General features: G+C 42.4%; 1 protein-coding gene across 1 annotated transcript; it reads right to left on the reverse strand.

The window, feature by feature from the left end:
- Window positions 1-15,223: 15,223 nt before the first annotated feature.
- LOC148011893 (tropinone reductase homolog At5g06060-like) lies at window positions 15,224-42,509 on the reverse strand. The gene is made up of 5 exons (XM_087670860.1): window positions 42,264-42,509; window positions 41,965-42,172; window positions 16,930-17,146; window positions 15,812-15,918; window positions 15,224-15,692 (listed from the first exon to the last, which is right to left on the reverse strand). The coding sequence occupies exons 1-5, from the start codon at window positions 42,350-42,352 to the stop codon at window positions 15,504-15,506; spliced, it is 810 nt and encodes a 269-aa protein (XP_087526986.1). The 5' UTR covers window positions 42,353-42,509; the 3' UTR covers window positions 15,224-15,503.
- Between the last annotated feature and the right edge of the window lie 29,580 nt (window positions 42,510-72,089).

Raw genomic sequence — 72,089 nt, forward strand, 5'->3', positions numbered from 1 at the left:
AAGTTTCACCAACAAAGATTGATGGTGTTGACAAGTTGTAGAATACCTGATCCAATGTATCAAAGGTCAAGAGGTTTTTATGTGCATGCATTTTTTATCTCGTATGGATTCCTCACTTTGAACATGTGGCTAATGATCTCTATCAACTATTCAAGAAAGACACAAAGCTTCATTGGGAAAGGAAGCACATTAAAGCTATGAAGAAGTTGAAGAGGTTGTTAAAGTCACCAACTTTGAGGAAGATAAGACTATTCAAAAGGAAGATCTATTATCCTTATAATTGACATAAGCCAGATTGGTACTGATGGGCACGATCGGACATGATGATGATGAGGGTAATAGGTATGCTATCAAATTTGGTTCAAAGGTGTTGAATAAAAGGCAAAGAAGGTACCTGCAAGTGAAGAGAGAGTTATGGGGGGTTGTACTAACCCTCAAGTGTGATCAAGAGCACTTTATTGCTACACCTGTGGTTATAGAAATAGATTTCTAATCGTAGCTAGAGATGGTTGCTAATTGTATAACTTTAGATATTGCCATGCCATGCTAAATTGCTTACATTAAGTCACATAATCCTGAATTGCAATACATTGCAACGAGTAACAATCCAATTGCCAACATGTTATCAAGAGCACACTTTGAGGATGAAGAGGGGATGATGGAAGATGGAGAGAATGGTGATTTTGTTGCTAAAAATGCATATTGGAATTAGAGTGGTAAGTGATGTAACTATACATACAATTATTATAAATTCAAGTATAGTAATCATAAATGTGGGGATAGTATTAAATATAGCAAATACAATAGGTAGACTAACTGTTGAAAGATATGACAAATGATGTATGCTCCAAGAAGAGATGCCTTGAATACCAATTGCACAATGAGGCAGAATGCTACTATCCAACTACTAGAAAACATTGTACTTGACTATCACTTTCAAGAGTTGAATGCAATATATCATGATGCTTTCTTCTTTCAGTTAGTGTCATTGTCTGTGTCTTGCACAAGATTGTGTTTAATGAGTCCAAGCTTCCATCTTGGAACCTAATTCACTTGTGTAACAGTTAGTCCATTGTCTATGTCATCATGAGTCTTGTATTCATCTTCCAACCTCCATAGCTCCTGCCATGCTCTAGATCCATCTTTTGACATGGTATTAGAGCTTACTTGAGCATGTCTTAGCTCTAGTCTTCTTCTCCAGTCTCTCTTTACCTTTGGTCAATTCATTGTTAACTCATGATGTCATTTCTCACCTCCATTTCCACTACTTTACCTTCTTGTCTGCCATAGCTAGACTGGACCAATAGCACTTGGAGCAGTTGGATCTCCTCAACCAGGAAACATCTCATCGTGATTCCTTTTGGAGATATCTCCCTCTGCTCAGGACACTTCTTTGTGTTAAATAAAACCCTGACATTGGTGCCTCCCCAGATCAACATTGCATTTTTCCCAAGTCGATGTTGGTTCTATGCATGTTCCTATCGTACTACTCCTAGAATCTCCACGCAACACAATCCTCATCATAACCATAGGGCAATGGAAGGGCATTACTTAACATACTCCTAGCTCAAATCTCAAGCCAAATGGTTCACTAGGGTGGCTACACAAAAAAACCAATCGGGTCTATCAGAAACCCTAAAAACTCCATAGCCATTGTGCTTCAAGCTCTTTTCCACTCCATTTTCTAGCTCCTCCCAGCACACTAAAAGCCCTACCACTCTAATTTGACTGAGCACTGAAGTTTCCAACAAGTCAAGTCTAAGAAATAAGATTTGGAGCTATCCACCTAAATTCAAGCAATCCACCTAAAGATCAAGACAACCACATGAAATCAAGCAACATCAAGGTTGAAATCAAGCTAGTATCTTTTGATACTATTTAGCTCGTGTCTCTTGACACATTGAAGTATAAGTCTTTTTGCTGGATATTCTCAATTATTTGAAACTCAATTCCATCATGGGAATGACCAAAATCAAGTCTTTTATGAGGATGCTTCCCATGAAGAGTGATATAATCATTGTTGCTCACTTCAACTACATGAAAGACTTGTTTGACCTACTTGCAGGAAGAAATCTAGTTGGCCGTACTAAAGTGCAATCAATGATCTTATTTGAAGACTCTAAAGACATTTCTGCTGCCTCAAAGATGATGGTACCTTTGCTTGAGGGGGACATGAAGACTAATGCAAGCAAAGTCAATAAAAAAGAAAACCATGAAGAAGACCAAAAAAACCACAGAGAAGAAGACGAAGAAAAATAAACCATCTCAAAGGACAATCTCTTATACACCAAGGGAACTTATGGAGCAAAAGGCAAAGGTCAAGGATTTAACACCGACAACAAAGATCGGATGACATGTCATTATTGTGGTAAGACTAGCCACATAGCCAATGAATGTTTCCATTGTAAAAGAGCACAACAAGTGCAGAATGATAACCATCAAAATCAATTCATGAATGAAGAAGATGAAGAAGATACTTCCACTATTGATAACAACTTTGACAGATTGTTTTGAAGAAATTATCTTTCCCATAGTAGATCTTAAGTTTTCCCGTAGTGGACCTTATGTTTTCCCATAGTGGATCTTGGCTTTCCCATAGTGGATTTTATTTCCCTGTGGATTTTCTTTGGTAAAAAAAACCCTTGCCAAAGATGTAAAGTTTCAAGCTTTAAATTGACTGGGCTACCTATGAGCTAGTCCCCCAGTGTCATGATGTTATGAGGACACAGTGTGAAAAAGTATGAAATGCATCATCATCCAACTTCTTTCTTGATCTAGAGAGTCAATGTGATCTGAGCCATTAGTACTAGTGTGAGTTGCATGGATTATTTGAAAATACTAGATTTTTGGATCGTTTTAGCCTATTTTTTATATTATTTATTGTAAAAATCCAAAAAAGTTAGAAAAAGCTTCTAGATTAGGATGGCATGCAAAAAGCTAGTTGCTTTTTCAACAAATTATGGGATTTTCACAAGGGGGACAAATTGACGAAATCACACGCATCGCGATCGCTGTAAACAAGCTGAAAACTGCAAATTGAACTGAAAGAAGAAGAAGGAGTGACCTGGGAGATCCGTGAGCAGGTGTCCTACAATTTTACCTCCCTTTCGAAGCCAACGAAGCCATGAGATTTAGGTTCCGAGCAGCATAGAAGGAGCTGTAAATTTTATGCATGTTTTGTTCTACGAAGAAGCTCTAGGAGATCTAATGCCTGGAGATTGCTTTTGAGAAGTGCAAAGATTCCAAGTTCTTTTAATACATATTGATTCAATTCAGTGTGCTTTGTCTTTGTAGTGTTTACCACTTGGGTATTCTCTATCTTCTCTTTCATCTCCTATCTCTACTTCCTTCTACTTCTGATCCCCGGTGGATTCGACCTTTCGACAAAAACCCCTCCGACACACCAAGCCATGTCATCATGTAGGGGGAGAAAAACCCAGTAAGTATAGGAACTCATCATTTTAGGGGGGTGTTGAAAGATATAACAAATGATGTATGCTTCAAGAAGAGATGCCCTGAATCCCAATTGCACAGTGAGGCAGAATGCTACTATCCAACTACTAAAAAGCATTGTACTTGACTATCACTTTCAAGAGTTGAATGCAATATATCATGATGCTTTCTTCTTTCAGTTAGTGCCATTGTCCGTATCTTGCACAAGATTGTGTTTAATGAGTCCAAGCTTCCATCTTGGAACATAATTCACTTGTGTAACAATTAGTCCATTGTCTATATCATCATGAGTCTTGTATTCATCTTCCAACCTCCATAGCTCCTGCCATGCTCTAAATCCGTCTTTTTGACACTAAATTTAATGATAAAAGTCTTTTTTAAAGTACTTAGTTCTTGGGCTTTCACAATTAAAATATTTTTTAATGATACAAGTGGTAACTTGTATTGAAAAGTATGAAACACATTGTTGCTGGTGTAGAAGGCTACGGTGCATATGGGGGAATCTAAGATGCATATGGGAGAATCCAAGATTGGGGAATCTAGGATGCATATGGGGGAATCCAAGATGGGAATGCTAAGGAGGCACACATATGCTATACTAGTATTGGTGTCTTGGGCACTAGCTTGTTGGATTTGGGGTTGGCCTAAAGCTTGGCCTAAAGCTGAAGCAAGAGCATTATGCATGTCATTCCATGTGAAGTTAGTAATTTTCATGATATTTGACGAGTTTTTCTTGTTGAAGCTTATACAACACTTGGATTCCCTCCCTTCTGCTTGCTAGTTGTCCTTTAATCTTTCTATACTCCTCTTTGACCGCTCATCTTTTTTGGATAGTATATTGAGATACTATCTTATTTAGCCAATCTCTTGTATAGAAGTCCTACAGAAACACCTCTTTGACTAAAACATAACACCTATAATGTTTTCTCCTTGCTATCCAAGATTTATCATTTGCTAAATGCACTTTATTTGGTATTGAATTCGCTATTACAGTAACATAGTTTTCACCTATTAATGAAAAAGCACTCAGTACTCAATCCCTACATCTTGAATCCATTAATACAAAAGCACTTAGTACTTGATCCCCAAAGAGCACAAGCAACACCCCAACCCTAGCCCGGGAAAGAGCCTAAGCAGCACCTTGTCTCCCATAAGAGGGACACATGCTTATAAAGAGCACAAGCAGCATTCCAACCGATCCCGAGATAGAGGCAAAGTAGCACCCCAACTCGAGCTCGGGATAGAGCCCAAATCCCATCAACCTGAGACAAAGCCCCACCAGCTGTCAAAGCATGCATCCTAGACAAGGCCGCACCAGACTAAGTCCGACGAGCCCTAAGTGCTCCCAACCGAGCCCCACTAGACTAAGCCCCAGACCGAGTCCAAGTCACTCCAACCCTAGACTCAGACCCACCAGACCAAGTGTGGACAGGTTCGAGATCAAGTCCCACCAACCACAGACCAAGGCCCACCAGCCCCATAAGCTAAGCCCCACTAGCCACACACCAAGTCCTAGCCACAAAATGAGCCCCAATATGAGCCAATCCCCACCTCTTCCAAGCCCTACTAGCCACCACAAACCAAGCCCTACTAGCCCACAAACTGAGCCCAACGTGAGCCAGTCCCCACCTCTTCCTCACTTTCTTTCTCCTTCACCTCTATTTTAGCTTGTCCAAGATATCACCACCACTTTTAATGAAGGAGGAGTGTCCTCTTCATAGAGAGCTTGATAACATCCATAGCAAGTGTGTGGCTAATCTAGAGCATTTATAGTGTCCCTCCACCTTGGCCATTGTAGTGTTCAAAGGGCAATGGAGCAGGTGGTTGAGCTCAACAATTTTGATATTCAAGTGCTTTCTTAGCCTAATGAAGAGCCATTGATTGACACCATTATTGTTTCCCTCCAATAGCAAGTACTATTTATTGTCTGACCATCACGTGAATGTAAAGCAAAATAAATAATACACCTCTTCATCATCAACATAGAAGTTAATGAAGTAGAAAGTTGGATGTCTTCATTATGTGAGTATGTCCTCAATTGTCATAATGTGCACATTGACTCTAGCTTCATAAAATGATCAAAAGTTCACTGTTCATTCAAACATCAATATCTTGTATTAAATTTATAAAAAACTCTCTCTAGTCTTAGTCTAGTGACACCAACTTCTCGCAAACATGGTGTCATCTTCTGCACAAAAATGTCATAATGATGTTTTGGATGGCAATCATATACTTGTAAGCAACAGAATCTAGTTGAACCTTATAATTGATTCTATTTTGTATCTTTGTATCCCACCCTGCATCCACAAACTCTAGAATACTATCTACATATGGCTACTTCACTAGGAACATGGTTCTTGAGGTTTAGACTTCAATGCTAGAGAAGTACACAAAAATAGCTATAGGGATACAAGTAGATATTTTGCTTTGCCTACTTGAATATTGGACTTTAGGCATGTTTGCACTTCGAAAAAAATTTACACCTGTAAATCTCACTTATCCTTGAATCTAGCAATGGCCACTCTCTGCTCTTGAAATCTGAAAGGGAAAGGATGAACAAGGTTCCCCATTACTCAATAGAGGAAGCTGGTGTGTAAAAATGGTCATAAAAGAATATGCCCATCTCCCCCAGTATCAATTTGGTCCTCCCCTTGTGAAGCTCTTCACTAATGGAGGGGTAGATGACATCTAAAACATTTATCACACATTCCACTAGCTACCACTCCTCAAGGCTTGATGGATACAGATTTGTTAACATCAAATGGTCTTACCAATTACAAGATGAATAAAAAAAACGAACCTTCATTTATACAAAAAATAGATGCAATTAGAATACACTAATAGTTGAGTCTATGGAGAGGGAGATTAGAGGCATTGGACTTAAGGTGAAGCTCCCTATGCATGAAAACATGTTGCACATGCACTTCTTTGATTGTCTTCTTGGAGCCACCAAGCCTATCGGTTACCCTGTCCTTTCACAATGATAAGAAAGGGTCAGTTGTCAAGAAACTCTTTCGCTTTTTTTGTTGCATGATTATGCAATTTCCCTTTGTTATGGTCAAGGGAACCCCCTATTTTGCTCAATGAGCGTATTAGAAGTGACTATGGATTCAATGGAAGCACTAGGTTTTTAGCACCGAGAAGAGGCCTCCATGAATTAGAAAGATGGACAATAGAAACATACGACAGAGTGGAGAGAGAACAAAGAAACTCCAAGGGGTGTGGAGTGAAGGAAAAATAGGAGGAAATGAACACAAGATATTTCAAACAAGAGGGTTCCACCACCTTCTTTTCCTCTCAATAAGAGAAATGGCTAAAATGCAACAATAAAACATTAACATTGAAAAGTGACAATCACTCCAATCCATCTTAGCAAAACTAATAATTAATCCCCTTTACTAAAAAGTGACAATTACTCAAGCCATTTCAATAAACCTACATTTCAAAAATACCAAAATTATTTTTTTAAAATACCAAAATGATGTTCGAAAAAAAAAATCATAACGAAAGCCTTCTCCTCACTGGTGGAGCACACACTCTCTCTCTACATGCTAAAAGACCAAAAAGCGGCCTCAAACTCCCACTAATGATTGAATAGTCTACCATGAATCTATTGGAGTTGGAAGTTGCTTCAATGAAGCAACTAGAACAAAAGTTCTTCTATATGGTTAGTCAATATCTAGATTATTAATCAAAATATTTCTCCACAAATCGTCTTAAACAACCACAACCATACATAGAAAATGAAGCCCTTATATACCAAAGGGGATCTTTATCAAAGCTCCATTGTATTTCACACCATTAGAATATACTAGCATTAACTCACCAAAAAAAATCATTTGCTTCTTACTTATAAAAAAATGTCCAATGTAATGTAGCTTGTACTACCATAATTAAACATGGAGGCAACTTTCAAACACATGTGGGATTCACAACAAAAAACATAAAGTGGAAGCAATAAGAGTATTCAAAATGTTGCAAGAGACATGTTCCAAATGAACTCGCACCAACAAACTCAAAACAACGGCATGTGAAATCCCCAAGATGGTGGCCAAGAAAGATGGTAAATGGGCAATTTATCAAGGCTACTTTAGGGTCATGAAGCATGTAATAACTCTTGGTAGCCTTACCAATTGGTTTCACTTTGTGCCAACTACACCCCAAAGTGAAACATTGATGCATTTTACTCCATTTTAAGCACCTTTGAGGCACCTTGAAGTTCTTTGTTTGTGTCTCTTTCATCTTGTATAGCAATAATGATTAGACACATTGGAAACGCTAGGATAATGAGGCCCTTAAAATATGATCAATGCTCAATTGCAAATTACACCTTTAGAATTCACACTACCATGTCAAGGCTAGAAAAGGTGCTCTAGTCCAAAGCTCTATTGCATGTTCCACTATTAGAATTCGAACAACCGCATCAAGGCTACATAAGATGCTTTGCTTCTACGTAGTTTGTCATCAAAACTCCACTACAAATTGTGCCAAGTCTCATAGGCGTGTACATTCTTTCAAGAGCATCATTGTAAGACATTACATACAACTTTTCAAAGTACACATGAAAATTGCACTACAAGTCTCAATAGTATGCATCGCATAAATATTTTAATTTGATTTCTAGGCTAAGGCTTATATGTAAAGTAGCTCTACAAGAGACATCTATGATCAACATACTCTGTGATTTGCAATGTGCAAATACAAAATCAAGTTTGGGCCTGAATATAGAGCAAGGAGCACTTTGATAAGTTTTTTTTTTTTGCAAATAAAGTGTGGCTAATTATATTGCTTCAAAAAAAAACCTGAATACAAAGAAGTACTCATGCTCAACAAACCAAGCTGGAGCTGGTAAAAGTCACAAATACATCATATAGACAAGCCTCTCAAGGCGATCTGGGGGGATACGGGCAAGAAGCCGTGGAGGGGGGTGTATCACCATCTGGGGCTGCTTGCTTGCATCACAAAGAATAGGTTGTGGCCACCCCAAGTGCGCATGAAATGACCTCGGAGCTCCTGATGAGCCCTGGACTCGCCCTGCACCTGATCCCATCGGCCTCGAACGGAGTGGATGATGGAGGTCCAGAGCTCTGCTAGGGTTGTCTGTACTGAAAGTCTCTCTCCGCCGAAAGCCGCCTGACAGCGCACCTTCCAGATATGCCAACCAATAAGACTCCCTATGATTTCCCATACCTCAGAGAGGTCTATTGTGGGCTCCCAGTACTTCGCGGATGGGTAGAGCCTCTAAACCCACCATTGCACACGACCCTGCCTCAATCATGAATATCGTGTCATGCATCCCGGCCTCATACAGAAGGTGATGGCCCTAGTTGATTGCCTACTAACAGAAAGCACCCCAAGAGATGCATCCAAGGCTGGGTGCTATGCGGCGCAAGATGCGGCATACTCCTCTCCACACGAGATGTGCCGCCTCACACAACCAAAGGCAATGCTTTGGGATTTCCATCGACTACTGTGTGCAGCACTTACAAACTCCCTCCTTCTACATCTAGGCAAGCCAGCTTCCCACCGCCAAGCCTCCATGTGCCACCAGCCATAAAAAGTACGATACCCTCCTTGGCCTCCAGCTGTCCCATAGGCGGTGCCAGAAGGTCTGTCTGAACGGCTCCGTAATGCTGTGCTCCACCCAGTGCTTGCTACATGACAGCGTCTAATCCATATCTTGCATCAGTACGTGTCTGCCAATCCTGGCGGTGTACGCTAGGAACCTCGGTGGCTTCTTGGCGACCGTAGTGGCCGGCCAAAGCCACTCTCTCAGATCCCACTCCAGCTCCTCAAGTGGCCTTCCTTTCCATATCCAAAGGCGAAACTCCCTGAGCTCCTGCCAAAAGACCAAAAGGGTCCAGCCGCCATGTCTTTCCCTGAAGGCCAACCATGCGAATCCTCTTCCATGAAAGGACAGCTATTCCCTCATCATGTTGTATCTGTCAAGAGCCAGACGCCCCCCCTCATACACTGTGAAAAAGGTCCCAGGTGGAGCGCCACCCACTCTTACTGCCACCTGTAGGGGGATGCCTGTTGGTGAAAACCTAACGACCCATACCTCCCCAGGCTCTATCGACTCTCGGATCAAGGAAGCAAGCCACTCCTGAGGTATTGTTGCATCTATCTCCCTTCTCCTCAGCTCCACTCCTCGCTGGCAGCCTGATGCTTGCTTCAGCACCTCCTCGTCTGCCATCCTGTACACCTCCCGCCATGTCCTAATGGTACGAGCCGGCCAGCCTCCCAACCAACCCATTGGATGTGGGGGCGCTCACCAATCTATGCCCCTTCCCAGTCCCTGACCTAGGGTTTCCAAATCACTAGCTGACGGTCTATCTCCCCCTAGCAGCCTGGGGGGCTCTAGATAAGGGCCTTACGGAGGCCCTACCACACACGGGTGCAAGCTACGTAGGAAGGGTGATCTGGGCTGACGTGAATATCCATGTCAGGGCCTCCACTCACCGCCAAGCCTCGGTCTACAGTCCTAAAGACCCTCCTACAATAGGACCTTCCATGTTTGCCCTCTCGGTGTGAGGCCACGGACAACTAGCTTACCCAAGAGGTCCATACTCCGATACTCTGGGTCTATGATTCCAAGCCCTCCCTCTGACCGATGTTGTATAATGGTCGCCCACGCCACCTTGGCCTTGGAATCCCTGGAGCCATTTGACCCCCGGACCAAAGGAAATTCTGCACTAGGCGCCGAAGCTGCATTATGCAGGAGGAGGAGAAGCACCAACACGAGGCGATGTACCTGGCCGTCGCTAGGAGGACCTGGTTAACTACCAGGGTTAGGCTGACTAGTGAGAGGAGCAATGCTCCAGTAGGTCAGCTTCCTCCAAATAGAATCGAGGACTAGAAGAAACTGCTAGGCGGGAGTGATGTTGAGTTCCACCTGCAACCCTAGGTATCGGACAGTCTATCCTCTGCTCACCCATCTAAATCCCAGGTGGACGCCCCACTCCGTGCTAGAGTCCGATTTTCTGAGGAAACCAACCGACTTTCGCCAGTTGATTTTCGCTCCCGCTAAAGAACAAAACACCTCAAGAGCCAACCTCACTCTCTCCAGCATCAACTCGTCGTCCTCTATGTAAAGCGTTGTATCATCTGCATACTCTGAGTCTAACAACTCGGTCTCCTCTCTTACTGGAACTTGGAGGCCACGTAAACCGCTCACACGTCACTTGAGGAAGTGAGACATCGCCTTTACAAAGAGAAGGAACAGGTACGGGGCTAGGGGGCAGCCCTATCAGACCAATCTCTCCAACCGAAGCTCCTCCCCTCGCCTCCCTCCTATGAGAACCCTGCTGGTGGCCGATCTGTAAAGTGCAGAGACCCCGAAAATCCAAGCCTGGGGGAAACCCAACCTCACCATGGTTCCCTCTAGGAAATCCCAGTCCACCCTGTCATAGGCTTTCTCAAAATCCAAGAGTAGTACGGCCAGTCTCTAGCCACTGTACTGGGCCCACTCTATCACCTCAAAGAAGGTGAATACATTGTCCAGGATACTCCTATCCTGGACAAAGCTTGTCTGTGTGTCATGGATGATGTCTGGAAGCAAGGGGCGTAGTCGCCTACCAATCATCTTTGCCAGTGCCTTATAGACCACTGACAGTAAGGTGATTGGTCTCCACTGGGAAAGCTCCAACCGATCTCTCCCTTTGGGGAGAAGATTGATAAGGCCTGTCGATAGACTCCCTGGCATCTGTCCTGAAGTGAAAATCTCCTGAAAGGCCAACAGCAGGGGGTCCTTCACCACTTCCCAGAAGGTAGTGAAGAAAGCCTTAGAGAGGCCATCCTCTCCCGAGCATTTCTGTCCGTTCTGTGTATGGAAAGCCTCCTTTAGTTCCTTCTGTGTGAAGGGGGCTAGGAGGGAGCATCCCATCTCCTCTGTGACGAGGGACGTGATGTTATCCCAGACCTGTTGTCTACATAGTTGTCCTTTGGCTGAGGCTGTGTCCTGTTGGAAGAGGCGACTATAGTAATCGGTGGCAATCTCCATCATCTCCTCTAGGCTAGAACGGGTCCTCTCATACTGATCTTGGAGGCTATGTATCTGCTCTCCTAAGGTGCGAGGCTGGTGCACCTGAAAAAACTCCCTGCACATCATGTCCCCCTTCTGCGCCCAGAAAGCTGTTGAGATACGAAAACAGAACTCGGAGCATCTGTCCTCTAGGCCAACAATGGCTGCTCGCGCACGCACCTCGTGTGCGTGGAGAGTGGGATCCACTGGTGCTACCTAAATAATCTCTGTGTGGCTGCAAGGTCCCGCCGGAGTGCTCTCTTCTCCTCCCAGCTCTGCTGCCTTGCTTGTATGGCTGCCTCTTGGCAAATTCTGCTCGACTCATCTAGGGCCTCTGCAACCTCCTCTGCGATCTGGCCCCTCCTGCCCCTCTCTCTAGTCCAAATCTACTCTATTTGTCTCGTCATCTCCTCCCTCCTATAGATCGAGTCAGGGATCCGACAAGATCTTGTATCTAGGACAGATGCTGGGGGATCTAATGTCAGGAGAACCGTGCAATGATCGGACATGGGGGATCTAGTGTCAGGAGAACTGGGCAATGATCGGACATGGTGCCCACCAACTGCCCCATCTGGCCTCCCTGAGAGCCTCCCCACTCTCCCACATAAAACCTGTCCAACCGCTCCAGCAGGACTCCACCTAGCTGCATGTATCCCCAAGAGAAGTCCAGCAACCTCTCCCTCATGTGGAAGGTAGGGTCTCTTCAGGCATCGCGTACTCCTAATGCTAGTAGAAACACCTCCCATGTCTCTTGCTCCTCCCCGGCCATGCCCTGGTAGTTTCTCCCTCTACCCTGCTGGTCCTCCAAAGCCTCCAGGTTGCTGAAGTCTCCTCCAACAATCCAGGAGTCCACCTCTGGGAGTCCTTCCACGATCTCCATCCACAACCTGTTGTGTGCCGCCCTAACCTCCGTAGGGGCATAGATATTAAGGACTCCAAGGCACGAGTCCCCAATATCCAGTCTAATCCATAGCACCCTCCCTGCCACTATCGTTCAGTGGTCTCGAACACAAGCGGTGAGACTTGGACCAATAGAGGTGCACACGCCTCCACTCCTATCGTGGGCACCTATGGCGTGCTCCTAGTAAGTGTGCGAGCTGCCTGGGAGTACCTTTCCTACCCGCTGGGCCTAGGTGAGGGTGAGCTTGTGCTCCTATAGAAGTAAGATGTCGATTCGTCTGGCAAAGGTAGACTGCAGCTCCTATTGAACAATCAATTTCTTGGAACCACGTGCCCCACTATAGTGGAGACTATTCACATTCCAGGATGCAAGGTGTAAGCTCATAGGGAGACCTGTGACTGCCCGAACAGGCATCTGTTCTATGTCGTCATCCACTCCCCTAAGTGAGGACTGAAGAAAAAAAGCGTAGTTTAGTCCATCCTGTGGTGCTAGAAGATGGACCTTGCCCCTCCTTGACTTATGAACCACGAAGATCCCCACATCTAGAGGTAGTGGGAACTCTCCGCGCTCCGCAACCCTCAAGTAGAACCAAGGGCCACTGCGGAAGAACTCCTATGGCAACAGGTGTGTCTGTCTCAAGAACGTGTGACGAGTGGCAGGGGTGGATGAGCTAGTGGCTGTATGGGAGGGGGAGGACTGCTAGTGCGAAGAGGATGTAGGTGTGTGTGGCTCATCACCTCCTGTGGGGGGGGGGGGGAGGGGGTGGATCTGGGGGGGATCGCCTGAACCAAGTGCAGATCAGGGGGGATACTCAGTATGGGAGGTGGTAGGGGGGAGGATGATCGAGGGATGGTGGGATGGACGGAAGTACATGGCAGGTGTTGGAGGGGGCTAGTGGTCTTGGAAGTGGGAGGCTGTGGGCCAAGGTCAGTTTGGGAGGGGGGGGGGGGGGGGAAAGGGGGGGGCTGTGGGGCAAGGTCAGTGGGGGAAGGGGGGGCTATGGAGCAAGGTCAGTGGGGGAAGCATGGGATGTGAAGGGCGATGGGTGTGGGGGCTATGGGGACTCAGGAGAGGTAGTCTGTGGCGCGAGTAGTAGATGTAGGGGGCTGCGGTCCTGCCGAGTGGGGCGAGCAAGGGACGATTGTGGAGTGCTCTGCCGAGGGGCGTCACACACCCTCCTACTCCCTACTGTCGAGGCTAGGTCTGAGACCCTGGCTGCGCCTCCCCTACCATCTCCCTCTCTGTCGCTCTGGACCCATGTAAAGCCATCAATGTCCACCTGCGGGCCTGTCAACGGAGCCACCTTGGCTCCAAAATGCGTGCAACCTGCTGCTTGATACCCAAAGTCGCGGCAGCGTAGGCACTGCCCTGGCTGCCCCGTCACAATGACCTGCTGCCTAAAGAAGTGACCGCCCGCCTCAATCTCTAGGAACTTGTGGGATATTCTTGACCTCTTTCACTGCCACCCATACCTTTGGGACTCCTGCCATTGTCATTGCATCCGCGAAGGATGCGGGAAAGATAGTGCCGAAGAGCCGACCAAAGTCCTCCACCAACTGGCGATACTCTATCGCCAGGCCGAGGAAAAGAAGGGTGACCTAGTGCTGAAGAAACCTGTTGCAAAGTGCAAACGCCTCCACAGTAAAGCCATTGTACCAAAGGACCATGTATATGACCCCCTTCGTAGACGCATATGGCAAACTGACGAGTAGCTCACGAGTTGCGTCCACCGAACTGAGCCGGACCATGAAGATCCCTTGGTCCATTAGGACCACCTCCACGATCTACGCTGTGCCGATGCGCAGCATGGAGTGAAGCCAATCCCGAAGTTGGGCCTTGGCTAGGGAATGTCCTAATACCTAACCATAAATCATTGTTTCCTTTAGCTCCAGCTCCTTAGCTCGAACGGCTAAGAGTTGCTCCTCAAAGAGGACGACACGCAAGGTGTTTGACTGGGGGGCACTCGCTGAATGGGCCGACGTCTGACCAGAGGTTTGCATTGCACGTCCCTTCTGCGAGAACTACCAATCACATCGCAGTGCTACCTGAGGGGGGGAAGTTGCCGTAGAACAAGGGAGTAACTTGGAGGGTGGGGGATCAATGGCGAGGGGGGAGACCGCTTCTGTTTTGACACACCGCGAACAGATTCGAGGTTGCGGACGGAGGTAGCGTGCCGAGGGGGAGGGGGAGGGGGAGGGCAATGGGCTATCAAGGGGGGGGGGGGGGGGGGGGGGGGGGGGGGGGGCGCGCCAGGCGGGCGGGACGTTCACAACTAGTGGAAACAGGAGGAAGCGGTCAGACGGGCGGACAAACGGGGGGGGGGGGGGGGGGGGGGGGGGGGGGGGGGGGCGCGCCAGGCGGAGGGGAAGAATCCAGGCGGGCGGGACGTTCACAACTAGTGGAAACAGGAGGAAGCGGTCAGATGGGCGGACAAACGGGGGGACGGGCAGCGAGACTGGAGGCGCGATCAGACGGGGCGGAGGGAGATCAGCCGGAGCGATGGGGTGCGAACGAACTAGGGGGATGGGCGCGATCTGACGGAACAGGGGGGAGCATTCGACGTGACGGGTGCTGAGTGGATGATGCTATCCTTTAGAGGATCATATCTAGCACTTTGATAAGTTATTAATACATATATGACAATGGAAATGCATACTTGATCTATTAAAAGAGTCTCATATAAAAAGCAATTCATTAGAGATGTGCATGTAGCATTTCAAAATAGTCAACCCCTTTAATAATTTAAGGTCACTTAGAGCTCACAAATCTTGTGCTTTGTTGAATGTCCCACCACATCCTCATGAAGATAATTCTAGCACTTTTTTAAAAAATTAAATGAGAGAGAGTTCCACACAAGCTCTTTTTATTTCAGATATGCTGCATTACAGCCTGAGCAATGCATGGCTTGAAGCCACATTCCAATTGCAAGACTAACTTTAAGAGCAAGCCAGTTTACTGTACAAAATCAGCAGTTAGGAACTGAATAATAAGTGCCTAGTGCTCCTGTGGGTCAACATACGCTTACCCTGTCAGAATGTGAAGCATAAAACTCAAAAGCACAATGGCAATTTCACACTTGGTATAGTATTATGTCTATCAGAATCCAAATAAATGATAATCTGCTTCTCAATCCTGTGTTGGGTAAAAGCCATTTCCTGTCATGCCTCCATCAACAGATATAACTTGGCCAGTGACAAATCCAGCAGTAGGAAGGCACAAGAAGGCCGCCACTGAAGCAACTTCAGATGGCTCTCCAACCCGCCGTAATGGTGTACGACTGATAATTTGATTTACAAAATCTTCATCATTCATCAGCTAACACAAGAAACCGAACAAGCCATGTCAGATATCAGGGATGGCTAGACCAAAAAAACTTGTGAATCTTTGAAAGAAAAAAGAGGTATTGTTTTGATGGGTGGGAGAGAGAGAGAGACATGAGTAACGAGATCTGTTTTGATGTACCAAGGAGCGACTGTGTTTACTCGGATTCCATCTTTAGCCCACTCACAAGCCAGATTTTTCGTGATCTGGTTCATGGCACCTGTACTTGACATAAATACCAGAGTCTAAAATCCAACTCTAAGAAAGCCATTTGATCTTTCTGCTCTTCTTTTTTGGTTACCTTCTCCTTTGTTAGTTCTCACCTAAGAAGTTTGTAAGAAAGACTAAAGTGGTTTGAAAATATCTTTAGTTAACATGCTTGGTCTTATATGCTCTCCTTTCTACAAAAGTTTCCCTTTCCTTTAGAAGCTTTTGCTTAGATTGTTTCTTCTAAGCAAAGAAGTTTGTGAAACACTTTATTTAAGTCAAAATTATTTTTAGCAAATTTGTGCTTCTAGATATCAAAAGTTAATCCCAAAGTGATGTCTCAAATAGACAGCCTTTAATAATTGTTTGTCATAGTCATTCCTTTGATGAAGATACACAGATTCTTGATAATTATCTGGCTTTCAAGGCTCTACCTCAACTAATGCGTGTCTCAATTTTAGTATGCATACAATGGAAGTAATATTTGAGGTAAGCACACCTTTGTATTGAAGGAAAAGATAGTTTAACTACTATCAAAGGAACCCAATGGTAATTTGAGGGACAGGAAATTGGCATTGCTCTACAAGGTAATCATTAATCCAACAGCACAGCAGATTCTTAATAAGCAAAGACAAGTTGCAGATACTATTCATTCACCTTTAAGCTATTAAGTTCTTAACCTTCCCCTGGCTTGAGCTCCTCGTCCCTGTGGTTCCAAAATCTATCTTTTTTGTTTCACTTTCCCACCTATAAAAAACAGTTTTTCTAATAACTGTTCGGTTTTATATGCTTCTTTAGGTCCTTAACCTTCCAAGATATTTCCCCGACCCCTGGCTTGAGCTCCACATCCAGTGCTTCTAAAATCCATCCTTCCTGTTTCACTTTTGTACCAGAAAACATCAGCTGTGCTCCTCTACACAAGTTTCAACTTCAGACAAGGCAGCAGTCGAGAATAAGACACAAATTCTAATTAAGCCTTTATCAAAGCTCACACATCAAAGTATCCATGATTTGAGGAACCAACCTTTGCTTGCAGCATACAATGTGCCAGAACGAATTGCAACAACACCTGCTACAGAAGACACAAAAATGATGTTTCCTTTGCCAGATGCTTTGAGAAGAGGATAAGCAAGTTGAGCACTATGATAAGCTGATTCAAAATTTGTTGACATAATGTGTGCAAAATCTTCAGGTGTGTACTCGACTGTCGGTTTCCGGATATTGGTGCCAACATTGTTGACCTACAGAAAAGCACCAAATCAAATTGCAATTCACACTATTTTACAAGACTATCAGAGAGAGATATTTCAGAAATGGTCACATCTTAAGCACACAGAAAACAATGTACAAATTCCAAAGTCAAAACTTTTCAATCATCAAAATGGCATATGTACATTAAAAGAATTGGATCTTGGATCCTACACTTCCCACATTTTAGTTTGGACCTACCAACTTCCAGGTCTTCAAACTTCATTTTCAAGGAAAACCCATCCCTAACATCAAGAAACCTCACGTGTACCACATGAGCTGCTGTTTGTCTCTTGGTGTAGCACCCTCCCATCTCCTCTTGCTTCACCACCCCTCTTTTCCCACATCCATGTTTCCTGCCTGTGACCTCACCTCAGCCTTGCCCCTTTTGTCTTGTGTTACTGTGACTGTCCAAAGTCACCTATGCTACCAGTTGAGGCACCATGTCAGCATCCTGTAGGCTGCCCTTCCATTGCTGCAGCATCACCATATTTCTCCAAACTCTGACACTATTGCTGTTCATACATGTCTATCATGTACAATCATCTCTTGCCTGTGAGTAGGACATTGGGAACTCTAACATTAATGATTACTTGCCATTTTGTGTGTTTTAGACACTTTAGATGGAGGGTATATCAGTGCATTTCGTATCTGGCACTGTGACCATTTTGGTCAGTTGCGTAGGCTGACCTAGGTGCCCACATTTTGGACCTCGCCAATTGTATACCAATTGTGGCCTCAATTTGCCTCTTTACAAGCAACCTGCCCACCGTCACTCCATTTACTCATTCAGCCAGCCCTCTTCATTATTTTCTCATCCCCATGCTTCCATCTAGCACCCACACTGATGTTTAGTACATGTTGGGGCTGACCATTGCAGCCAAGTGGCTTTCAGCCATCAGTCAATCTCTTCCTTCTCTCTCCTGCATTCCATTCAGTCTCCTCTGTTCACTCCGTGTTCACTTTCCTTTCCTTTGCACACTATCACATGGTATCATAGCCTTGGTGTGATCTGCAGACGATGAAGAGGAGCTGTTGTCCATGTTGCAAGTAACTATGCAACATCTCCAAGCATGCCTTTTCACCTGCTATGACCAGGGCAGCCTGTTTTCAGCACTTTCTCCCTGCATTTTGCATGGCTAGCTGAAACCAGCCTTCCTCCTTGAATAGGGTGGTAATAACCTGATTGAACAATAATTACAATGAGTAATTAATTCACACTAACTGAAAATGTACACTTTACCTCTTAATTCTTGGACAATGAACGGCCTGTTGCCCCAAAGTTGGTGCCCCTTTCGATATTTCTTTATCTTTTATTGCAAATGGATGGAGTACAACTAAGATTCACCGATCTCCTCCGCTGATCTAAGCGCTACTTGCTGTCATTAATAACCAGCAAGCCTTCAAATCAATTTGCCCCTTAATTTGCTAGGGGATTGGCCTTCACCCGTGCTCCTTGAGAAATAAATTAGCCCCAAATTCAATGTTGGCTGGCTGGCCTTTTAAATCCTCCTAAAATACATTGATTGCTGCTTTGAAAATTCAAGTCCAAAGACCTGGGCATGCTTCCTGAGGTAGTTGTCAAACCCTAAATTACATAAATTAGGGTTTACAGCAAAGATTCACCAAAATGTCCACCTCCACTTGCTGGATTGCTGTAAAACTTGAAGAAAAGCTAAGAGATGGCTAGAGAAAGAGAGAGAATGCTATAGAGAGAGAAAATTCAAAGATCCGTCTCGCGAGAATTGGATAAGATTGAGCTGTTGACCCAGTTTTTCGGTCCTAAATAAATTCAACAACAGCAAAGGAAGTATTAGAGACTGTAATATTCAAGAGAAAGTGCATTAACCACAATCGCTAGCCTCCCCTAGTCAAGAATATGGAGTCATATTCACCAAGATGGTCTCCAATGACTGAGCAATGGCCCCAAAAGCAAGCAATAGTAACCTAGCCCCTCTTCCCAAATCGGTCCAATTTCCTAGTGTCACCACTAAAAATAATGGCTAATTAAATACTCTAGGTCAAGTTCTAACACTCGGTACCACCTAGTACCTATTAGGCATAACTTATTATAACTTTTGTCTTTGGCACCAACTGATATCTCGGGGTCCTAGGTCCCACACTGTGAAATAATTGACATGCATCTCACATGTGCAAGTCACATTTGCACTTTCGATTAGCTTTTAATCAAATGATAAGCAAAGCAATAAAAGTTCACATCCTTGTGACAAACCACCCCATTAAAATCCTTGCAATTGTCCTCGATTGCATTGCAATGGACCAAAGCAAATCAAACTACACTGGAATTTTCCAAAAGGTATCATAGTAGAAACAATATTGGCCATTGCTATTTAATCATGCTAATACCAAACACTTGCTAAAAATTTCCAACCAGCATACATAAAACATAAGACTCATAAAGAATCCAACATTGTTGCCAAGAAACCATAGGATGCATTTCTCATTAACATATCTCACAACTATTCTAGCAAAATAACCATAGCATAGCATAAACTGAGCATAAACCTGCTAGACAATCATTTCCTCAACAGACGGTGGACAGCAGATCACATTTCCTGGACAGATGGTGGACAGCAAATCAACGCAGGGTACCACGTCAGCAGGCGCCACGTCAGCCTGCAATCGGACAGTGCAGTTGGCCAGTTATTTGGACATTATTTTATTACAATCAGCTGCATTTATTGCAGCCAACCTGGTCATTTTTATGCCTTTTCTTTTTGGCTATTTATAGCCGGGTTGTGGCACACTCCAGCAGTCATTCATTTCAGATTCTGATCTTGAGATCTGTTGGCTGAGAAAAACTCTGCTCGGGCTGATGGAGACCGAGGTCATCAAGTCAGAGACATGTGCAGATATTTCCTCTGCCCCCTTGTGCATTTCTGCACTCTTATACAACATACTACACTGCAGATTTTCTGCGTTTACACTATCTCCTTCTCTCGCTCTCTCTCTCTCTCAATCTTTGTCCTACGCTTCCGCATTGCTGCACTCTGACATGGTATCATAGCAGTAGAGATGGACTGACTGAGGGCTGAACCTATCTGAAGAGGAGATTTCAGCGCGACACAAGGCTGCGTTTCTAGGATTCAAGGGCGAGCAGGAGGGTTGCACATCGGATCAAGGCTGAAGTGAGCGTGGGCGTGTGGGAAAGGAGTCTAATCGGTGAATTTGCTGCAGGTTATTGCTATTCGAAGGAAAGGAAGGCTGCGTTTGAGGCCCTCCATTGCAGATTTTACCTTTTCATCGCCTCCGACGAGTGAAGAAGGTTTGGGCAGCGGAGGAACCAGTCCTAGAAGGCTGCATTTTCACAGTCAAAGGGATCTGCTTTTGCATTTGTGCAGGTATTTCAGGTTAACATGTCTACAGAGACTGATTTGGAGTTCCAGGCGATCATGGACAGGAAGGTGCCTGTCCTACCGGCTCTTCCATCGGATCAAAAGCTTGATGGTGACAATTACCACATTTGGCGGGTGATGATATTGGCCATTTTGGAGTCTTATGATTTGGCAGAATTGGTGATGGGGGAGATTAACAGGCCCTCGGTGAGGGATGAGTCCAAACTCTCTTTCAATGCTCGTGCGGAGTTGACCAAGGCTCAGTCTCATTGGGACAAACTGAATGCCAAGATTCGATCGTTTCTGTTTCTGTCTTGCACTACAGCCGTGATAGCTCACATCAAGCACTTGACAATGGCTCGAGATATATAGCTAGAGCTAGATCAAATGTACAACCGGATGACCCTAATGAAGAGGGTTTCTTTGGAGGTGCAGATGCGGACTTTGTCCGTGAATAAGTCTTCTTCGCTTCGGTAACACATCAACAAGCTTCAGCAACTTCAGATACAGGTTCAAAATGCGGGGAAGCCTATTTCCTTTGAAGACATGTCAATCACCTTACTATCCCAGTTGCCGCCACGATTCGATACTTTTTATCCCGGCAGGTGCAGCTACCTCCGACTGCTTGCCTGGCCCTATCCAAGGGGGTTGTTAGCTGCGACGGGTGCATGGACCAAACCCACCGCGAGAGGTCTCTCCGTGGGTGTTGCTTGGAGCGGGAGGATGCTTGGGTGCCAGGGGAGGCTCTAGCCGTAAATTCCTTGCCTCCGAATCCTACACAAGAGACCGATGTGACTCAAGATGGGATCTCGAGGCCCGTGTACTAGTCTATGGGCAAAACTTGGAGTAGCAATCCTGATGATTGCTGGGGTAGCCTTCGAAGGGACAGAATGCTTCCAAATCAGAGGTTTTGGTTGGTCAAGCCTCTCAGAAGAAGGGGAAGGACCAAAAGAAGAAGAAGAAGGACAATAAACCCAAGAAGGACAAGGAGAAGAATCGACTTGCCATATTTGTGGAAAGACTGGTCATTGAAAGAAGGATTGCTCTGACAAAGTCAAGAAGGACATCAAGAAGAAGGACACGAAGGATTCTGGAGCGGTGGTTGCACCCTCATCAGCTACTTTTCTACACTTAGCAGTCATTGAGGACTCTACACCAAAGACTTCTGATGCTGCGATGGCAACTCCCCAGGCTCATGAGTGGATCGTGGATAGTGGTGCCTCCTGGCACATGACTCCTTCTCCCAATGGTGTTGCCCATTTGCGACCTTCGCATGGGCAGATTCTCATTGGAGACATCTCTTCTATGTCTATTGCTGCGCGGGGTGAGATGCAGCTTATTCCAAATGGACGTGGTGGTACCCACACTTCTGAGATGTTGCATGTGCCAAGTTTGGGGTATCATTTCCTTTCGGTCCATAAGATTTGTGCTCTTGGCCTCTTGGTGGAGTTTGACAATGATACTCTTCGAGTCCTTGGTCGTGATTCGAGGAAGGTTCTCTCTACAGAGTATGAGGAGAATGGCGTCTACAAATTGAAGTCTTCTTCGGCTCTTGCTTCTCTTCTTCTTACTTCTCAGACACAATCCGAGTTATGGCATGCTCGGTTTGGCCACTTGAAGTACGAGTACCTTCCAAGGCGTCGCGAGGGTCGTTTGTCCGAGGCTTGCCGAACATAGTGGTGAGCTATGAGCCATGTGTCTCCTACATTCGTGGAAAACTGCATTCGGATACGATTCCCAACAAAGCTTCTAGGCGGTCTACTACACCCATGGAGCTTGTATCTACGAATCTTTGTGGCCCGATGAGGACCGAGTCCCTAAAGGAGAGCTTGTACTTCATGTTGATCGTAAATGACTACATCAGGATGACTTGGGCCTATTTCTTGACTTTGAAGTCGGAGGCTTTCTCTCACTTCAAGGATTGGCTTCTCTTTGAAGAGAACCATTTTGGCCAGCGACTGAAGACCTTGCGTTCAGACAAGGAAGGTGAATTTATGTCTAATGAGTTTACTCGTTTTTGTGCAGATAGAGGCATTCACCAGGAGTTTGCTAACACCAACACTCCCCAAGAGAATGGCATTTTGGAGCGGAAGAACCGAAGTGTGATCAAGATGGCGCGCACCATGATGGAGCACCGACAGACACCTCAGTTTTTGTGGGCCGAGGCAGTGGCTACCGCAATTCACTTCCTCAATCGATCTCCCACTTCAGTCGTTGACAGGATGACACCTTTTGAGGCTTACTTTGGGACTAAGCCTGATATCTCTTATTTCAGGATCTTTGGGTGTGACGCTTATATGCACATTCCGAAGACGCAGCGTTACAAGTTGGAGGCGGCTTCCCGACGACAAGTTTTTGTTGGCTATAGCTCCTAGTCCCAAGGTTATCGTTTATTTGATCCCGTCAAGCGGGATGTCTCCACGAGCCGAGATGTGCGGTTCGTGGAAGTTTCGGCCACATAGGGGAGTGAGGAGCATCCCATCCTTGGAGATCCAGGGGAGAGTTGGGCTCCCGAGACAATTCCTTTGGAGCCAAAGCCTCTTGATGGAGATTCTTCTTCTGATTCAGAGTCTTCCCTTCCATCGGCCACCCCCGAGGAGCTTTCGCTGGTGGATGTTCCTAAGTCTTCAGCAGATGGAGAGCGACGGGGAGAGGTTCGTCCTCCTCCTCATTGGGCCCGTGACACACTGCAAGATTCAGGGATCGAAGGGGTCCCTGAGGAGTGGGAACTGCAGGATGGACCGCGGAGGTCACAGAGGAACCAGGCACATTCTTCGGAGCTTGTTTGCTCCAACTATTGTTTGCAGACCCATGTTATGCAGGATCGAGAGCCCACTTCAGTGAAGGAGACTTTGCAGTCTGATCATTGGCGGAAGGCCATGGAAGCCGAGTTGGAGGCTATTGAGAGAAATGGCACTTGGTCACTTGTGCCTTGTCCCTCTCACAAGAAGATGATTGGTGTCAAGTGGGTCTTTAAGACCAAGTACCTTAGCGATGGTTCTTTGGACAAGCACAAGGCTCGCCTTGTTGCTAAAGATTTTGCTCAGCGCCTAGGCATTGATTTCCATGATACTTTTACCCCCACTGCTCGTATGGCGACTATTCAAGCTATTCTTACCTTGGCTGGCCATAGGAAATGGCTTGTCTATCAATTGGATGTGAAGTCGGCCTTTCTGAATGGTGACTTGCAGGAGGAGATCTATGTTGAGCAGCCTCCTGGCTTTGGGTCCTCGGATGGGAAAGTTTACAAGTTGAAGAAGACCTTGTATGGCCTTAAGCAAGCTCCGTGTGCACGGAACGAGAAGATTGACTCGTTTCTTCAGTCGAAGTTGGGATATTGGCGCTCTAAGGCCGATCCGTAGCTTTATGTGCACACTTCCGAGGTTGGTCGTGTGTTGCTTGTATTATATGTTGATGATTTGATTCTGACAGGGGATCATGCACAGAAGGTTCGAGAGACCAAGACAACTTTACATCAGGCATTCGAGATGACGAACAGTGCCCGGTCAGTTATTTGGGCATTATTTTATTACAATAGGCTACATTTATTGCAGCCGACCTGGTCATTTTTATGCCTTTTCTTTTTGGCTATTTATAGCCGGGTTGTGGCACACTCCAGCAATCATTCATTTCAGATTCTGATCTTGAGATCTGTTGGCTGAGACAAACTGTGCTCGGGCTGACGGAGATCGAGGTCATCAAGTCGGAGACATACGCAGATATTTCCTCTGCCCCCTTGTGTATTTCTGTACTCATATACAGCATACTACAACGCAGATTTTCTGCGTTTACACACACACACACACACACACACACTCTCTCTCTCTCTCTCTCTCTCTCTCTTTTTTCGTAAAAGGTAATTGTATTAATTACGAAAAAAATACAAGATTACTTGATTACAAGATACATGACGACAATCCAAGCCGTCATGTGAAGAGGTTCTAAGTACTACAAGTTACAATGTCATGGCAAGGATGCGGAGGAAATTGCCATATGCCAGGGACGAAAATCCTCCGTAGAGAGCAAATCAGAACGATGGAGAAGAGCTAACTGCCAATACAAGAGGCCCTTAAGCCTTACAATATGCCGCAGAACATTATAGGCAGAGTCAAACAGAAAAGCATTCCGAATGGTCCAATTATGCCAACAGTCCCAGTATCGAAGAAAGTGAAACATGAGCTTCATATGTGGCTGTGCGGGAGTGGGGTATTTGGGCTATCCAAAAACCCAATCAAAGGGGCACAGGGCGATACCAACCACCCCTCGCCAAACAGCCGACAAAAGTAACCAGACTTTCTTTGCGACAGGGCAAGAAATAAATCGGTGGCGGGCGGATTCCATAGTAGTGGTGCAAAAGAAGCAGGTGCCATTGGAGATCCGTCGCTTAGAAAGAGCCGAAGCAAGCGGAAGACCCCCAATCATCTCTCTCCAAAGAAAGACTTTATATTTAAAGGGTGTCTTGTTCAACCAGCCCTGCATCACAGTTGCCTTCCACCAAGACCGGGATTTACGCAATCCCCATAAAGCATTTGCTTTAGGAACTAGCCATTGATGATCTTTAATCAGGAGATGATACACTTGGTTTGCAGAAGCTTTGCTCAAAATCAACCGGCCTTGTAGGTCCCAATCCTGCCAGGGATGTTCGGAAGCAAGAGCAGGAAAGGGTTGTCTGCTCTGGAGTACCGTCAAAAGCTGTTCCCATAAAGGCCTATATCCACGAGGGATTCTGAAAAGCCTCCTAGCTGTACGAAACGATATAAGCACATTGCGACTGGCAAGGGTGGCATCCGCAACCGAAACCAAACGTGCCATCCGGTTGAATTGTGGTCTAAGCTCATGTTTACCTTCCCACGAAAGTAAACGCGAGACTGCCAGTAATTCCAATTGAAAAGAGTTAGTTGCCAAGCGATCCTCCGTTGGATGCCACTGAGCCTTTTGAAGGACATGTTGCCAGGAACACACCAAATGAGTAAGCAACGATGAAGAAGAACTGGAGAACCGCGAATCAGCATTAAGAACATGCCACCAAGAACTCCGGATTTGGGTATTGCCATGCAGAAGTCCATGGCCCTCAAGGAAATAACGGGCTATAGCGACCCACGGATGATGATCCGAGCACATGGCGCGGAAAAGAGACCAACGAAGTGCATGAATGTGAGTATGGGCATCTAAAATAGCTCCGCCACCCATGCGTTTGGGGGTGCACGCATGCGACCACGAGATCCAGGAAATACCTGCATGCAATGAGTCCTTCTTCCATAGCATGAAGCGAATAGACTGGGTAAGAGCATTCAGAGTCGTAGTAGTCCAGGGCAACAGCGGCAAGAAATATGTGAGCATTGGCAACATAATTATCTGGGCTACTTTGAGGCGAACATGGAAGGGCCAGGCCTGAGACTTCCAATACATAAACTTAGCCACCATTTTCTGAGAAATCCACTGCAGAAGCTGCTTTGGGGGAACATCAACACCCAACCATATCCAAGATGCCTGACAATGGAGCCACGAGGAACAACCAGACCCTACCAGTCCAAGGACTGCAAATCCGACTCCGTGCAGCTTAGAATGGCTGATTTGAGCGCATTGATACGAAAGCCTGATGCCTGACCAAAAAGACCCCAAACATCCAATGCTTTTCGAAGGTTATCCTTGTCCCCACGCAAAATCATAAAGGTATCATCCGCCAGGGATTGGCTAATGAAGTGCTGTCCTGTAGGAAGCGACAGTCCGGCCAACTAAGAAGAGGCGGCCATATGTGATAACATGGAAAGAACTGGATGTGTCGCAAGGGCAAAGAATAAAGGGCTCAAAGGGCACCCCTGTCTGACAGAACGGGCAAGGACAAATGGCTCAGTAACGCCTCCGTTCAGCATGACTCGCAAAGACGCCGCCTCACTAATGGTGTAGATTAGACGAGACATCCGAGCACCAAAGCCCATAGCAGACATAAGTTTAGCAACGAAAGACCAGTCCAGATAGTCAAACGCCTTTTCCAGGTCCAGTTGAATCAGTACTACCTCCTGATTAGAATGCCTGGCATAATCAATGGCCAGTTGGGCATTCAAAACATTGTGTAGAATATTGCGGCCCTTAATGAAACCATACTGGAGAGGGTGCACAAGGGCAGGGAGATGCTTATGGAGCCGATTCGCCATTACTTTGGAAAAGATTTTGTACATTGAACCCATCAAAGAAATGGGGCGCCACTGTGTCAACTTAGATGGCGAAGGAACTTTTGGAAGCAGTTTAATAAGTCCTTGTTTCCATGAGGGAGGCATGATCCCCGTGTCCCACACCTGCTGAAACAAAACCTGCAATGGTTTCGCCAGTTGGGAAGCGAAGGCTTCAAAGAACTCATTGGTGAGACCATCCCAACCCGGACTTTTATCTTTGGGCAAGTGTAACAATACGTCCATAACCTCTGCCTCACCAATATCTGACTCCATAGTAGCTTGCATGTCCTGCGGAAGCTGATTACGGACCAGGTCATAAAAAACCGAACGGGCCTGAGTAATTTGGGCTGAAGGTGGAGAAGCGGAACCGAGAAGGTCACGGAAATAATTCCTGCACATATGCACAATAGTCTGTGGATCCAGGATAAGGTGGCCTTCTGCATCCTCGAGTCTGGTCATATTCTCTCTCTCTCTCTCTCTCTCTCTCTCTCTCTCTCTCTCTCTCTCTCTCTCTCTCTCTCTCTCTCTCTCTCTCTCTCTCTCTCTCTCTCTCTCTCTCTCTCTCTCTCTCTCTCTCTCTCTCTCTCTCTCTCTCTCTCTCTCTCTCTCTCTCTCTCTCTCTCTCTCTCTTAATATATATATATATATATATATATATATATATATATATATATATATATATATATATATATATATATATATATATATATATATGTTCACTCTCTCTCAGTATTTGTCCTACGCTTCCGCATCGCTGCACTCTGACAAAACCATGGCGGAATTTTCAATGGCATTCATAAAACATTGTGTTGTCCACAAAACCAGTATCTTTAAATTGCAAGGGGGGGATCTTTATATAGTGTAGAACATTCATGCAAGAGTAATGTTAAAGTAAAGATCAATCTCAAAAGTTATTTAATAAGATGCATAAGGATTTCAATATAAAAACATGAGGGTTGCTCTCATTGGTCTCAGTCAAGGTACAAAGTATATGCTAAGAAATCCCATTCAAAACTCAAGGCTATGAAGAAAGGGTTTGCACTGAAGAAACACGGCAAGTACGACCAAGACTGAAACACAAAGACTCAGATAGAGACAAGCAAAACTCAAACCATAAACACAAAATACAAAACACAAAAACTCAAAACTCAAACACAGAGACAAACACAAAGAGAAGAAAGTCTGAAGTGAATGAATGTTGTAAATGAATGTAAGCATACACAGAATGCCCAAGGGCAAAGCAATGCAATCTCGGAGAGTGATGTCCACCGGAGATGGATCCCAAGTGCAGTGACCACTAGTCAAAGATGAGAGAGTGCTAAATAATGAAGGGCAGCAAGCTAGTCACCAAAACACAGCAGTCGGAGGCTGAAATCTAGTAAATGCAGCAATGTACCACCAAAGGAAGGCTGAAAATTCATCACCTGAGGTAGAGGACTGTCAGACGACAATAGAAAAGGTGTTTGCTCATGTAGACAACCTACTGGACAGCAAAAACACACGTACTACAGCAGTCAATCCATGGGAGAGATGGCAGCAACTTGTTGCTTGGCACCAGATACTGAAAACACAGGTTGAATAGGTGCTATGATGACGAAGTAGATGGAGGTCTCCAAATAGCAAGGCAATGGCTGGTACAACAATGGTGGTAGGGTGCATAGGGGTTGATAGGGTGGGGGAGCTCTTAAAAAACCCTTCACCCACAGTTTGCGTTTTTGCGTTTCTACGTTTTGCGTTTAGGGTTTGCAGCCCCAAAAAGGGGCACCATCCTAGACTGACGGTGCCTATTTATAGGCCACTCTCTCATTCATTCCTTACAGTTGATTCATTCAGTCCGTCACCTCTTCTCTCCAGCCTCTCAACTACCCTTACACCCCTTTAGGAGGACATTGCGGTTCGTGGCCGTCTTCATCATCTTCCTTGTGCTACGGCACCCTTGTTCCCTTGTATCACATTCACTCCACGATTCGGAACTTCATCATTCCATTCATCAGAGTTTCTTCTCTCTTCTCTTCTCTTCTCCATGTTTTCCGAGTTCACTCCGTGTTTCTCCCCGCAAACCCTAGTGTCTTACTGGTACATCATCTTTTGGCATCTCGGTGGTGTTGCTAGTTCCGAATCATGGAGTGAATGTGATACAAAGGAACAAGGATGTTGTAGCACAAGGAAGATGATGAAGACAGCCACAAACCACAAACCGCAATGTCCTCCTGAAGGGGTGTGAGGGTAGTGGAAAGGCTGGAGAGAAGAGGTGACGGACTGAATGAATCATCCATAAGGAATGAATGAGAGAGTGGCCTATAAATAGGCACCATCAGTCTAGGATGGCGCCCCTTTTTGGAGTTGCAAACCCTAAACACAAAACGTAGAAACGCAAAAACGCAAACTGCGAGTGAAGGGTGAAGGGTTTCTCAACACCCCCTCTCAGGCCCAAAAAGGGAAACAAGAGAAGAGTGAGGTGGAGACGCAATGGTACATGCTGAAGAATGCTCATGCAACAGGTGCCACTTGGACAGTGTCTCTCGTGGGGAAATTGTTCACTTGCCCAAGTGCCCTAGTACAAAGATGATGAAAACATGCAATGCATAGGAGGAATGTCGAACTTTGTGTGGTGCCGAGAACCATAAGGCTATGCTCGTACTCAATCTCGAGAGGTGGCTCCATGCTGACCAGGTGACCAAGGCAAGAAGATGTAGAAGACCCCTAAGATCCAAGATTTCCATCGGAAAGGGAATCTGTACTAAAGAACAGTAGATAGAGTGAACTGGAGAACCCGAAACTCAACCTCGAGAGAGAAGCCACTAGCTCCGTGCATCCATGCTGGAAGGAATACGAAGGCCTCGTCACCAAGTCGCGGCTGAACCTCCAAGGTCCCGATCTAGGTGGTACTTGAAGATCCTGGGTATCAGTAGAAGAGATGACTGGTCGAAGACAGCCACCCTAAGAAAGTAGAGGATTGGTGAAGAACTTCATGTGGAGTAGGTTCTCCCTTTGAGGCGAGAGGTGGAGGGGCCTCTGCTGAAGTCGAAGAAGAAGTAGATGCCCCCTTTGAGGGCAAAGAAATAACATTCCCCTCTAAATCCCCCTCTGAAGTAGATAGGGAACCCAAAAACTCATGGATCACAAACTCTGAAATGTCTGATGACGAAGGAAGTGCCACCAGTCGTGCCGAAGAAGGTATCTGGAGTGCCGAAGAGCTCCCAGAGGTAGCCTCTCGAACCTGAGTAGTTGAGAGTGGGGAAGGGTGGGATTCAGAATGATCAAGAGGTGGACAACAGTCATTGTCTCTCAGTGGAGCAGACTGGGTAGCCGAAGAAGAGGAAGGAGTCGAGCAGCCACTATCTCTCGAAGGAGCGGACTGACGAGGAGACGGTATCAAACAATCACTATCTCTTGATGGAGTGGACGGCAGATCCGTAGGTCGTGGAAGCCACTGTACCTGAAAATAACTCGGAGAAGACTGCTACTGGCATTGCGACAATCTCCAGGAGGTCGTAGCGCCAATCAATCCTCCATGTGCTTGAAAGGACTTAGTGTGCATTGGATGCGTCTTATTGCCTTGAGCATAGTACTCTGATAGCCGATGCAGAACGGTCTCTGTGGCCTAGAAAGGAGAGGTGGCACAAGGAGTACCTGGTGGAAGACACATGTACTCCGAAGGGGTGGGGAGCAAAGGTCGATGTCGACAGTCTTTGATGGGATGACCGTTCATGCCACAGTAGGAACACCTAGTAGACTAGCAATCTGTCGATGGAGACGCCATGGTAACGGTGTGGCAAACTTAAGAAGAGGTCAGCCACTATGAACCACGAACCGCAATGTCCGTCTCAAGGGGTGTGAGGGCAATGTGAAGCACGAACTGCAATGTCCGCCTCAAGGGATGGGAGGGTAGTGGAAGGGTTGGAAGTGAGCTCCCAGTGGGAGAATGTGACCAGCAGTAAGAGACTACAACCAGTATAGGAAAACGTAGGTAAGGAGAGAGAAAGACTAAAAACGCACGAAAAACCAACAGTAGCAGTCAACATGCTAAAATCAGCTCCGAACAATGTGTGATAAACTGGAAACAGACACCAGACTGTTGTAGACAGCAATGGCCAGCTTGGACCGCAATGTCCTCCACATCCGAGGTGTGGGCAGCAAGCTGAAATGCCTGAAATCTGCAAAAACGAGATTTTGATGCAACGGAAAAAGAAAAGAAGTGGAAGCCGAACCCGCCATCGGTCTTTGCCTTCACTGGAGTGGAGGATCTTTGCCGCTGTTTGAGCAGATCCAACTCTGACATCATTTCAAAAGATGACGTACTAGCAAGACGGTAGGATTTGCGGGGAGGAACACGGAGTGAACTCGGCAAACATGGAGAAGAGAAGAGAAGAGAGAAGAAACTTTGATGAATGGAATGATGAAGTTCTGAATCATGGAGCGAATGTGATACAAGGGAACAAGGGTGTCATAGCACAAGGAAGATGATGAAGACAGCCACAAACCGCAATGTTCTCCTAAAGGGGTGTAAGGGTAGTGGAGAGGCTGGAGAGAAGAGGTGACGGACTAAATGAATGAGCCGTGACGAATGACTAAGAGAGTGGCCTTTAAATAGGCACCATCAGTCTAGGATGGCGCCCCTTTTTGGGCTGCAAACCCTAAACGCAAAACGCAGAAATGCAAATTGCGGGTGAAGGGTGAAGGGTTTCTCAACAAAAGCAGAGTACACTTAGAAATGAATCCCAGAGTGCCCACCATGCATACGAGAAGTGTGCATAGTGGATCCAAAAGTGGACAAGGGTAAACTAGGTATGGGCATAGTAATCGCATGTGGAGCCCAAGGTGGAGGGATAAAGACTCGAGGAGCAAAGGATGGAAATCCCTGTTGCCTTCATCCGCAATTTGCGTTTTTGCGTTTCTGCGTTCTGCGTTTAGGGTTTGCGTTTAGGGTTTGCAACCCCCAAAAAGGGGCTGCCATCCTAGACTGACTATGCCTATTTATAGGCCACTCTCTCATTCATTCCTTACGGCTGATTCATTCAGTCCATCACCTCTTCTCTCCAGCCTCTCCACTACCCTCACACCCCTTCAGGAGGACATTGCGGTTCATGGTTCGTGGCTGTCTTCATCATCTTCCTTGTGCTACGGCACCCTTGTTCCCTTGTATCACATTCACTCCATGATTCAGAACTTCATCATTCCATTCATCTGAGTTTCTTTTCTCTTCTCTTCTCTTCTCCATGTCTGCCGAGTTCACTCCGTGTTCCTCCCCGCAAACCCTACTGTCTCGCTGGTACGTCATCTTTTGACATGGTATCAGAGTTGGATCTGCTCAAACAACGGCAAAGATCCTCCACTCCAGTGAAGGCAAAGATCGATGGCGGGTTCGACATCCACTTCTCTTCTTCTTTCGCTGCATCAAAATCTCGTTTTTGCAAATTTCAGGTGTTTCAGCTTGTTGCCCACATCCCGTTCGCGAAGAACATCTCAGCCGAAGCTATCCATTGCTGTCTCCATCAGTTGGCATCTAATTTCCAGCCCTCTTCACGCAATTTGGAGCTGATTCCAACCAAGCCACTGCTATTCCTGTGTAGTCCTGCTATCGTATAGCCTGCCACGTCATCACGTCCTAGTGCCTGCGTTTTTAGTCTCTCTCTCTCCTACAAGCTATCCTGCCTGCGTTTTTAGTCTCTCACCTGCTCCCTACGTTTTTAATCTCTCTCTCCTACATGCTGTCTTGCCTGCGTTTTAGTCTTTCTCTCACCTATTGCCTGCATTTTCAGTTTTTCTCTCTCCTGCAGGCTATCCTGCCTGCGTTTTTAGTCTTTCTCTCTCTTCACCTGCGTTTTTCTACTGGTTGCAACCTCTTACTATTGGTCGCATCCTCCTCCCACATGCAACTCACTTCCAGTCCTTCCACTACCCTCCCACCCCTTGAGGCGAACATTGTAGTTCGTGCCTCGCACTGCCCTCACACCCCTTGAGACGGACATTGCGGTTCGTGGTTCATAGTGGCTAACCTCTTCCTTCTTCAGCAAGGCACACTAGTATCCATGGCTTCTTTACCAATAGATGACCAGACTACTAGGTGCTCCTACTGTGGCATCACCGGACACACACCGATGCTTGCCGACTTTGACCTTTACTCCCCACCCCCCCGGAGTACATGGGTCCTCCACCAGGCACTCCTTGTGCCACCTCTCCTTTCTGGGCCATAGAGATTGTTCTGCATCGGCTATCAAAGTACTACGCTCAAGGCAATAAGACGCATCCAATGCGCACTAAGTCCTTTCAAGCACATGGAGGATCGATTGGCGCTATGACCTCCTGGAGATTGTCGCAATGCCAGCAGTAGTCTTCTTCCACTTATTTTCAGGTACAGTGGCTTCCACGACCTACGACTCTACAGTCCACTCCATCGAGAGACAGTGATTGTTTGATACCGTCTCCTCGTTAGTCTGCTCCTTCGAGAGACAGTGGCTGCTTGACTCCTTCCTCTTCTTCGCCTGCCCACTCTGCTCCACTGAGAGATAGCGACTGTTGCCCACCTCTTACTCATTCTAAGCCCCACCCTCGACTACTCAGGTTCGAGAGGCTACCTCTGGGAGCTCTTCGGCACCCCAAATACCTTCTTCAACACAACCGGCGGCACTTCCTTCATCATCAAACATTTTGGAGTCCGTGATCCATGAGTTTTTGGATTCCCTATCTACTTCACAGGGGAATTCTTAGGGAAATGTTATTTCTTTGCCATCAGAGGGGTCATCTACTTCTTCGACTTCAGCAGGGGCCCCTCCATCTCCCACCTCAGAGGGGAAACCTACTCCACATGAAGCTCTTCACCCATCCTCTACTTTCTTAGGGTAGCTGTCTTCGACCAGTCATCTCTTCTACCTATACCCAGGATCTTCAAGTACCACCTAGATCGCGACCTCGGAGGTTCAGTCGCAACTTGGTGACCAGGCCTTCGTATTCCTTCTAGCATAGATGCACGGAGCTAGTGGCTTCTCTCCTGAGGTTGAGTTTCGGGTTCTCCAATTCACTCTGTCTACTATCCTTTACTACAGGTTACCTTTCCAGTGGAAATCTTGGATCTTAGGGATCCTCTACATCTTCTTTCTCCTCTTTTTCTTACCTTCGTCCCTTGGTCTGCATGGAGCCACATCCCTTGGTCTCTTCTCTTCTCTTCTCCATGTCTGCCGAGTTCACTCCCTGTTCCTCCCCGCAAACCCTACTATCTCGCTAGTACATCATCTTTTGATAATCCCTACATAGTAGGAGTGACCCAAGGGATGTGTGACGACGATCCATAAGCTAAGGATGGATATCCTTGCGACTGAAAGGTCCTCTGGAGAATTCACGAGTGTCCGGAGATAGTGAGGGGAATGCCCATCATAGCCGTCCCAAAGTGGAAGGATGTAGTAAAATGGAGGTACATGAAAGGTACAATGTTATTGATATTTCCCCTAACGATGAACCAAGAGGTGGACTGAATGAAGGGTAGCTAGATTGTGGAATGGTGAATGAGAAGGTCCTAGGAGCTGAGATAGAAGATCCAAACCCTAGTGTGCTTTGAGCAGAACTGGAATATAATCCAAGATTTTGAAATGAAGATGTGAGTAGATCAAAATGTGGTGGGATAAGAGGGAGTTGAGAAGTGTGATTTATGTGCTCAAATGAAACAGATGGTAGATGTATACCTAATGAAGGGTATTTGTTTGAGAGCCTCCTCTATTAAAGTTAACATATTGAAAATCATCCGGATTCTACACAACAAAAAAAGAAACAAGAGAGGGTCTTGGCTCATACGACTCAAAAGGATTATACAAACCTAACATAAGGCCTGGCTAAGAGATAAAGAAGATGGATCGTGAGATACACCGAATGTCATGATTGCTCCAAGATCAGAGAGATGGCCAGTCTCACTTATTAGTCCAGATGGAGTAGTAGCACTTGTTGGAGGAGTGTAAGCAGAACTATACATGATATGCAAGTACTCCTCAAACTCTTCATCTGTAAGATGACCAAAACGAGAAGAAAAATATGGTAAAGATGAAGGTGTGTCTACCTCCTCCTTGAGACCATAATGCCTTCTCAGAGCCTCCAATGATGGAGAAGCCTAATAGGGCGGCATAGAATCCCTAGAAAAAGATGCCATGGACATTATAAGTCAAAATCCAGTCAAACCCTAAACACAAAACGCAAAACGCAAAACACAAAAACTCAAAACTCAAACATAGAGAGAAAAAACTCTGAAGTGAATGAATGTTGTAAATGAATGTAAAAGTAATGCAATGTCGGAGAGTGACATCCATCGCAGACGGATCCCAAGTGCAGTAACTACCGGTCAGAGATGAGGGAGTGTTGAATAATAAAGGGATGCAGGCTGGTCACCAAAACATAGTAGTTGAAGACTAAAATCTAGTGACACAGCAGTATACCACCAGAGGAAGGCTGGAAACTAATCAACCAAGGAAAGAACTGTCAGGCGACAATAGGAGAGATGTTTGCTGATGTAGACGGCCTGTAGAATAGCAAAAACGCAGGTACTACAACAGTCGCCCAGTAGGAGAGATGGCAACAGCCTGTCGCTTGACACCAGATGCTGAAAACGCAGGTTGATCAAGTGCTATGATGACACAATAGATGGAGACCTCCAAACAACAGGGGGATGGCTGAAAACAAGCCGCCTAGGGCTGCATAAGCTACAGTCGGTGATGGCTGGACAACAAATGGTAAGTGGTTGATGGTTGAAATCTACACGGTAGAGTGAGAAACCTACACAAAAGGATAACTTATAAGGCTAAATGGTGGTCAATCTATCTATTTATAGATGTTGCAAGGGTGCCCCAAAAAATTAGGGTTTTGGGGGACCGCTAAAACTCTCTCAAACCATGCACCAAACTTGTGTTTTTCATTAATTAAGTGTGTTTAGGGACTGTTAAAAATGCTAAAAGCTCAACACCCACTCTCTGGCCCAAAACTGAGCCGAAAAGAAAAGGCATGTAATGTTTACCCCAAAGTGTCCCACCCCAAAGCAACCAATGCATTGGGCAAAGGGTGTATGTCGACTGGCCGATGGCCTACCAAGACTACAGAGGCAATGGTAATCTCACCAAGGGAGTCCAAGTAGTCACCCTAGAGAGGATAGAACATCAGAAAAAGGATGCACGTCGACTATCCAATGGCCTATCAAGCCCTACAAAGGCGGATGGAACCACATAGAACTTTTTTTTGTGAAAAGTTAATTTTAGGGAGTGGCGGCTGATTAAGTAACAGTGACCCAGAAGACGGGAGTAGATATGGCATACTCAACACATCACAAAACAGTACAAGCTTACCCAACCACTCAAGCATATTGATGACAAGGGAAAGGTGATGAAGCATCATGTAAAAAAGAATGGTGGTGTAATCCGCCAGTGGAAGTAGCTTAGGATTCGTCCGATGGTGCTCTGCACAAAGAGATGTATAGTATGCTACATGTTGAAGAATGCTCATGCAACAAGTGCCACTTAGATAGTGTCCCTCGTGGAAAATTTGTTTACTTTCCCAAGCATCCAGTACAAAGATGATGAAATCACGGAATGCATACGAGAAGGTACAACAAGGAGGGAAGGCCGAGAAGACAAGTGCCAAAACCTGTAGAATACCAAGAGTAGGAATCTCCTCTAAACCTGGATGTCAATGCCAAAGAAGGAAGAGGAGCCTGAGGATGTCAACCTTCGTGTGGTGCCGAGAACCATGTGGATGAAGATGATGAAGCATCCCTACTAGAAGAGCAAGGATAGAAGACACCGCCATGATAGCATGAAGAGAGATGTTGCACGATCCGCCACGTGAAGAAAAGCCTCCATGCTAGTAGAAGAGCAAAAATCCAAGTAGATGGAACCATGAAAGGAATGGCGCGCATCTCCTTTCTCCAACTCAGGAAGGGCTACCTACATGTTAGCCCTATACTAAAAAACAAAACTCTACAAAATTTGCATGCACAAACTAGGGTCAAAACAGACACCAATTGAACCCCAAAGCCTAGCTCGCATAGCTTATCACAACTTTTGCCTTTGACAGCCATTGCATCCTCGGGGTATTTGTTCTGTTACCATGAAATAGTTGTCATGTGCATCACATGTGCTAAACAACCTTGTACATTTGATTAATTACTTAATCAAATGTTATCAGCAAGATTAAAGCATCTCAAAAATTCGTATCCTAGTGTGATGGACCTCCCCCTTGAAATCCCTACAATCCTCCTCGATTGCATTGCATTGTGCCAAAGCAAAAGCATACTGCACTAGAATTGTGTCACAACATTGACCATGGTTGTTTAATCATGCCATATGTCCCAAACCTGCTGAAAATTTTCGGTCAGCATATATCCAAATGTTGCTAGAAACCCATTGGATGCATCCATAACTCTTGTTTCTCAATTGTTCTAGCTTGACAACCATAGTAAAGCATAAACTCAGTATAAACCATGGCTGAGACTATCAATGGCTAAACCACAGAAAATTGAGCATAAACTAATCATTTGCTAATCTGAGAACTAATCACAAATGGTTGCAAATGTGACCTAGAACTAATCACAAATTGTGCGCAAAATTTGATATAAAACTAATTCAAAGTGATCACAAACTATTCTCAAATTGATCAAGAACTAAGCTGAAAATTATCAAAAATTGATATCAAACCTGGGGCAAAAACTCATGCCAAACTAATCATGAAGTGATCCCAACAAAAGTATAGTCTAGAGCCACGTAACAACTATACTCATCTACATACATCTCATAGTGGCTAGCACACCAAAATAGTGACATCATAGCGAACATACTGTCAGCACAATACCTTGGATGCATGATAAATACATCCGAGATCCACTATATACGAGAGCTGTCCAAAACTGGTGGAGTGGAAGTGCTACCTCCCCCTTGAGCATCAGGCAATGCTCCGAACCCCTACTCTGTTGAATGTGACTAAGCGCAAACTAAAGTGGGCTCTAATTGATAGACATCTAAGTAAAGCTGCAACAACTGAGGATGCTCTGCCAAATCATTCTCTTCCATCCATTTTGCATCCATTGGTAAATAGTTCTAAAACTTCACCAAATATCTCTCGGAAACTTTACCTTTGACCTTTCTTTCCTTATGTGCCAAAATTTGCTCAAGTACCAAGATTTCATCAACTTCTCAATCTGAGACTGAATTTCAACAAACATATTCTCTAGCACATCACCACGAAAAGGCCTCACCGAACCAATATGAAAGGCATTGTGTATCCACCAATGTGGAGATACTTTTAGCTGATATGCCACATCGCTAATCTTTTCCAATACCTAAAAGAACCCACAATAACTCATTATTAACTTCGTATACAACCTCTCTCTTCCTTTCATATTATTTAGCATCACCTTTTCAAAACGCAGCAATACATAATCACCCTCTGCAAACTACAAAACACATCTATGGCAATTAGTTGCCCTCTTTTGCTTTTTCTATGATCTCTAAAGTGCATACTTTATCTCTGCATAGCCTGTATCCAAGTTTTCCACATAATCCTTAGTCTGCAAAATAGGTGGTAACTTCTTACCACCCTCAACCACCTCAAATGGAGCTTTACCAGTGGAACTATGCATCATATTGTTGTATGCAAACGCAACTAATAGTAAATATTGCTCCCACTATGTCTTGTGGTCACCTCAAAAGATCCAACACTAGGGAAATTGCTTCCTTAGACTAACTATCTATCTGTAAATGGAAGGATGATAAGAATTTCAACATGCTATCCATATTCTTAAATAACCCCTTCCAAAATAAACCAGTCATCCAAGGGTCTCAATCACTGAAGATCTCAACTCTAGCATACCATGAAAGTTAAAGATGTATTGTAAAAACAATCATGCCATAGGATCAACCTTTGTTTTCTTCCGCACCGGAATGAAATGGGCTTGTTTGCTAAATCTACAAATAATAGTCCATATCCCATCATTCCTTATAGAAGTCCTAGGAATCTCAAAAATAAAATCCATTGCAATGCTCTACCAAGGCTAGGGTTGCAACAAGCCCGACATCTTTTGCCTATCATGCTTTACCTTCTAACATATAATGCATATCCAAACAAACTGCTTTACATCATGCCTCAAAGCTAGCCAATAAAATAAATGCTCTACTACTCTACTCTCTCTCTCTCTCTCTCTCTCTCTCTCTCTCTCTCTCTCTCTCTCTCAACCATTACCACTGTTGACCATCGTATCTCCACTATGCACCCATCACTTCAAACTGGTATCAGAGTATCGGTTAACATAAGTCCACTTCTCGGAGTCCATTTGAGTTGTCTCCTTCAATTCTAATCAGGTGCAAGTCACACGAGCAACGTATATATCACAGGTCGCTATCTGTTTTGCAGGTGGTTGGTTACAATCAGGCGAAGGTTTTGCACAAGTCACACTGACTAGGTGCAAGTGGCAGGTCAAGATCAGAAGCAGGTCGCAGTCATCTTCAGTCACCTGGTTGCTCATTCAATTGCAGTTAGGTGCAAGTAAGTCACGGCGATAATCAGGCGGCAATATTGCGGCAGCTTCCACGTCGACGCAAGTCATGTACAACCATCGACAATCAACACTTTTTTTAAGACAAAAAATTCACGCTTTTTTAAAGTTTATCCTAAGGTAAATTTTGGCAGGCTATCATATGCATGTAAGCACAGTCTGACAAATCTAAGAGATTGGGCATGCATTTACTCACAGAAATTGGGGCTTTTGACGTATGTCCAAAAATGTTGCTCGCTGAGTAAAATTTGTAGAATTTGCACACATTTGAATCTCAAAAATTGGGGCTTTTTATGTATTTGGGAAAATTGCAATGGAACAGGTATAATTTTTTGAAATTTTGACTCATTGGACCCCACACAATTTGGGACTTTTGCAAAATTTGCAAAATTTGTGTCAAATTTAATCCTGGTATGTACTTGCAGTGCAATTTCTATACAAAGTATAGATAAAGGAGGCACTACATGAGGTGTTCAAGATGATGGATATGGGCCTTCTCCATTTCTTTTTAGGTCATGAGATTTGGAAGACTCCGAGGGGGATTTTCATCTCCCAACAACAATATATGTAAGAGCTTTTGACTACATTTGAGATGGAGGGATGTAAGGCTATTTCTACTCCTATGGATATGAACTGGAAGGCTACAACCCATGCAGATTCACCGATGGTGGATACTACCCACTATCGACAGTGGATTGGGTCGTTGATATAGCTCCTTAACACTTGGATTGATTTGTGCTTTCCTGTAGGTTTGCTTGCAGGGTTTATGAGTGAACCCAAGGCGGTTCATTGGAAGGCTACTATGAGGATTTTTGGCTCCTGAAATCTTGGTATTCATTATCCAACAATTATTAAAAATTCGGCTTTGGTTCTTAGAGGCTAGACGAATTCAAATTGGGCTGGAGATGTTGACCATTGGAGGTCAACGACAAGTTATTGCTTTACTTTGGGTGCAAGTGTTATCTTGTGGAGTAGCAAGAAGTAGCCCACACTTGCCCTTTCTTCTACAAAGGTGGAGTATAGAGTGGCGTCTTCTTCCACATATGAGATAATGTGGCTTCAAAGATTACTCAGAGAGCTTGGCTGCCCGCAGATAGGTTCTACAACACTTCATTGTGACAATGAGATCACTAATGTGGTATACACTAAGACAAAAGACAATTTGGCAAATTTGTTTATGGAGGCACTTCCTCAAGTTGTTCTACAACAACATTACAGATCCTTGAGCCTTATGCCACGTCCAAGCTCTAAGAGGGGGTGCTAGAGATTTAGTCATCCCCTGGACTTGCATTGTCAAGCTATAGTTGGTACAATCCGTTGTCTCGAGCACAGTTACACATTTCCTGCCAACATTGAGCATTTTCAGCAGTTATCAAGAGCGACCACCTTTTACCGGGCAGGTCAGACACTTTTGGGCAGGTGGCAGTGCCACATGGCAGTACAACAGCTGATTGCTATTTTTGGCATTTATTGCAGTCAGTCAGCCACATCTGGCTGCTGGGCGACTGGCCGCCCTGATTATTTTATGGCCATATAACTTGCTATTTATAGCTAGCAGCCTGTCTGCCAACTTCACTTGTCTTTTAGGTGGTGGAGAGAGAGATCGGCTCGAGACATACTTCGACAGCCCATTTGTATATCTGCCTTCTTCATTTCAGCATTCTTGACTGCAGATTTCTGCATTCTTCTCTCTCTCTCCCTTCTCTCACGTTCATTGTCTTTCAATCTTGTCGATATGCATCCGCATTCGCTGCACTCTAACAAAAGGTATGCAGACTGAACAACAGAGAGTAAAGAAGGAACCCATGCAAGAGATACTCCGAACAAAACTGAAGATAAATTCAAATTCAGCAATTTTTTTCACAGAAGTAGTCTCAGCAATGAAAAAATTGAAAGGATTGAGAGCAGGAAAAAGGAGATTAGAATTGGAGGGCTCCCCAAAGATGGGACAGGTACAACATTGCACCGGAATTAGAGGGGGATTACAGATGCATTGAAGAAACAGTTGAGTAAAGCAATCCCATTTGTGGGCTTGGGGGAGTCCATTGGTATAATACCCAAAGGTACACAAGCAAGAGTAATGCATATAGACATGATAGAGAAAATAGCAATTATGAAGCAAACAAAAGGGATGAAGGTATGGATAGCAGTTGAGTTGACTCCCTCCAACTAAAGGATTGACCAACGAATAGAATTGGCTAAAGGTACAGAGGCAAGGAAGAACGGCAAGTGGGCATTGTGCAGAGGAGGAGAAGCAATCATTAGAGACTTTTGTACCCCACCTCCCAAGAAATGACTCTATGAAAGATTATAGCTATCTTTTGTACACATGTAATGATGTTTGCTATAGTAACACTCTTATGAGTCATAAGAGTGCGATACTACCACTTTATCCCAATTTATGTTTTCCAATTGCCTATATGGCAAGATGCCCGAAGTGGATTGTAACAATGGATGTATAGGACTAAGTGTAATAATGGATGTATCTGATTAGTCCTATAGGCCAATTTTCACCTCCCAAGGATGTTAAAACACACACACTCTCTCTCTCTCTCTGTCATTCGTACAACTTGCCCATGATGGCTTCATCGTACTCTTCGCACGAACCCTTACCTACAATATGGCCTCAGATCACTGTCTGGTCAAATACACACCTCCCGTCCGTTTCACATGAAGACAGAGCAGATATGATCCGACATGATTCAAGTGCCAGAGAAAGCCTGAATCAAACCTGTAAAAAGAGAAGTGAGGTATAGGAATACCAGGATGTTAAGTTTGCCATTGAAAGCCGATGCAACATCACGAAAGAGGGCCTCTCTTTGCTCACGAGAAGAAGCGTCACAGACAGAGCCTTTGACAGAGATCCCCGCACTTTCCCACTCCTTGAGGCACCTAGACAGGTCATGTTCAGAGCGGGCGCATGTATATACAGAAGCCCCAAGGTTAGCTAGCTCTTCCACAATTGCTCGTCTGCAGTTATGAGGACCTCTAATCAGCACCATAGCCTGATGAAATGCATCTTTACGGATACGTTGCAGCAAGCAGAGACAGGAATCCATACCCGATGCCACGGGTTCCACCAGTTACGAGTGCAGTCTGTCCCTGCAGAGACCATCTTGATGAAAACGACGAGCCAGCTTGCGCATTCATGGTTGTCCAAGAGATGGCGGCACGAAACTAAAGGGGAAGTACAAGAGTCGAAGATTGCACCAAAGATTGCAATTTACAGGCAGCTCTCTGACCTTTAATGGCATTAGTCCTTTGACATGCATGTTGATGCGTATACATGTTCAAGTGATGTTAAGACATTGAGGAATGATATGACTATGTATTGAAGTGCATTTGGGCTGATTTTGACTGAGATTTCAGTCAATTTTGACAGAGATTTGGCTACTGGAATAATAGAGTTGAATGACATTTTGACTGCATATGCATTATGTCTTACTTCTAGACTTGGTCTCAGGCATTCTATACCATGTATTCACGCTTATGGTTGATTTTACATACTTGGATTTGATTCCGGAATGCATTTGAGCAGTGATTAGAGCTCATTTTTTTGATCAGCTTTACTTACAAGTCTACTGCTATACATTCATGATAGTTTCTTACATATCTAGAACAGCATACCTCACTGTCAAGAAATTTGATATGTTTCTATGCAAAAACATTATGGTGATGTTTTGAGCAGCTTTGCATGGTCTTTGGAGCTCAATCTCAATCAATCTAAGAGGTTATTTTAGTTCTGAATTTTTAGGACATATTTTTCCTAAATGTTGTTACAATATAGGCATGAGAATTCACCCTAAGCAAGGGTATATGAGGGCAAAAGGATGTATGCTATACTTTTGTATGTTGATGTAGAGAGTGCTCTACTCATGGAAGAAATGAATCGGCAAAACAATGTATCTAGTAAGTCTTTCAATGCTTTGTATACTAGAGGCTGATCACAGCAGAAAGGTAAATCTAATAGCAAGGGACGCAGTAAATCACGTGGTAAGGATGTTGAATGCCATCACTATGGCAAGAAGGGTCACTTCAAACATGGCTGCTATAAATGGAAGAAAGAGAAAGGGAAGGGCAAGAAGACGGATGATAACAAGGAAGAGAAGAAAGAGAGTCGGTCTACTAAGAAGAGCAGTGTAAATATTGAAGAGGTGAATGTAGTCAGCCATGAGAGTGACAGTGGGAATGATGTACTCTTTATCTCTTCATGTTTCAGTGCACATGCTTTGATAGCCAATATGGATGATGACATACACACTTGGATTTTGGATTCAAGTATCTCTTTTCATGTCACCCCTCACCATGAGTGGTTTACAAACTATATAGGAGGTCGACATGGTGTTGTCCATCTTGGGGAAAATAATACATGTGACATTGCAGGCATTGGCAATGTGCAACTGCAGTTTCAGCATGGATCTGTCTTCACTCTTTAGAATGTAAGGCATGTACTGCAACTCAAGAAGAGCTTGATTAGTACTGGTCAACTAGATGATGATGGTTTTCATACCACCTTTGGTGATGGGAAATGGAAGATATGTAAGGGATCTAGGGTTACTACTAGAGGTTGCAAGAGTGATACTTTGTATCCACTTCATGTATTTAGTGTGTGTGACCATGTTATCATTGTGACCAAGCAACCAAGTGTTTTCTTGTGGGATGGGCGGTTAGGACACATGAGTCAAACATGAATGAAAGTACTTTCTCGTTTGGGTTACTTGCCTTGTCTTCGTTATGCTAATTTTGAGCACTGTGATCACTGTGTTTATGGTAAGCATGCGCAGACATCTCATAAAAAGTCTCTTTCACTAGAATCTTTGTCTCTAAAGTTAGTACATTCCGATGTATGTCAGATGCCAAGGTGGTGCACAAATCAGATGCTAGATGCGCGCGCGTAGTGAGCATTGAAAGGTCCCCAAGAACAAAAAACTCTACATAAACTTCATAAAAGCAAGAAGAGAGTTTGCACGACATGAGACAAAAGACAAATTGGGTACAATCTCCCCCCATGCCTTGTATGAGCACTCCACAAGGCATTTATTTATAAATTTATTAATCTCCAAGCTAAAAAATAGCCAAATTTACAATTAGCATGCTTTTAGCTTTTGTGTTTGCTTTTGTCCAAATAAAGAATAAAGCGGTTGGGTGTCCCAAAAGTCGAGTTGTGCCCAAATACAATGTCCAATAATGAAATATTTAAATCGAGCACCCATGCGCATACAAAATAATAAATGTCTGTCAACGCTTTAATAAATAAGTGCATCTAATTAAATATTAGCGCGTCTTTAATGATAAGGCACGCGCCCATAAAAAATGATAATTTCTTCTATATAATTTGAATATACGCTATCGCCTGCTGCTTCCCAATGCCACCGGTACCTACTCTACACATCAACTAAAGCATTCACAATTATTAGAAAATAATAAAATTAAAACAACAAAATTGAATACCTAGCAATCTTCAGCTACAAAATAAATAAATAGGTTGGAACTCTATCCTAACCTTAAATTAATATGAGTGCACTCTAAACTCATAAACGTCCATTAATTTAAATATGTATTTTGCGGAAATCACCCGCTATGGAATCACCCACGTGCACATTAAATTAATTTGACACCCGAAAAGGATAGGCGTCCCCGTCAACTTCTCACACAAGGAATCCACCTTGTGTTGTACAAGCCCTGACAAATAAATATAGTTTTACGAAATCCACCGTAAAACCTCATGGAATCCATTGTGGTCTCACGGAATCCACTGTGGAATATGCCTCCTGGCATTTCGTAAAAACCTTACGGAATCCACCGTGTAGCATCATACCCCCGGGATGGGATAGCAATTGTCCTCAATTGCTATTAGCTCAATGTGGAGCGAGCAGTGAGGGGTAAGCACTTGGGTTGCAGGTGTGCATCCATTGGGCTTCTTCAACTGGACGATTTTTAAACTTAACCAAATATCTAGAATATCTACAGCTAGTTCTAGTGGTCATAAAGTATGTATCTATAATAGTTTTAATATGATGGTCAGAGATTTGTGGCTGACTAGGGAGATGCTTGATACTTTGTTGGTCAGTTTTGATCATGAATTCAAATCCCATTAGATAGTGTTTCCATTGACGTAAGGCTTGTACTACATCTATCGATTCTTTATTATAGGTAGAATACTTCAGTTCAGAGGGTTTAAGTTTACAACTAGAATAGGCTATGGGATGCGAATCTTGCATAAGAAAAACTCCTATTCCTGATCCGCTAGCATCAGTGACTACTAGAAAGAATGGTCAATTAAAATTTGGTAATTGCAAAACATATGCATGTGTTAAAGCATGTTTCAATAAATTAAAATATTTTTGCTGATTATCAGACCAATGATATAAAACACATTTCTTTAATATTCATAATTTCATTAAAGGCAATGCAAGCAATGAAAAATTTCTCACAAATTTTCTGTAAAAGCTAGCAAGATCTAATAAAGAATGTAACTCATGCAAATTTTTAGGGATCAGCCAATTCAAAATTGCTTCTATCTTTTTAGGATCAACTTGAATACTATCAGAAGAAACAATATGACCTAAGTATTCAGTGTGGGTTTGGAAAAATTCAGTCTTTTCAAGGTTAGCATATAATTGATTCTCTTTCAACAATTTGAATACCAAAGATAAATGTTCATAATGCTCATTCTCATTCTTATTGAAAACCGATATGTCATCAAAGAAAAAATTAGCCGATGCTATAAGTATTATTTTTCTTCTTGACTATAAGTATTATTTTTCTTCTTGACTAATAGGACAGGTGCACCAAAAGGAGAACTATTGGGCCTAATGAGTCCTTGGGTTAATAGTTCATCAACTTGTGCTTGGATTTCTTTCTGTTTAATTTGATTGTACCTATAAGGTGCTTTACATGGTGGTTGAGAACCTAGGATTAAGTCTATTTTATGGTCTTCAAGACATGTAGGTGGTAGACCAGGTGGTAAATCAATAGTAGCAAAACAATCTTTAAATTGTGAAAGAAATTGTGCATGCTTAGGATGCATCCGAGTTTCCTTAGCTTCAATTTCATTCACCCATACTAAGTATGATTTGCTACCTTTTCTCATTGTACATTTAGTCTGTGTGTAACTAAGCAAGGGAAATTTATCAAAGGTGTGCTTTCCATGTAATGTGATTTGTTTTCTCTTAGAATAAATTTTCATGAAATGTGTGGAATAATCTATGTTGGGATTATATTTGTGACGCCAAGGCATTCCTAAAATAATGTCACTAGTTTGCAAAGGCACAATCAAGAAATTTTTGCGCTTAACATAATCACCAATTTTAATTTCTAAGTCATGAACTTTTTATGTACCATTGTATCTAGTGCCTAAGAATGAAACTTTTATGCGATAATGAGTTGGAACACTATAAATTCAATTCTTTTACCAACTTTGCAGAAATAAAATCATGTGTGCTCCCATCATCATGCAAAATAATCTTTTCTTTACCATGCACAAGACATTTCATCGTTAATAATGAATGAGGATTTGGCATACTTGGTAAAGTATCTGAAGCATCACCGATATCATCATCATCTTTTGTGAAATTTGGTATATCTTGATGGTCTTCGTCTTCACTCACTCCCAAGTAATTGATTTGAGCAGTTGGCTTCTTGGATTGACAGTTCACTGCTAAGTGTCTAGGTTGATGACACTCGTAGCAAACTACAGACGTGGCTTTGGAAACATTATTGGTGATGACTGGAAATTTAGGTATGTTGGGATTTGGCTGGAGAGATGGCTTAGGGTTTGAATTTGTGTTTGATGGTTACGTAGGGGGTCGAGTCCAGGGTTTACAGAAAGAAGAAGGAACAAAGTGATTTTGATTGAATCTTCGAAAGTTAGAATTGAATTGCTTTGTACCAAAGTTACCGTTAGTTGTTGTGGTCACTTTTCTCGTCCACGAATTTTGTCTTCAGCATCATGGGCTAGAGAAATCACATTCTCCAAATTCTTTGGCTTGAACATGTCTACTTCCGCATAGAAGTGACCAAGCAAACTGGACATATACTTGCACTTGTGGATCACCTTAGAAACATCTTCAAGCATTTGAAGTTACAATAAGGCACTCCAAAAATGCTCGGTGTATTGTGGTATGGATTCACGATCTCTTTGTTGCAAAATATCCCACTGTTTGATGGCTTTTTCATGGAATTGAGGTGGAAGAAAATTCTCCAAAATTTTCTTTTGAAAGGCCTCCCAAGTAGTAGGACAATCAATACTCTTGTGGACAACAGTCCACCATAATGATGCTCTGTCCACTAGATGGTTAGTGACACATTTGAGTTTATCTTTCTCAGCATATTACTCTTCATGGAAATAATCATCAAATTGACTGATAAAAGCGAGAATAGTTTTTCCGTCATGTAGCCCATTAAAAGTACAGAATTTGAAATTTCTTTTACTTACCTTGGCTTCTTTCATGAGAGATTATGCTTTGAGTGTCGTGTCAATTGTACGTCGAATAATATCTTTGGGTTGTGCTCCATCTTGATCAGCAATGGATCGTTGAAGAATAGCTAATTGAGCTTGCAAAGTTTGATGTGCTCTTCGTTCCTCTTAAAGTTGCATCATGATTAGGTCTAATTTTTGCTCCATTGTTGGTTCCGATAAATCACCTTCGGCCATAAAATCTTCCATATTTTGGTCAGACATCTTGCAAAATCTCAAATAACCTCACACACTCGAAATCTTGTTAGAGAGATGAGTGTAGCTCAAGTTTGGGTTTACAAGGCTTGCTTTTTTTTTAAAAATATGGCTTTTTGCGATCTTACTTATTTTGCAGGTATGATAATTGATATCGGTTTTCTTCCAAAGGTATACTTCTTCCGTATAATCTGCGTATGACAGGATTGATTCGAGAAAGAGCTCAGTGCGAACAGCTGCTAGGCAAGAGATTAAAGATTGAAACTTTTAAGCTTTAGGAAGCTTAGTAAGCTTAAGCTTTATTGTAAGCTTAATGATTTTAAGAAAAACGAATCAGGACGAAAGGACGTCGTTGATGGATTTGACGCCGTCGAGAACATGCTGTCGCCACATACGCTAGAATTTGAGAGGTTAAGCTTTTTATAAAGTTTATTAAGCTTTATAATCTCTAATTAACTAATCTTTCTTCTCTGTTCTCTATTCACTTTGGAAAAAAAAAACATCTTCCAAAGGAGCTTCCTGAGTGGTCCTCCATTGCCAGAGAGTGGTCCTTCGCGATCTGACAACACATCAAGGGGTTCTTCACCGCCAGGAACACACTGGTATTGACAGTTCATCGCGAGATTGCCTGTAGAGCCTGTTCGTTCTAGGAGCTTTGCCTTCGTGTGAGATGGTAAGCGATTGGAAGCCCTTGATCTCAACTTCTCTCTGATACCATTGGTGCTCAAATCAGATGTTGGATGCGTGCGTAGTGAGTGCCGGAAGGTCCCCAAGAACAAAGAACTCTACATAAACTTCATAAAAGTAAGAAGAGAGTTTGCACGGCATGAGACAAAAAGACAAATTGGGTACAATCTCCCCCTACGCCTTGTGTGAGCACTCCACAAGGCATGCATTTATAAATTTATTAATCTCCAAGCTAAAAAATAGCCCAATTTATAATTAGCATGCTTTTAACTTTTGTGTTTGCTTTTGTCCAAATAAAGAATAAAGTGGTTGGGGGCGCCCCAAAAGTTGGGATGTATCCAAATACAATGTCCAATAATGAAATATTTAATTAACTGAGCACCCATGCGCATACAAAATAATAAATGTCTGTCAAGCGCTTTAATAAATAAGTGCGCCTAAATAAATATTACCGTCACGCCTTTAATAATAAGACGTGCGCCCATCAAAAATGATAATTTCTCCTAGATAATCTGAATACATGTTATCACCCAATACTTCCCAACGCCACTGCTGCCTGCTCTACACATCAACTGAAGCATTCACAATTGTTAGAAAATAATAAAATTAAACCAACAAAAGTGAATACCTAGCAGTCTTTAGCTACAAAACAAATGGTTGGAACTCTGTCCTAACCTTAATTTAATATGAGTGTACTTTAAACTCATAAACATCCATTAATTTAAATATGTATTTTGCGGAATCACTCGCTATGGAATCACCCACGTGCACATTAAATTAATTTGGCACCCAAAAAGGACATGTATCCCCGTCAACTTCTCACACAAGGAATCCACCTTGCGTTGTACAAGCCCCGGCAAATAAATATAGTTCTACGAAATCCACCGTAAAACCTCATGGAATCCACTGTGGTCTCACAGAATCCATTGTGGAATATGCCTCCTTGCATTCAGTAAAAACCTCACGGAATCCACCATGGAATAAAAACCTCATGGAATCCACCATGGTCTTACGGAACCCACCGTGGAATATGCCTCCTAGCATCACAAGGTTATCTCTAGGAGGAAAGAAATACTTTGTCACATTTGTTAATGATGCTACTCAGAAGGTATGGGTTTACCCTATTCGTTAGCAAGGACGAAGTGCTTGACAAGTTTCGAAAAATCTTGGCATTGGTAGAGAATCTGACTGATAAGATACTTAAGTTTCTTTGCTTTGACAACGGTGGGGAGTATGTGTCCAAAGCCTTTAAAGCATTTTGTAATAGCAAGGGGATAAGGAGGGAGCTCATTGCCCCTCATAATCCACCCCCAAATGGAGTTGTAGAGCGCATGAATCGAACCATACAAGATAAGGTCCATATGATGCTGTCTCATGCTGCATTAACCCATGGATTTTGGGCAGAGGCTGTTATGACATCCGTTCATTTGATTAACAGGTTATCGAACAGGTCTTGGGGGGGGAGAGTCCCTTAGGAAGTGTGGTGAAGCAAGCCACCTTCTTATGCTCATTTGCGAGTATTTGGTTGTGCGAGGCTTTTGTGCACATACAGAAAGAAGAATGCAACAAATTGGAACCAAAGTCCTGTAAATGCATATTCCTAGGATACGGTGATGAGGGTGAGATGGATTATAGACTTTGGGATCCCGAGAAAAGAAAGATAGTATGCAGCAATGACATCATCTTTCGTGAAGATCTCATGCATAAGTAGCTCGAGAAGATTGAGGAAGTCAGAAGAGTTGTTTTCAAGGAGGATATACCTTTTAGACATTCATTTGTACCCAGTGGTACAACAGCATATACTTGTTGTAAATACTCCTGAAAATGTAGGAAATGGTATTGGAAATGACCAGCAAGGTATTGCCCATGATACACCACAGTTTCAGCTTGAAAACATGGAGTTAGGACAGCCTGAACTGTTAGGAAATCATGTTGGAATTTCAGGATAGCAACCTGTACATGTAGAATTACAAGCCCGTATTTCATGACAGCAACCTGTAAATGTAGATTTGCAGGCTCAACAACCAGAAAATGCTGAGCCTTTGCCTTGTAGGTTGACTCAACCATCGAGACCACCTGATAGGTTTGTTCCTGGTGTGCAGTATGTTGCATATTATTTCATGTTGATGGATTGTGCTAAGTCGTCATGCTTCAAGGAAGCAATGACTAGGCTGGATAGCAAGAAGTGGTTCAAGGCCATGCTGTCGGAAATGGAATCACTTGATAAGAATGTTACATGGGACTTGGTGTAGTTGCCTAAAGGGCAGAAAAATCTTCCATTCAAGTGGGTTTACGAGCTGAAGATTACTTCTGGTTCTTCGCCAAAGTATAAAGCACGGTTAGTTGGAAAGGGGTACAAGCAGGGACATGGAATTGACTTCTTTAGCTCATGACACTGAAGACAAGATTCGAGGAAGAGACAAGCGTCCACAACAATTTCAAGCAAATGATAACTATGGTTCCAAGCAATTCTATTCAAATTTTAGAAGATTCAATCAAAGTCATTTTCCTTCATCATCTTTCTGTAAGTCCTAGACAAAAGCACCTGCTTTGCCATCAAATACCAATCAAAACCCTAAGCCATCCTCACAGCCAAATCCTAATATTCCTAGACTTCCTGCCATTGCCAACAATGTATCTAAAGCCAAGCCAATAGTTTGTTACAAATGCCAACAACCTGGACATCTAGCAGCCAATTGCCAATCGAAGAAGCCACGTGTCCATATCAACTATCCAAGCTAAAGCTTCTTTATGGTGCTTCAATTTGCTGACATTGGCGGTCTATATATCTAGAATTGCAAAAATTCATGGTCATTGTTTGATCTGTGCCTATTTCTATCCATATAGTCATTCTCCCTTTGTGCAGTGTAGTCTTTCCCGAGATCGAAGGAATTTTCAAGCCAATTATCTGGGCTATTTTGAGCTCAAATATTTTCCCAAATGGTCTAGTGTATGAGCTGTAATGAGCTAAAATCAATGAAAAACCACGTCCGTGTCTGAAACCCTAAAAGGGTAGCCATAGCCATTTCACTGGAAGCTCATTTTTCCTTTATTTTCTCACTCTCCTACCACTTGAGCCAAACTACTGCCACTCTCATTTATTGATCCACTGAAGTTTCCAGAAAGTCTACATAGCATACATCAAATTGCCATGGCTAAAGCATACAAAATCTTGGCCATTTCAGCCTTTTAATCATTAGATAGGGTTGTCCTCTACAATGAGCTTCACATATGGAGGCAATAGAACTCCGATCGCTTTCCCCCCTCCATATTGAAACGCTGCAAAATCTTAGATACATACTCCTACTGAGATAGATAGAGTAACCCCTTCGATCTATCTTTGAGTATTTGCATCCCAAGAATGTGATTGGCATCACCAAGTTCCTTCATGTCAAATCTGCCATGAAGGCTTTGCTTCAATGAATCCAAGGTATGAGTATCCCTGCCAGCAATCAACATATCATCAACATACAAAACCAAGATAATCAAGCTGCCTTCTTGCTGTACAAGGAGTGATCAACTTGACTTCTCTGAAAGCCTTGAGACTGCATGAAAGGATCAAACTGATGATACCATTCCCTCAGTGCCTATTTTGAGCCCATACAAACTCCATTTCAGTTTACAGACCATCATCTCTTTGCCTTTAGTAATAAAACCCTCAGGCTACTGCATATATATGTCCTCATGTAGATCACTATGTAAGAATGCAGTCTTTACATCCATCTGTATGAGCTCCATATCTTCAACTACAAAACCAAGTCCAAAATGGTTCTTAGAGTAGTCATCTTGACTACGGGAGAGAAGATCTCATCAAAACATGTCCAGACATTGCCTTTGCAGTGGGAGTGGTTAGCAGGTACATGGCAAACCATGGTAAGAAGCATTGGGAAGCAATGAAAGGTATTATGAGATACCTCAAGGGCACAAAAGAATTGTGCATCTGCTTTGGTAAGCATAAGGCATCTGTCATTGGCTTTACGGATGCAGACTATGTTAGACATGCAGACTGCAGGAAGTTCACTATAGGGTATGTGTTTAACTTCATAGGGGGATCTGTCTCTTGGATATCCAAGCTAAAAAAGTATGTTGCACTCTGCTATACGGAGGCAGAGTATGTGGCTACCACTGAGGCATGCAAAGAAGCATTATGGTTGTCACATTTGGTTGTTGAGCTTGGGATTACTGAGGTTCCTGTCCTCCACTATGATAGTCAGAGTGCTATCATGTTAGCACGGAACCTTGTCTTTCATGCAAAGACAAAACACATACAAGTGAAGTATCATTTCATTAGAGAGGTACTTAACAGCAAGAGCAGTGAGTTGGTCAAGGTGCACATTCATTAGAGAGGTCTTCCAGCAGAGAGGTTTGCCCATTAGATGATGGGTATTGGTGGATAGGTATAGTCTCTTTAGCTTTGTACATACTTAGACTTAGCTGATTCTTTTCCTCTACCTTTGGGCACATTGCCTTTAGGGGGGTGGTTTTTGGGATAAAGGGCAGTGCCCATGTCCGCTCATAAGGGTTAGGCTGATGTATATAGTACATATACCTATCTAAAACATTATTGAGGTACTCTCTTCAATACCACAAATCATGTGTCTCTATCTCTTCTCTCTCTCTCAACCTGCATCTCTACATAGAAGCTCCATTACAGCTAACTCAATCATCATGCCCAATAATGGTGAGCAATCCATTTCAATGACTACATGAGTACTTATAAAGTATTCTTTGTCACATCTGAGGGCTATTATGATACACCAAAGCTCTCTTTTCACTTGTGGGTATCTTCGTTGCCTTTCATTCAAGACTTTTGCACCAAACCTGATAGTATATCTCCTCCCCTTGTCATCATCCTATCTAATTGCCCACCTAATACCAATCGAGCTCGTATCCACTCTAATGATTATAGGCTTTCCCTTTGAGCAATCAGCCTTCCTCAATGTCGATGTTGACTTCAACTCTCTCTTTAATTTCTTTATATCTTTAGTTTGCTTTTGACTCCACTCGAATCTCTATCCTTTCCACATGTGCAAAATGAGGGCTTTATATAAGGTAAAAGATACATGCTCCTAAAAACCTCTTAACGTTTAAGACACTAGCACAAATATCCTGCATCATATCAATACCATCTATCTTTGCCGGTGAAGGCTTTCTACTCTATAAGCTCCACACATATGGCCCACAATCAAGATCTTCTCAACTCCAAGCAGAGACTTGTGGCCTAAAAGAGTTAATTGCACTTCTTTCAAGTGAGCTAATATCTTTTCACAATCAGTGATATGTTTTGCAACAAACTCTCTACACCCATGAATATCCAACTCTTCATTCTTCTCATCCTCTACACAACTCTTTATTGGTATATCATCCAAAAAGGGTATAGTAAGTCGTGATATGTAATCCTTGAGTACCTTATTCATTACATTCATCATGTGTGCTACTGAGTTTGTCACACCCTATAAAAAAGTACACATATGTACCAAACCTAAGGGTATCTTCATCATCATGATATCCCTGCTTTCAACCACCACTTGGAACAGATCGTAACGTGATGTGACGTGCCCACTCTAAGACATCCTCAGCGGCACAATTCGGTGGTCCATCGAGAGGATTTTCTAGGCGACATTGCTCGGTACTCTTTTGAATACATGAGGTTTGTTGTCTAGACTCTCTCAAGTCCACTTCACAATGGAAGATCTTGGCCATTCCCACGAGAATCGACCTGGATTCCAGGTTCTTTAACTAGCATTGGTCTTTGAGCATCTACTTGTACTAGATTACTTGAACCAAAGCCAACTTGTATCTCACTTGGTTCAAGGAGAATGAGAACCAAGGGGGAGTATGGATATATCAACCTCTCTGCCCGTAGGGCAGAGTCTCACTCTGTTCCCCTAAAACGATATGGAGTCTGATTATGTGTGGTCAATGTCCCCCTATACTATAACATGTCAAATTGTAAAGAAGCTATTAGCTTATTGAGACTACTCTGCCTTAGGGTGGATTTGTTAGGAATCTTGCCCTCCCACTTTCCTGGATTAGGTAGTGTAGTTATTTTACTAGCTAGAGCCCCCCTAGCACCCTCAACTCCTCCTACCCAAGGATCCCCTACGAAGTAATCTCTCACCATCGAGGTTGAGCCCAAACTCTCCAAGGTGGCAAAAACAAATCCCCCTTGGTGAAGGGATCTGTAGCTAGCCTTGGAGAAGGTCTAGTGCAGTTTTCTTTTATCTTGTTGTAAATTTAGTACACTAGGGTTATTGATCAATTCAATCAAACGTCCTAAGTGTATCAAGTAAACTTGTATGCACCATTTTCAAGCACAAGCAATTCTTTTTCAAATAAATTTTCTACACAATAGGGAGGCAATTAGAGTAAGATTTTAACCTAGTGGCAATTCTTTCTAACTCGATCTCATTCCCTTTTTAGATTTCTCCTAGTTTTTCTTTGGATTTTTACTAAGTTACCTTTGAAATCACGATCCCAATTTGTCTTCTTCATTGGATCCTTCTCCTCCTATCCTTCTTCTATATTCTTTTTCTTCCTCCCTCCTCCCTCCTCCCTCCTACCTTCTCCTTCTTCTTCTTTTTCTCTTGCTCCTCCTCTTTCCTCCTACCTCTTCCTTCTTCTTCTCTTCCTCTCACTCCTCCTCTTTCCTTCTATCTTCTTCTCTCTCTCTCTCTCTCTCTAAAGTTTGATAGCAGCAATAGGCAGCCAATAGGAAAAAAATCAACATTGTCTTAAGCTAGTGCTAAGGCTTTATAGCCTTAGTCTAAGGCTATTGGATTTAACAAATGGAATTGTCTCTTATTTGTGATTGTTGTCATTTAATTGTGAGATGCTATGGAGCTTTGGTGGTATCATAGAGTGCATGGATGATGTCGAGGAGGACAATTCTCCATCACATAAAGAGTGACATCACAATTTGAGATGATATTCGAAGTCAGCACTGTGATCAATGATGATGGCTTGATTAGTTGGTAGTTCATTATTTTGTTCAATTTATTTTCTTTTTGTTTAAATTTTTTTTCTTAAGGTTATAAAACCTTATAAGCTATCCTTCCCCCTCTCTCCCCCCCTTCACAAGTGGTTTTCATGACATGGCTCTTGGGTCATTATATCCCATTTTCCTTATAGGAATTGAGATATCCTCATCTCTAAGTTAGGAAATAAGTTGGATTGCAAGACTTGTGGGTTAGGACCCATCACACTTTTTCCACACTGTTCTGACTATATATAAACATTGAAAGTTCAAGGCAATGTAATGATTACAAGCGGAAGATAAAATAGCCATTGCTAGAGGTAATTCTTATTACAAGTGTAGGGCTTATTACATCTCATGAAGATCTTTCTAATATTTCTAAATCATCTTGGAGATTTCAGTGGGCTCCAGTCCTTTATCATGAAAGGAACTAGGGATGCAACTTACATATGATAACTTTATCCACCCAAGTGGCATCCTCTTCACGATAGACTTTCCACTGGATGAGATAGTCCCTAATGGTTCTATTTCAGAAGGTGCATCCTTTTACATCAAGTATTTTGTTAGGTTGAAGCTCAAGGACTCTTTGGCTTGACATTACAACTTGTTGATCATCATCAAGAACATAATCAAGATTAGGTATATAACCTTTTAGAAGGCTAACATGAAATACATTGTGAACTTTTAAGTGTTTAGGAAGTTGTAACTTGTAAGTATTGAGTCCCACACACTTGAGAATCTTGTATGGCCCACAATATCTTAGGATTAACTTCTTAAATTGCCCCAATGATAATAAATCTTCTTAGGATGGACATAAACAAAAACCATGTCTCCTTTTTGGAAATTATTCTTGTCTTCCTAGATCATCATATGCTTTTTGCCAATCCTTGGCACCTTGGATATCTTGTTTGATAACCTCAACTCGTTCATCCATCTCTTCCAATATCTTCTTGGAAGCTTCTACCTTTAGGGCATGGTTATAAAATTTCAATGGGGTTAGGCATTCTTACCCATACAAAACTTGGAATGGGGTTATCTTGATGTTTTGATGATAGGATGTACTCCACCAAAGGTAGGTATTGTATCCACTGCTTAGGTTCCCTGTAGCAATACACTCTAAGTCTGTCTTCAATGACTTAGTTAACCCGTTGTCAAGTGTTTTTCTGAAAATTGAAAACCCCTAGTCAAATTGTAGTTAGGTTTGATTTCTCTTAGCTTAGTTGTTTGTGTGACAATTTGTTTTGACATTTTGTAATTGGATTTCTTGTGTTTGTGTAGCTTAGGATTTGTTTATGTCATTTTGTTTGATTTGTTGAGTATGAAACTTGATAGCCTTGGTCGAGCTTGGTATTTTTTTGGATAGATTGAAGCTAGAGTTTGCCAGGAGCTGCCAAACATTGTGGAACAAGGTTTGTTTTCTTGCTGAGACTCTTGTACATCATGGGGATCATCGGTTCACGAGCACTTCACGTTGCGCTTATTTGATGCATTGTACTCGGGGGTTGTCTCCTGTTCTTATCAAATACTTCCATGCCATGGGTTGGGTTTATGCACATTTTGCACCATTGTTGAGCACTTGCATGACATGAGGCCTGTTGCAGCTATATGTAGTAAATCTTAGTTGCACACACACATGAGAGAGCACCTGTCATTGAGCATGCACATTTCTTGCACACACATTATTTGGGATGTTCATCACAAAGTTAGGAACCTCTGGTTGAGTGTGTAAGGTGGTTGGGAGAGTTAGAGGGTTGTGAAGGACGCCATCAATTGTGAGATGGATTGTTATTATTTGATCAACATCTTAAGGACCATCATTTCCTAAGTGATTGTGAGATTTTGGGTGGGCGGAGCGGGGCATGATATATATTTTTGAAGAGTGTAGAGAGGTGAGGTTAAGGATTTAAATAATCAAGGAACTATGCTCGTATTATGCATGACTCACGAGCACGTGTAGATAGGCTAGGCATAGTTCTTCAGTGCATCCATATTTTTTCGTATGAGCATTGATTGATTGGGTGCATATCATAGATCCACTATTCCATATTTCTCAAATCATGCATAAATGGACACGACATACATTTTTCAAAGCATATTCCTGCTAGGGCACACATTGCATAAAAAACAGGTTCATATCCAGAGAATGTTTATTCGAAGATTCAAGGATCAAAGGAAAAGGTCGTAAGGTTTACATTGTCAACGTATACTTTTTGAAGAAAAAGAGGACATGTGTGCTGAAAGTGTGTGTAATTACAAGAACAATAAGCCAAGGAAGGGAATAATTTGTTCAAGATAAAAGATGGAGAAAAATGATGTGATTTATGAAAATCGGTAATTTTGCCAGTTTTTGATGATTTTTTGCAATTTTGCCCGCGAAAGCTTGTTGACTAGATGCGTTCCAATCATTTTGAGTACCCAGACAACTATATTTGAAGTTCATATGATGAAGTTATGATCCAAACAAGTTGCAAACAGGCATAGGGCAAAAAAAGCGAATATAGTGAAAAGCAGTACAAAAGAAAAAGCCAAAAGAAAAAAGCAAAAGCGTAATGTATGTGAGAGAACTTGTGAAAACTATATAAGGATGATGAAGAGAAGAGCAAGGGGCCTTCCCCCTCAATTCCAATTGTATCATGTGAGAGGAGGGTCGCATATGAGAGTGTGAACTCTTGTCTTACTAGTTGTGAAGTCGGAGAATTTGGATGTCAAAGAGTCGACTGTTGGCCAAAGGTTGTCAAGGTATAAGAATACTATTCACTTGGTTTTGTTTTCGAATTGTTGGTGTTTTTGAAATTTGTGTTGGTGTGATGCTCTACCCGGATTTGGGTTTTTTAGTTGTTTAAGCTACAAGAGGCATTGTGTGTTGTTTGGTTTCATGTGTGGTTTGTGTGGTGTTTGTCGAAATATTTACATTTTTTGTACTGTGTTGTGCATCCGACAAAGTCAATTTTCCCAATTGGTACTCCGTAACATCTCGTTATCGAGTTGTGAGTGAGACTTGTTCTTGATCACTGCTCGCGTAACACCATTTGGTTTGCCCATCAGTTTGTGGATGATAGGTGGTGCTAAAACAAAGTTGGGTACTAATGTCCTCAAATAAGCTCTTCCATCGGTGAGAAGTGAAAAGAGAGTCATGATCGTTGATGATCCTTTTAGGCAATCCATGTAACCTAAAGATCTCCTTCACAAAGATCCTTGCAATATCTAAAGCCTTATAGTTGGTTTTAACTAGCATAAGGTGAGGAATCTTAGTTAGGATATCCACAATCACTAAAGTTGAATTGTATCCTCCTTGGAAATAGGGTAATCCAACTATAAAATCCATGCTAATGAATTCCCACTTCATTTGTAGAATGTGAAGTGGTTAGAGCTTTCCTAGCATCTTAATGTGCTCACCCTTTACTCATTGACAACTTAGGCATTTAGTGACATATTTAAGCACATGTCCTTTGAGCTTTTCCTAATGAAAGCTTCTTCTTACATCATTGAGAGTCTTTGCATAGTCAAGTATCTTCTTCTTGAGAACTTGACTCCTTGGAATGCATAGTCTTTTCTATTATTGGGTTACAAGACATTGACACCATTGCTATTAGAGATCTTGCCTTAGAGGGTTTCTCTAAGATAAGAGTATTGAGAAATGTATTGTAGCTTAGGGCATCCACAACAACATTCTCCTTACCTGGTATGTACTTGATCTCAAAGTCATACTCTTGCAAGACTTCAATCCATTGTCATTGCCTTATATTTAGGTCTAGCTGAGTGAAGATCCATTTGAAACTCTTATTGTTAATGACTTAGGTAAACTTGTTGCCAAGCAAATAATGTCTCCATAATTTGAGAGCATGAATTACATCAAGTAGTTCTAGATCATGGGTAGCATAATTCTTCTCATGAGTCTTCAACTTTCTAGAAGAATAGGTTATTGGATGGCCTTCTTGCATGAGTACACACCCTAATAAAGGAGAGCTTACATTAGTGACAACTTCAAATTATTGGCTCAAGTCAGATAGTTTTAAGATAGCCGCCGTGAGACCAAGCTTTCCTTAAGCATTTCAAAGCTAGACTTTCAGTGGGAGTCCACACAATGGCAACTTTCTTCATGAGTAGATTTGTTAAGGGTGCAGCAATTAAGGCATAGTCCTTGACAAAAATCCTGTACCATCCTATCAAGCCTAAAAAACTTCATACTTCCTTAAATGTTGTTGGGGATGCCCATTCTTGCACATCTTTAACCTTGGTAGGATCTGCCGCAATCCCTTTGTTAGAGACTATAAATCCAATATACTCAATCTATCTCTTGAAAAAGGAATGTTTCTTCTTCTTGGCATAAAGCTTGTGCATCCTCATTATTTCATGGACAACTCAGAGTTGCGGCTCATGATCCTCATTCTTCTTCGAGTAAGTCAAGATATCGTCAAAGAAGATAAGGACAAAGTTGTCAAGATAGATCCAAAAGTGTCTTGCATTAGCATAATGAAGGTTGTAGGTGCATTGTTAATCCAAAAGACATCACAATAAATGATTAATGTTGTAGGTGCATTGTTAATCCAAAAGACATCACAATAAATTATTAATGTTCATACCTTATATTAATTGCAGTTTTTGGAATGTCTTCTTCTTTGAACCTTATCTAGTAAACTTGATCTTAAATCAAATTTTGAGAAGATCTTTACATCTTGAAGATGGTTAAGTAACTCATCTATCCTTGGAATTGGATACTTGTTCTTGATTGTCACCTAGTTTAATCCACGATAGTCGCAGAGGATGGAAGGTTCTATCCTTCTTCTTTTGGAAGAGCACTAGGGCTCCCCATGGTAAATTACTTAGCTTGATGTATCATTGGTCCAATAGTTGCTTGAGTTGTTCTTTCAACCCAATGGCTTCTAGAATGGACATATGATAGGATCGCTTTGCTACTGGAGCACCTCGCTACTGGTATTAGCTTAATCTCATGATTAGCTTCTCTTGGTGTAGAAAGTTTTGTCAAATCTTTCAAAAACACATCTGTGTATTCCTTTAATTAGGATGGTTCTTCTTCAGCTTCCTTTCCTTGCTCAATCTTATTAAGTTTGATTAGATAGACATCCATTTCTTTTTTTATCCCCTTCATGAATTGAGAAGCTTTTGCTAGTTGGATTCTAAGATGTCCGGCTTCTCCTTGAGTGGTTACAAACTCTCCTTCTTAATTAGGATGTGATTTGACCTTTTCTACAATGAATATGAGTGTCATTGGTGATTAGCCAATCTATCCCTAGTAAACACTCCTAAGCTCCTAGATTCATAATTCTAAACCCCATGTTGGAAAATTTTGCCTCATAAGTTAAATTCTACTCTTCTAGTCTTTTGAGCAAAAATTGCATCTTTCGCATTTGCTAACTCTACTAACAACTTAGATGCAGGTATAGTGTCTATTCCTAGTCTTTTTGCACACTTCGGTGAGATAAAAGACTCAGTGCTTCCACAGTCAATCATATTCTTGAAGGCTTTACCTTGTTAGGTTGGAGGAGTTTGGATCACTAAGAACTAGCGATTTGGACCCTTCTTGTTGAGAGCAACATGTATTGTTGCCCTTTCCATGTCCGCTTCTAAAGTGGGATCTTCACCTTCATTTATTATTTTGTCTTTTCCCTTGAAGGTTATTCCAGCAACGTTCCCTGTTGTTGTTGAGACTACTTGATTCTGGAATGTTATTGCCCATGACAGATTGATTGGCCTAACTTTGGGCATTGACTTTTGAAGTGGTGGGGTTTGTAACAATGGAAACACCTTGGTGCCTCTTTGTTTCCGACTGCAGGTACAAAGCTTCCAATTGCACTTTTCTTGGCCTTCTTTCTTTGATCGGTCTAGCATTGACCTTGGATTCTTTTGACATATCCTCACGATTCTTTGTATAGAGAACCTTGTTTCCAAAATTTGCCACTCTTAGATGTTACCTCTAACTCCTAGATGATGGGCCTTGCTCGAATTAATGCATCTTGTAAGTTAGATGGGCGTATTGCTTCAAGATGAGTATCCAATGGAGGGTTTAGTATGTGGAAAAACTTTGACACCTACTAGGTGATGTCCATAGGTAGGGCATACTTCAAAAGGGATACAACTTTAGAGTAGTAGGCTTCCAAGCTCAATCTAGATTGCTTCAACCTAAAGAATTTATTCATCTTTAAGGTGCGGTATGCTAGTGGGAGGTATCGCACGCATATAGCTTTCTTTAGCTTTTTCCAAGTGATAGTTGCTTCTAAATCTCCTTGGTCCTTGCACCATTGCTTCCGTCAAAGTTTGGCTTCACCCCTCAACTTTATCATTGCTTGATTAGGAGGAGCAGTGCATAAGGCAATGCAACAATTCTCCATAGATTCAATCCAAATTTCTACTTCAAACTTGAGATCCTTCCTTTCCTTTGCCATCAAACTTAGGTGGTTTGATTTGCTTGAGAAGATATTTCTTCTCTTGTGCTTCAGCTATATGGTAAGCATGGGCATGGAAGGTGTAATACCTTGGGATTTTTAACATTTGCAAGATTAGATGTATGTTTTATATACTTACAACTTTTGTCTCTCTCTAAGGTTTTCAATAATTAAATCCATGAATTTTAAATTTATAATATAAGCTCAGTATGAAAGTACATGATCTTGCAAAGAATTTGAGACTCTTTTATTATTCATGGTTGCAATAGTACTAGTCGGATTTCCTTATTATATCAAGTAGCGATAATTGAGATCAAGATAGGAAAATTTCTTTGTTAGTTCTAATTGTGAAATTCAGATACATCCATGATTTTATAGGTTGGAGGCTCATCAAATATATTTAGGACTTTGTATTTTTGGGAGAGATTTGGAAAGCTCTTTACAATAATTATTGCAATGTGAGTGCCCTAAAATAGCAATACACTCGGCTAAAAGAACTCGAAGTACTTGGCTATAAATTTAACAGTTTTTATGAATTTGTTCTCTACCTATGTTGAGGATGGGATTTAGGTGCGATTCCTTAACTTGATCAGCTTGATTCTTTTAAGGTTGTTTTGAAGATAGGTAAGTTGATTGGCATTGATGAAGCAATAGACTTTACTTTGCATCCACCGATTCTCCTGGTACAGTGGTGAAGGGTTATACATAGGCTCCAAGATTCTCATGAAGTGATCCCACTAATCAAAATTAAGGAAATGCATTGCAGAGATAAATATTACTTGGAATACCAATAATTTTTACCAATCTTCATTATTTTGAAAGATTTTGAAAGAGATTCCATTGATTGTTGGGGATAAATCATATTAGAAAAAGGTAATTTGAGCTATGCAAGATGTGGTGATGTCTTGTCCATTCATGCATTGTGGTATCCAAGGCATCTTGCATAGCTCAAATCACCATTTTTTTGGTATTTTTGGGCTTTTTGAGGCAAAACTAAGCACTACGGCTTGTTAAACTATAAGATTTAACCAACAAATTTTAAAAAATTTCCCTATACTTTGTCTCTTCCTCTACTTTAGCCTTTGCCCTGGAACTCATCCTATACTGGACCTTGCCGTGGTTACTGTTCTTGTGCTTGTTGGGCTTGGGGTTGGGGCTTATGTGTGGGTTGCTTAGCAGGGGTTGGTTCTAGAGTGGGGAGGAGGGGTACTAGAGGAGGAGGACGTTATTTGGCTCACTTCGTTTTTAGCTTGGGATGTCACGTGGGCCCTTACTAACTGTTGAGTGCTCCTTGGTTGCATCTCCAGTAGACTCATGCTATTCCATCTTGTCTTGGGGCCTATTGATGTTGTCGTTAATGTTGCCCCTCGTCATCATTGTTTTCACCTTCCTCATTCGTAGAAGTGTCACTCTCATTGTTCTCTAGCTCATTATTGTTAGCTTCCACATCCTTGCTTGCTTCTTCCTCTTTGGAAGTGTCTTTCTACTCATGAGCTCTTTTCAAAGTCTCCAAGGTTGATTTAGGGAGGGCCTTCAAGCCTTTGGATGGACCGGGGGGGGAACATGGAGATGACGAAGTTATGTTTCTGTTGGAGTCATCCCATTGGTTGAAATTAGGAATCTCTTTGCCTTTCCATGGTGGAGAAGTGAAAACTTGTCCTTGGCCTTGGTCTAACAGTGGATGTTGTCGTGGAGTTTGCTTGGTGGGGGCTATGAGATGGATTAAAAAATAAGAAGAGAAGACAACAATAGAAATATGAAATAGGAAATGAACTAAAAGAACTCTACTTATCCATTTTGACCCTTTCCTTTTCCTTATCATGCGCCATGCTACTTGTGTATTCATTATAGATGTGTTTCACTATTTTTTCTTATTATACGCCTGGATTTTTTGCTTGAGAGATTTAGCCAATGCGATAACCTTAGCATTCTCCAATGTGATAGAGTGATTGAAGGTGCATCTATAAAACCAATCAAACATTTCTTCAAGGTAGCTTTTCTTGATGCAACCACCTCCATGACAAGTGTTCTTGAAATATGCACCACCAACCCAATAATGAGACTTTTCCATAACTTGGATGTTCCACATTTTGAAAGACCCATATTTCTCCAAAAAGTATGATCCATGAGTATATAATATATGTTGCAAAGGTATGGAGCATTGGCATTATATAAATGTCAAAGTATCCAAAAATTAGGGAATAGGCAAGTAGTAGAGTTGAAGGTATATTATGTAGTTAGTGATGTTGGTTTCTCCCCATCCATTGACAACTAGCTTTGTAAAATCATTGATCACTACATGAAATTCAACTTGAGTGGAATAATTTGTTGATGGTTTTAGCATTATACACAATAGCTTATCAAAAGATACCAAACTTTCAATTGGGCATTCTTAAGACCAGGGTCTCTTTTCAAATCTGTACTACATTTGCATAAATCTTTCCAAAGCTCCCACTTTAACTTTGATGTCTTGCTAGTTATATTGCTCAGAAATCTCTTCACCTTTGTTCCACTTATTGATATTTTTTGTGCTATGTCATAAGTTATGCATGATGTTTTTTGGTCCTTTTTAATATTTACATTGCCTCCATGTACACCTAATGAATTTAATAGCTCCTCAACTTTCTCAATAGTTGCTTCATGTATGGAGGGAGGCTTCATTGTGCATACATAATTGATATGTAACTTCGATCACTTGTCAAATATACGTCTGAGAAAATGCAAAGTGTAAAAATGGATATTCTCAATATTTATTGCAAATATGGCTTTTTAATTCTCATCAAGATATCACCTATTTAGTGGTGTCCTTCTATTGCATACCATTGCTCTTTCTTCCATTCAACATTATCTACGGCCAGAAGCATTATTTATTTTCATGCAAAATGGATAAGGCAATGATACTAATGCTTGAGTATCACAATTAAATATACACTTTAGAGTCTTGAGTTCACCACCCAAGTGCCAATTAACATTGAATTCCTTGGCTCCTTTCACATAGAGCTTCTCACTACTTGTTTGCTTGGAAATTATATCCGGATATGGAGTACATTGGAAGATCCAAGAGAGAATATTATGGGTCTCTGCAATTCGACTACTACTAGCCACCAAATTTTCTTTTTTGATTGACAAAAAATGGATGGACAAGCGAACTATTTTGCATAGGCCATGTCATAATTCATCAATATAAGGCCCACTCTCTCCAACTTACATCCCTTTACGATTTGACATTCATCAAGCTTGATAACAAGCTCCAAGGTTGTGGCAATCATAGTTGGTATGAACATAGTAGAAATAAATGTACTATATTGAATCCATATAATGTTAGCAGACTAGGACAAGTTAATACCTTTCGAGCAAGCATTACACCTTGTAAAAATGAGCCATGGCACATTGCAACTTAACTAGGTCAATAAAAATATTGTTGAATTAGTTATCACAGTCGTAAGAAAACTTTCTAGTTTTAGTTCCCTTTCATCTACATGAACATGCAAATCTGTTGGGGGTAAAGGCACCTCCGCCTAGCTGCCCGTGTATCACTACACTGACAGTACCCGTGCTTGCACACTGCAAGCGGTGGGTGCCCATCACCGTCACTTTATTCTTTATTCTTTTAGTGATAGATGAATAATGGGAAGGCCAGTCACACATTGTGAATGTTGGAGTTCTCACATTATGAGTCTCTCTCTCTCTCTCTCTCTCTCTCTCTCTCTCTCTCTCTCTCTCTCTCTCTCTCTCTCTCTCTCTCTCTCTCTCTCTCTCTCTCTCTCTCTCTCTCTCTCTCTCGCTCTCCTGCCATAGCTCTCCCGTGTAAGCTTCGATCCTTCTCAACTTTCAACTGGTATGAGAGCATCTTTGCTTGAGCACTCGAGCATGGTTCATGACTCTATCAGCATCCGACTGAATCCCTACACCCCAGCAGCCATATTCGACTTCTTCGAGCTCCCGATTACTCCCCGGCTTCCCAAGTACCTACCCAGTCCATTTGGGCACCCTCAGGGCATTCCTTCAAAGGTATTGAAGCATTATTTTGAGTGTTTATTTTAGTTTGCAGGGTACAGCATGAAGGGGCAACCATAGCTCCAACCATTGGAGCTTCCCCATTTCATATCTTGGTTCCTGCATGATTAGGCTTGACAAGGCTTTGTGTAGGCCTTCTTTAGGCCCTACTTGAGAACCCCTTCCACCCCATTAATGCCACGTGGACCAACAACATCAGTCGTGTTTGTGCTAGCTTGAACATCTACTTTTTTTTTTTGGTTTTTTTACTTCAGCCCTCTCTTGGCACTCATCGGCAGCTTGATGGCAGCTTGAAAACACTTCATTTGGCACTTGGGAACACCCCCTTGATGCTCAACATTGGTGGTTTATCATTGGCATTGATTTGTGGACTGATTGACCTCAGTCTAGGAGGAATGCATGCCTATTGATTGGCCATCATTTGGAGCTTATTTAGTGGCTTGAAATACCTAGTTTTACACAATAAATCACTATTGTACACTCCAGGGCTGAAGCTTATTTAGTCACTTTATGCTTTGTCTATTGGTCATTGGTACTTCCCGGGTGTTTCATATGACTATTGGGATGCAAATGAAGGTTCAAGGCAAATACTTTGGATGGTTCCAAATTGTATTTTGAGCCTTGTTTGAGCTTCATATTGGTTGGCATTTACTTGACATTGGTCTACACTGACATACTTTGTGATAGAGGTTATAGCTATGGTCTATGTATGACGTGTTGGTAGATGCTTGATGCTTATGTTACCTACACATGCTAGCTACATTTTTTGGACTTGAATGCTATTGGAGTTTTGTTTGGGCTTGACTTTGGATACTTTGGAGCTTATTTTGGTCTTGCTTTGGCTTGTTAGAGATTGATTGGGATTGTGTTCATGATATTGGATGCTATCATTAGATACTTGACCGCTCATATGCTTTGGATGTCTTACTGATGTATGATCTTGGATACTCCATTCACTGGTGCTCTTACATGCTTTATTTGAGCTTATTTGCTTGACACTTATGCCTTTTGTATCAGTGGGAGCATCTTTGTATGCTTATCAGACATTGAGTAGTGCGGGTTATGTATATTGAGCTTTTGGATCTTTGAAACCGAGATCTCCTCGTGGATGATGTATGGTTGATATACCTTGGTCCGTGTAGATGTACTTGAACTGATTCGACTTTGTATTCATTGACCAGACAGTGACTTGTGTCAGGTCTTGGCAGTGGTATGTACATTTTGCCCTATGGATCTTTGAAACCGAGATCTCCTCGTGGATGATGTATGGTTGATATACCTTGGTTCGTGTAGATGTACTTGAACTAATTCGACTTTGTATTCATTGACCAGACAGTGACTTGTGTCAGGTCTTGGCAGTGGTATGTACATTTTGCCCTATTGATTTGGGGGTGTACTGACTTTACTGACGGACTTTGTCTGATGTGCTTGGGTGTTGGATCATGTCAATTTGACTATTACATGCTTATTTATGCCTACTTGATGTTGGTTTTGCATTGACAATCAGTGATTAACTTTGAATATTGGGTTTTGTCTATTGTCAGCTCTCATTATACACTACTGCAAATTATTATACCAAGCATATATCTTCGAATTGTGATGTATTTTTTCATGCTAAATCATCCTGGTTTGATATTCCTTTGATGGTACTTGGTGGGCAGCATCATTAAATACTCATTTCTCACCATTTTGCCTTGGTTTTCTTGGTTTTTTGGTGATTTTCTACAATTTACAACAAGCAATTTTGAACTATCTACATTGTTTCAGCTTGCATTATGGCATCTTCTTCCATTGATAATGCTATCTTCAACATCATTAAGCTTGATGGTATGAATTATGCCTATTGGAAGAGCCAAGTTTGGTAGGTATTGGTGCAGAAATCGCAAATAAAGTTACTAAGGTTGAGTGGAGAGCAGGCTGAAACTATGACTAACGTATGGATGGAGCTTGATGAGTTATGCAAATCCACCCTCATCTTGTCTCTCACACTGAACAAGTGCATTACAATGTGGTTGAGGAAACATAGAGTGCTTGGTAGCTTTGGGATAAGATCAATAACCTCTATGACAAGCAAAATCGTGCAAGTTAAATGTATTGACTGAAATAGCTTATGGATCTCCGCATGAAAGAGAATGCGACCATGTTAGCTCATCTAAACCAGTTTCATGCTATTCTTAAAAACTTGGTTTTGCAGGGCATTGATTTCAAAGAGGATGTCACTCCGTTGTTCTTGCTTGGAACTCTTAATGAGTCTTGGGATGTATTCCGCACTGCCATATGTGCTTCTGCTACTACTTTGAAGCTATCTAATGTTGAGAGCTCTCTTTTGTAGGAAAATAAAAATGGTAAGAATTTGGATGCCTCTCATGTGTCTCATGCTTTGATAGTTAGAGGCCGACATGATGGAAATGCAAAGAATGACCATGGTAATGGTCGTGGATGGGATTCATGAATTGCACAATGAAAGGTGCAAAGACAAGGGGAAAGAGAAAGTGTAGGAAAACTCTTCTGATCACAGCATAGTACCTGCTGAGTCAAGTGTTAAAATTGAAGAGATCGATGTTATGCAGCCCAAGGATAGTGACGGGGATTATATCCTTGTAGTAGTTTCATATATGTATGTGTGTGTGTATGTATATGTGTGTGTGTGTGTATGTGTATATATATGTATATGTATATATACATATATATACATATAAATAAATAAATAAATAAATAAATATATGTATGTATGTATGTATGTATGTATATATGTATATATATATATATATTCTCTTGCTCTCTCTTTCTCTCTTTATTTTTCTTTCTTTTCTTTATTTCTCTCTCTCTCTCTCTCTCTTTGCATCTCTCTATAAACAAAAACAAAGAGAGAAGAGAAGAAAATAGAAAGAAAAAGAGACAAGAGAAAATGCACTTACCTCAAGGCTCAAAAAAGAATCCCTTCGTGATCTTCTTCTTCTTCTCCTTCATGGCTTTTCTCCTTCTCTACTCCTTCTTCTCCTTTACAGTCATCTCCTCCTTCTTCATCATAGGCGATGGTGGCTTTAGTCTCAGTCTCAGTCTCTCTCTCTTACACACACAACCTCCCTTGCTTTTGTTTGTGTTCTCTCCCTCTCTCTTTCACTTTTCATGCTTGTTACAATCCAAAAATGATTCACTCACCTTTCAATTTTTTTTGTTCCACAGTATACCATTGCTATTTGCATTCTAAAGGCATTGCTATATCCATCGTTATTTGTATCTTGTAAGTGTCACTATTTGTTGCATCACATAGTATCGTTATGCACGTTGCATAATTATGCTTTTAGTGATACTGCTAAATTTATTCAGAAGCAGCCATTGCTAGGCTTCCATTTCCTTGTAAAGCCTATTTTGGTTTCAATAACAGTTTTTAAAATTTTGAAGTACTCAAACACTTTGCTCTTTTACTTCATGAAATATACCTAGAGTTTCCTAGAGAAATCATCATATGAATGTAACAAAATACTTACTACCACCAAGAGATACATTCTAGATACATCTGTATGCACAAGATCAAGTATATTCTTGCTTGTATCTTGTCATGCAAAAATGGTTCCCTTGTTTGCTTCCCAAATTGACATGCTTCATAGACTTGATGTAATTATGTAATTTTGGATGTAGGGAAACTTGCCCTTTCAATTTTATTGATTTTAGCCTTTGCAAATTTGTATGTCCAATGTGTTTATGCCATACTTCAATGTCTACAACCACACCTTTGCCTTTAGCATATACAACAATATTTATGGAAGGAATTCCAGTGTAAACATGCGAGCAACTCTACTTCCTTTCACAATCAACTTGCGCTTACCATTAAAGTCTTTAGTAAAAAAACCCTTCGTATTAGATCTGATTTGCAACCCTTGCTACATTTGACCAATAGATACCAAGTTCTTTGTGAGATAAATGGCACATGTAAAATATCTAACAAACACTCTATTTGACCATCACACAAAGATAAAGAAACTTTTCCAATATGTGAAATCGGACAACACGAATCATCAATTGTCTCTACATAACCTTGACTTTGTGAATCCTTTATCTCTCTAAACCATTTAGCATCGTGGTTATATGATTAGATGTACTTGAATCAACATAAAATACATCATCACATTGAAAGGTGAGAAGGATTGAAGCTTGCATGGGAGAGCTATGGTGGGAGAGCAAGAGCAAGAGAGACAGAGACTCACAATGTGGGAACTCCAACAGTCACAATGTGTGACCGATCTTCCCTTTATTCATCTATCTTACTAAAAGAATAAAGAATAAAGTGACAGTGAGGCGGGCACCTGCTACCTGTAGTGTGTAAGCGTCGGTATCGTTAGTGTAGTAATACACGAGCGACTAGGTGGAGGCGCCTTTACCCCCAACAACCTCCCACTTAAAGGTGAATCCGCCCCAGTGAGGAGTGAAAAAGAAAAAGAAAAGACAGTACAACATGTGCACATATACAATAGGACGAGGAAAGACGTCATCTCATCCCACGCCTATCAAGCTTTTGAGGAAGGCAAAGTTCTCTGTAGAGAGGCTTTTGGTGAGAAGATCTGAAGAATTTTGGTTAGTCGAGATCTTGACAAGGTTAATAGACTTGTCCTCAATGACCCCATGTATGAAGTGATATCTCACCTCAATGTGTTTCATCTTTGCATGGAAGAACGGATTCTTGGCTAATTGAATAGCACTCATAGAATCCAAATGTAGTGTAGGGATAGCATCAATACCAAGGTCATGAACCAAATGGCCTAACCATATGGCCTCCTTACAAGCCTCAGTGGTTGCAACATACTCAGCCTCAGTGGTGGAAAGAGCTGTACACTTCTACACCTCGGACATCCAAGAGACAGCACCTCTAGCATAGGTGAACACATAGCCAGAAGTGGACTTCCTACTATTTGCATGTCCTGCATAATCAGAGTCAGTGTACCCCATGACTCATGTATCTTGGCTGCCATAGCATATGCACATATTTGCAGTGCCATTTAGATACCTCATGGTATCCTTCACGGCATCCCAATGCTTCTTACCAAGTGTAGCCATATAGCATGCAACAATACCAACTACAAAGGCAATATCTGGACAAGTGGATATCATGATAGCCAGGGAATCTTGGCTATCTTGGCCCTCTACTCATGTCTGTGGACAATCAGCTTGTGATAACTTCACATAAGAAGGCAACGGATAGCCAATAGGCTTCACGTCTTATATGCAGAAGCGCTCAAGGACTTTATGAATGTACTCCCACTGTGACAAATAGAGGAGTCCCTTCATCTCAAAGCTCTTCTTGAGCTGAGCCTTAAGAGCATCTAGCTCATCATGTGCTTTCCCTGCTAATAGCATGTCATCCACATAGAGTAACAAAATAAGAAAAGATCCATCACAGGCTTTCTTCTTGTACAAGCATGGATCCATAGCACAACGGCTGCAGCCCTGTGACTGCATAAAAGCATCAAACTTATTGTACCATTCCCTAGGTGCTTGCTTCAAGCCATTAAGACTTTTCTTCAACTTGCACACTAGGTGCTCCCTACTAGGCTCTACAAAGCCCTTAGGCTACTCCATGTAAATCTCATAATGCAAATCCCCATGTAAAAATGCCATCTTGACATCCATTTGATACAAGTCCAAGTCAAGTTGTGCGACTAAGGCCAAAACCAAGGGAAGGGTGGTCATCTTAACCATAGGAGAAAAAACTTCATTAAAGTCAACTCCATGCTCCTGTTTGAAACCAGTAACAAGTTTTGCCTTATAAGCCGACTTGGGGTGTCCAGGGGTACTCTTCAACTTATATACCCATTTGCATGGCAGAGCCTTCTTGCAATAGGCAAGGAAACCAAATCCCAAGTCTCATTCTTATGCAGGGAGCTTATCTCAGGCTACATAGCCCTCTCCTAGGAGTGACTATCACCCTTGCGCATAGCCTCATCATAAGTGAAAGGCTCTCCTGCATCTGTAACCAAGACATAATGCATCAAGGGCTGAAATCTGTCAGGGGGGTATCTATCTCTAGTAGAATGCCACACTACAGGCTCTATTGTTTGCTCAACATTTTGTCACACCCTGGCCATGAGTACTTGCTATTGCTACAAGCTGTCTAGCGGGCTGTACGGGAGT

This window comes from Lygodium microphyllum, chromosome 28 (assembly GCF_053477565.2).
Source record: "Lygodium microphyllum isolate KBCC chromosome 28, Lygodium_microphyllum_v1.1.10, whole genome shotgun sequence".
Lineage (NCBI taxonomy): Eukaryota > Viridiplantae > Streptophyta > Polypodiopsida > Schizaeales > Lygodiaceae > Lygodium > Lygodium microphyllum.

Coding starts and splice junctions, on each gene's coding strand:
- LOC148011893 (XM_087670860.1), bottom strand. CDS start 42,352: ATGAATGCGCAAGCTGGCTCGTCGTTTTCATCAAGATGGTCTCTGCAG. Junction 17,147..41,964: donor ATGGCAAACTTAACATCCTG/GTATTCCTATAC, acceptor GCTTTTCTGTAG/GTCAACAATGTTGGCACCAA. Junction 15,693..15,811: donor AAACAGATCTCGTTACTCAT/GTCTCTCTCTCT, acceptor TTCTTGTGTTAG/CTGATGAATGATGAAGATTT.